General features: G+C 42.5%; 3 protein-coding genes across 6 annotated transcripts in view; 1 reads left to right on the top strand and 2 right to left on the bottom strand.

Annotated features, from left to right (window-relative positions):
* Window positions 1-3,711: 3,711 nt before the first annotated feature.
* On the top strand, window positions 3,712-15,088 carry LOC111954750 (glycoprotein endo-alpha-1,2-mannosidase-like protein). The gene is made up of 4 exons (XM_023974658.3): window positions 3,712-5,075; window positions 5,288-5,397; window positions 8,155-8,231; window positions 12,220-15,088. Exons 1-4 carry the CDS (start codon window positions 4,568-4,570, stop codon window positions 12,854-12,856), a joined length of 1,332 nt encoding a protein of 443 aa, XP_023830426.1. The 5' UTR covers window positions 3,712-4,567; the 3' UTR covers window positions 12,857-15,088.
* Window positions 15,089-16,292: 1,204 nt separating this feature from the next.
* LOC111955274 (metal regulatory transcription factor 1) lies at window positions 16,293-38,013 on the bottom strand. Of its 4 annotated transcripts, none has more exons than XM_023975450.2 (11): window positions 37,684-38,008; window positions 34,842-35,349; window positions 26,956-27,194; window positions 26,417-26,548; window positions 26,242-26,315; window positions 24,697-24,830; window positions 23,318-23,392; window positions 19,889-19,946; window positions 19,077-19,777; window positions 17,494-17,563; window positions 16,293-17,231 (listed from the first exon to the last, which is right to left on the bottom strand). In XM_023975450.2, exons 2-11 carry the CDS (start codon window positions 35,307-35,309, stop codon window positions 16,987-16,989), a joined length of 2,196 nt encoding a protein of 731 aa, XP_023831218.1. In that variant the 5' UTR covers window positions 35,310-35,349; window positions 37,684-38,008; the 3' UTR covers window positions 16,293-16,986. The 4 variants fall into 4 exon arrangements, with proteins under 4 accessions (XP_023831218.1, XP_023831217.1, XP_023831220.1 ...); XM_023975449.2 differs by having other exon boundaries at window positions 26,236-26,315; window positions 37,684-37,997; XM_023975452.2 differs by lacking the exon at window positions 23,318-23,392 and having other exon boundaries at window positions 26,236-26,315; window positions 37,684-38,006.
* A 7,686-nt stretch (window positions 38,014-45,699) lies between these two features.
* Window positions 45,700-51,925, bottom strand: part of LOC111955118 (splicing factor 3A subunit 3) — a 12,151-nt gene continuing 5,925 nt past the window's right edge. Inside the window, exons 9-15 of the mRNA XM_023975208.2 lie at window positions 51,804-51,925; window positions 48,349-48,456; window positions 48,185-48,254; window positions 47,823-47,987; window positions 47,572-47,682; window positions 47,276-47,366; window positions 45,700-46,531 (exon numbers count right to left, since the gene is read on the bottom strand). The exon at window positions 51,804-51,925 is cut by the window's right edge and continues 15 nt beyond it. Coding sequence (XP_023830976.1) covers window positions 46,398-46,531; window positions 47,276-47,366; window positions 47,572-47,682; window positions 47,823-47,987; window positions 48,185-48,254; window positions 48,349-48,456; window positions 51,804-51,925 — 801 coding nt within the window. The 3' untranslated portion in view covers window positions 45,700-46,397. The remainder of the gene's footprint in view (window positions 46,532-47,275; window positions 47,367-47,571; window positions 47,683-47,822; window positions 47,988-48,184; window positions 48,255-48,348; window positions 48,457-51,803) is intronic.

Genomic DNA, 51,925 nt, shown 5'->3' with positions numbered 1-51,925 from the left:
AAATGCATACACCCACACCACCAGATGTTATGTAATAGTGACTGAAAGGGCTGGGGGGTCTATGTGTTGACCATAATTCCTCTAACAGCAGGCAAGATATCTGTAAGATGATCTACAACCAGGCTACAAGAGTATATTGTGTTTATCTTTTGACGAGGGTTCATTCATTTATTGTGTGTATGTTGTGTGGGGCATGAGGTGTACTGATCCATGTTTTCATATCAAGAACTGTTTGAGTAGTTCACCTGAGAAACACACATGTTAGGGGCCTTGTGGTTGGTTGAAGGAGAAAACATCCCAGTGGCTCCATATGATTTCAGCTGTCAGCTCCCCTCTCACCTTCCTCCCCCAGGGGACAGAGCACTGATCAATAAGCTGATCCATCTATACCTGATCCATATATCATACTATGATGCTCTGTCAGATAGTATTCCCTCCCACAAAAAAAACGAACATTTTGTTAGAAAAGATTGTGTCTTTTACATCTACTTTTTTCAATTACTGTGGTAAATTTTTCAGATGCACGTGGTCATAACTGATAACACTTGTCTTATGTTCAGAACCTTTGAGCATTCATTGGAGTTAAACACTTCTTTCACCCCTGAGTTATTCATGCAATATGAACGTTTTTTTGTGAAATAGCATGAGAACATTTTCTTTAGTCACCAATGCATCAAATAATGACAGGCTCACTGTTTAGTTATTTTAACTCATGTAATCTAATATCAAAAAATGCATGATACAATTTTCAAAACTGATATTTTTTAAATGCTGAATAGAAGGTATTTAGCTATGTACCAGTATGTACCATTTTACAGCATTTAAAAAAAAAAATTGTATCCAATGTAAAGTTTGGAGCATGTTGAGAAAAATGTCAGTCTTACCATTTCAGTAATCTTCCTGTAAACAGCACATACATAGAATAAATCATAAGATATAGGGGTATTATGGCATGTACTGTAAAGCAGAAGCCTACAGTAAAAAGGTATTGGGATAGCCTGTTATGCCAGTTCTGCCCCTTGCAACATTGCACAAGATCAACTCTTCTATGTGACCTGTTACTTTAACTGCTACAGTATCACCTCTCTCTCTCTGCTTGACAAAATCATCAGCTTACAGTGTATCAATGAAACTCAGATAATGAGTGGAATATACTGTAATTTACAACCCAAGTATTTCAGCAGTGCATTGTACATTACTGCACCATAATTTCAAATAGAAGCACATAGGGAAATGTGTAAAGAGGTACTCTATTATATTGAAGCACACTGGCTGATGGAGTATGATAATGATGTAGTATTTACCACATCCATATATGATTTGGTTTTACCTTCCAACCTAAATTTATGTCAATTGATACATTTATGATGTAAAAATATAGCATTTTACAATGTTTGGAAGGTCTCCAAATGTATAGTAAACCAGGCACTATACAGTTTTGGTTCAGTAGTTCTCAGTTTTGAACAGTATGATTACCCCTATTTAACAATTAATATATTGTAGCTAGAGTGTTTGATTGGTTAATGTGTTGAAGTCAGTAACATGGAATAAGACTATTGGGACTGTTGAGAGATCTTAAGGTAAGACAGTCCATCTCCAAGCCATCTGCTGAGGGAACCAATACATCAAACTACTGTGACACTGTCTGTTGGTTTTGCTGATTATCTGCCAATAGGGGTTGAGCAACAACGGTCCTAAAAACAGTTCATTTTCACATAAGAATTTCAGATATTCTACAGTCGTGTGTTTGAGTGTGTATGTGTGAGTGTCAGAGCAGATAACATTTCTAGCTCACATTTGACGATAAACGTAAAAATAGCATTTTTGTTCTCTGTTTTATTGTCTCATATACCGGATAGGTGCAGTGAAACGTGTTGTTTTACGAGGTCAGTAGTACGGCGCCCCTTGTGATATTTAGGATTAAGTGCATTGCTCAAGGGCATATCGACAGACTTTACACCTTTCCGGCCTGGGTATTCGAACCAGCGACTTTTTGATAACTTATCGCTAGACAATTTCAGCACCTTGGACAGCTCTTATCGTTAAAGCGAACGCCCTAAAACGAACCGTTAATGATTTTTGGAAAGTTCTATCTAGCGCGTCCACGAAGACTAGGCCTAGTATTCAGAAGAAGCATTCATTTATCAAGACACAACGTTGTATTTTTTTCATATCAAGTCAATTCCAGAGCTATAACACGAGATTGATGGTTTACTTCAAGGTTTCTCGAGCTATATCGTTATCCGATAACGAAAAGTGTCCATGTTAAATTGTTCTCACAATTCAAACTCGTTTTAATGATACACGTAGTCCCCCCAGTGGTGACGGATGTATATGCATGCACACAGTGAGAGATGACATCTTTCTCCATCATCACTAAAGACCACTGAACTTGTCTGTCACTTTCATTAATACCGTATGCCTCGGATGCTCACCAGTCATATTTCTCACATCAAGATTACTGTTAAACAATGTCTCTCTCATCCCACTAGATGTCACTCTAGTTCTGTTACAATTTTGCGGGGGCCTATACTGGATCGAGGCTTGTTTGAATGAAATAGATGGAGTTTATATTTTCGTGCATGAAACCTAAAGACAAACTCATATACAAATCATAATGAAGACAATATCAACAGAATAACATAATGAAACAAATCTGGTTAGCTATATAAGCTAATGATCTTTGAATGATGGGTAAAATAAGAAGCCTTTAAAAAAGAAAACAAAAAGGAAAAATAAGAAGCCTTAGCCTATAAAAAGCAACACAAGCACAGTCAGGTTCCCTCCATAACAGAAAAGCCTGACTGATTATTATGGAGAGAGGCGAGCTGTGCCAGTGGGCTCGATCCGGGGAGAAGATCCTAGCCGTGGGTGTCCACTCCACTTCGGTTCCCAGTGCCCGCTGCCGGTGCTGCGACCCTAATCCCACCGTGTGAGTGGGTATCTGCCTCCCAGTAGCTAATCCTGCCAGGCCTTCTAGCTCGTCCAAAATGATGTGGTGGGTGGCATCATCTTTCATCTCAACCATCAACTTCAAAGCTTCCACATATTTAAATGTTTTTGACATCCTCAGCCCACGGATGCTTCGTGGAATTGGAAATATCCTGTGTGAAATGCAATAAAGATCAAGACGAAGTATTTCAAAGATTTACGATTCTGAGTTGTTTGCTTCTATCTTTATTGGTATGGAACAAAATAAATCATAAAAGTGCTCAAGGTGCCACACAAGAGCCCTTAGCCCTCTGTTATTTTATCTTTGTCATTGCTTTCACTCTCCACTACCATAAACTGACAAACTGTGTTCCACAGCCTGTAGCCATAGGCTATTTCATATATCCAAAATCATACAAATGTAATCTCTTTTGTTCAATAAATAATAGACGTCAATGTGTCCATATTGTAACATATAGCCAACATAGCCTATAGTGTGAACAGCCAAATGATCCGTGAGAGAACGGATTTTCAAATAGGAGGATAGCAAGAGAATGCAACGTAGCCTACTTCTACCCATAAATACTGAGTTAAAGTAACCATATACAGAGCAAACAAAGGCAAAAGCAATAATAGGCTACCCATTTGTTCCACGCGCGCTCTATTTTCCTCTCAGAACAGTGCGCGGGGTTAATCCATAGACAATAAAACCAGGGTTAATCCCACCCACTCTGCTCACCCCCGCAGCCTGGTGCTCAACCACCCCCTCCCCCTCTTCCTCCTGCTGAGTTTCGTGAGAAAACGATCAATTTAAAAACCGTCTGCCTAAAACCGAACGTCGACCAAGTCTACCGTTCTGGAGATGTGATGGATTATAACGGGTTGTTCCCGGAGAAGCAGGTTTAAATGCATAATCAAGGGAGACAAGAGACGGGATAAACAAGGGGTAACGTTAGCAGGCGGAGCGAGAGCAATTGCCGAAGACAAAGGTAACTGTGCTACGAACTATGTGATGAATTAACAGTCGAGAAGAACAGTTGGGAGTGTGCAGGAAGCAGAGTTTGAAAAAAGCTCCAGAGATTGTCTTTTGAAATATGAACAGAGCGACATGCTTTTTTTGTCTCCATCTCTTTCATTGGAATCCACAGATGAGCTCTCGGTGTTCGGGAAACATAACAACCCTAACATGACGATGCCCTGTAATGGTAACGACAGTCAGTCATTATGAGAAGCTAAACTGTAACCGTTAGAGGCATATATGCTCTTCATGGATATACAGGGAGAAAGGAGAGATTCGTTTAAAAACACATTATCAGAAAAAATGATGGTTTGAGAGGCTATAGTTTAGATGTTTGAAGGGACATGTATTCGATAATTTTTGTTCAAGTCGAAAATCGAACTCTAGCCACGAACGCTGGCACTCTGAAATCTATAACGAAACGCACAAGCCACTGCAGAGATTGAGTGGCTTTTCCCACATTCTTTCCCACATTTTTTTCTTGCTAAGTGTGTATACTTGAAGACTATAGGCTACATGTTGATGAAAGAGACTGACATAGATCTACTTATGATATAGATTCAACGAAAGCACATAGCGGTCTATAGGCTACTTTCAGCACCTCGGACAGCGACCAAAATGACACGGCTGCGCAAGAAAGCTCTCATTGCACTTTTCTTATTCACTCTCTTCATCTTCGGGACCATGATGGGCCTCAGAACACTGAAACCCAGCGATGGCTTCTCAGACCTTGCCCCGGGGATGGGAGAGTTTGTGAGGGAAAGAGGAGGCGACCATCGACGGCCAGTCTCAAACGACATGGTAGTTTCCCCTGGTCAGTCCCATCTAGCCAGCGACACCAAAGTCGTCTTCACAAAATCCGACCGTGACTACAGTATATTCTACGACGTACAAATATTCTATTACTTGTGGTATGGCACCCCACAGATGGACGGTAAATATATTCACTGGGACCATGTTCTAGTGCCGCACTGGGACCCTAAGATCGCCCCCAGCCACTCCAAAGGAAGACATACTCCTCCAGAGGACATAGCGTCGAGTTTCTTCCCGGAGCTAGGACCATACAGTTCTAGAGACCCCTCCGTGCTGGAGTCACATATGTCGCAAATTGAAGCGGCTGCAGCAGGTGAGGGATTTTGGCACCACTAACCCCCCAAACTTAAATATTACCATCAAAGGTGTCCTGAACAAGATACTGTACCTCTCAAATATTGAAGTATTAAAGTAGCTTCACTTAAACTCCTCCATTCATCTGCACCCATTTTATGAAGGGTTGTTATAGGCCTATCCTTATGTCAATATTTATACCAGAGACATCACTAACTGTTTCCGCCTCAGGTGTACTGGTTCTGTCCTGGTATCCGCCTGGCATTGCAGACAACCATGGCGAGCCATGTGAAGACCTGGTGCCTGCTGTCATGGACGCTGCCCACAGACACAGCATCAAGGTAACTGGTGAGAGAACCGGTATGTTTTTACAATTTCTGGTGCTTTACTGAATTCATAAATGTCTGGCTGCGGGGTTGGGGTCGAATCCATTCCAATTCAGTCAGTTGGAATTTCAGTTGACTTCCGGATTGGACTGAATTGAAATGGAATTCACCCCAACCCTGGCTGGCTGGCTGACTGGCAGTGATGATTGGTTGGTAGGTGCTTCCAGGTTTATGTTGTTCACTCAGATTGTGTAACAGTCTGTCACAAGAGACTATGTTAACTCCGACCTTTGTTGTAGTAGTCTAAGTGAGTATCAGTCATGGCCTTTGAGCCTAGATAAATACATATAAATATTCCTGTTACCAAAACTGAGTGAGCAGCCACAGTGTACGTCATAACTTCACTGTGTTCACTCGAAGACAGACGCAATGCATTTCATTTTTAGAGGGTGAAGTGTGTGATTTTGGAATGTATTTTCTATGTATAAAACCATCTGTTCTAGCCCACTTTCTTCCTCCATCTTGTATATTATTGATGTAGACAGAGAAAACACATTTCTTCAACAACCTCACAAGTCTTTGGGTGCTTCACAAGGTCCTCTGAAGGCAGACAAAACATTTCTTCAGGATTTTTAAACCGAGGGAAGACAGTTTCCATTTGACTTGGAAGAGTGACTCAGGGGACACGGTTCAAGCCCCTCTTATACTGCTTGACTTTCAGTCTATTGAAGCCATTATAGATGTTCTGTACATTCATGCACGCACCCACACAAGGACACACTCACACGAACAGCATTGGCATAACTGGGGCTGACCATGCAGCCTGAGGCCTGTGTGCATGGCACGAGAGGGTTTCGCACACACACACACACACACACACACACACCACACACACACACACACACACACACACACACACACACAGTTTATACAGCTGAGTAAGGAACTCGTTGAACAGCACATCAGCTCACCTTGCACTCTGCCTCTGATTTCAAAACCAGCCACGACACAAACTGACAGCCCAGGCTCGGTCGCTGCTGTGCCAAACACAGTGTTGCCATGGAAACTGTTTATGAAGACCTTGCAGCCTCTTAAAAAAAAGAGAGCCAGCGAGAGGGAGTGGGTGTTCTTTCCTTTCTATCTAGCCCGCCACGCTCCGTCATTCATGGCTCGACTGTTCTATCAACAGTTGACGGTGAGGTGAAGTAGACCTTTTGCTATACAGCAGCTGAGGTAAACATCCTAGTTGTCAGGCAGTTTAAGACTGGTCCCATATCTGTTTGTGCTGTCTCGACAATGACAGTAGGTGTTGGCTATACAGCACAAAGAGATCTGGGATCAGGCTAGTCTAATCCTGGGGTGAGAGAGGGCAGCTGCCACAGTCCTATTCATGTAATTTGGATGATACACAGTCATCTGTGTCACAGCAATCACAGCCATCTAAATGCTGAGAGACTCCCTGTTGATCCTTCAAGGTGTGGTGTGTGAAATCTGGATCAGATCCAGGTCTCCCTTAAAAAAAATGTTTTTAAACCTCAAGGGATTTCATCCTGGTTTGATGTTTATATGTATGCTGTAAGGCCCTGGTATGGTTCATTGAAGGGTTGGCAGGTATTATCTCTCAGTTGCAGCAAAGACACAGAGTCACAGAGAGAAAAAGGCCTTAGGTAATACTTTAAAGTAGAGAGTATTATTGCCTTAAAGTAGAGAGCAGTATCCTGATTATTATCTCCAGCAGATAAAGTTCACTGCCAGGACACTGGAAGGAATACAACTCCAAAATCCCTTTTATTTTCTTAAAAGAGGATGGAGGATCACTTGAGATCAAAGAGAGGGTGAGGTCCTGAGTTTGGATAATGGGTATGATCGCTGGGAGCTAGGAGTGTCTGCTTCAGTGGTCCGCTCTTCCTCATCCTCCTCCTCTTCCTCGCTGCAGTCTTTCAATTTTCAAGAAAATAAAACTCAGTCCACATCCTGCTCCTCTCTCTAAAGTTAGCTCCTGTCCTGTGCCATTCTATTGCCTTCTATCTTTACACTTGAGACACGCTCTCTCTCTCGCACGCGCACACGCACACATCATTCTGTTTGATTGCTGATGTTACCTGGACCAATCCCTATGGGGCCCCAGAGTCAGAGAAGGAGGATTTATTTAAAGATGATCCACCAGCTAAGCGATCTCTAATTGGCTGATCCCAGCCCTCTGATTGGCTGATCCCAGCCCGGAGGCCTCTGACACACACCGTTCGCTTGGTCCCCAAAATAACTGTCATTCTGGATGGACACTGGGATGCATGAAATTTGAGTACCCACATATTGATTCTCTGAGCCTCAGGAAAAGGTTATACTATTTAAGGATGGATAAGCTAGTTGGAGGATACATGACGAAGCACATTGGTTTTAACAATAATGAAGCATTTCTGAAATCCATTTCCATTGTCCTCTAAGAGTTGCTGAATATTTCCCTCTGTTCATGTACCTTAGGATTATTTTACTATGCCAGTGATTTGAACAGTCAAACTCACAGATGGTGCTCACCACTCACCACACCTTACCAATTGAATTCTGAAGGCATTGCCATACTGCTTTTTAATACCACAATGAAATGGCAATGTGCTGATATACTACTGAATATTACTTCTTCCTTTACAGAACCGTGTTTACATTCAAGTGGTATAATAATGCTTCAAAGACCTTGAAAATGTGTATTGCAGAGAGTATTGTCCTCTTTATTAAGGGTTTATAATGATCCATATGCCTACTCTGTTCACACAGGTGGCGTTCCACATCCAGCCGTACAAGGGTCGGACCGACCTCAGCATGCATGATAACATCAAATACATAATTGACAAGTAGGTTGATCAGTGGAAACTGTCCTATACATCCACATCTCCTCTTTCTCTCTCTCTCGCTCTCTAGATCATTGACAAGTAGATTGGCCTTCGACTGTTCTGTACATCTGCGTCCTCTAGCCAGCCACTCCACTTCTCATCTAATCTCCTTTCCTTTCTCCACTTCACTCTTTCTATCTCCACTCTCACTTCCCCCACTTCTCTCTCTCGCTCTACCCACATCTCTTCCTTTCGCTCTCTCTGCCTCTCAACATCGCACTCATACAGATTAAGATTTTCTTATCACTTACTTTAAGCCAAAGGTCAGAGCTCTGCTTTCCATGTTAATGTCCAGTGACTTTGGAGGTCTAGGGATCTGGAGAAATCTGAGTCCTCTTCAGGTCTGAAGGAGGTAGAGAGAATGAAACTGCAAGTAGCCTTTGTCCTGATTGGATTACTTTCACTTTCATTATTAGAGTATTCATCTGAGGGCTTTAGACAATTGATAGTGCCACTAAAAGATTTGTACCTGTGGAAAAATGTATGAAAAGAGCTTGGCTATGGAACAGACCAGCAGTAGCCTGCAGGTCCCACATCTCTTTGTGCCGTCTTGCCAACTCCAATGGTCATTGTCATGCCAAACATATTCATAACAACGACTATAGTAGAGGACAAACGTAAACGGCAGAAAACGAATGTGATTGTTTATCTAATGAGGCATGATAGTGATCCACCTAAACATTGTCCAAACATTGAGACACCCTCTGCGGTTGGGCGGTAGGGTTGGTGTATCGCTGTCAAGCTTACTGAACAGTGATGATCGTGATTGAGGACAAGCCTAGTACACCTTGTTTCCAGGGAGAGATGTTTCTGCCAACTTCTGCACAACCAACTGTGCTATCCATCTGCCTGAAAAGAAACCACAGAGAGAATGAGAAGGGAGGGGGGAGGGGATGCATTTCTATCATCTGATCTCTCCATCTACAATGTTCACACACTCCAAACTTGCTCTTGAAAATAAGAGCACCATTCCACATAATAGCATTTTCTGTAGACATCTGACACTTCACCCAATTGAGAACACTTCTGTTGGCAGAACCTGCTGTTTTGTAACAAGTGTATATATCCTACTGTTCAAAAGTTTGGGGTCACTTAGAAATGTCCTTGTTTTTGAAAGAAAAGCACATTTTTTGTCAATTATAATAACATCAAATTGATCAGAAATACAGTGTAGACATTGTTAATGTTGATTTTTAATGGAATATCTACAGTTGAAGTCGGAAGTTTACATACACCTTAGCCAAATACATTTAAACTCAGTTTTTCACAATTCCTGACATTTAATCCTAGTAGAAATTCCCTGTCTTAGGTCAGTTAGGATCACAACTTTATTTTAAGAATGTAAAATGTCAGAATAATAGTAGAGAGAATTATTTATTTCAGTTTTTATTTCTTTTTCATCACATTCCCAGTGGGTCAGAAGTTTACATACACTCAATTAGTATTTGGTACCATTGCCTTTAAATTGTTTAACTTGGGTCAAACGTTTCGGGTGATCTTCCACAAGCTTCCAACAATAAGTTTGGTGAATTTTGTCCCATTCCTCCTGACAGAGCTTGTGTAACTGAGTCAGGTTTGTAGACCTGCTTGCTCACGTGCGCCTTTTTAGTTCTGCCCACAAATGTTCTATGTGATTGAGGTCAGGGCTTTGTGATGGCCACTCCAATACCTTGACTTTGTTGTTCTTAAGCCATTTTGCCACAATTTTGGAAGTATGCTTGGGGTCATTGTCCATTTGGAAGACGCATTTGCAATCGAACCCACAAATGCTGATGCTCCAGATACTCAACTAGTCTTAAGAAGGCCAGTTGTATTGCTTCTTTAATCAGCCCAACAGTTTTCCGCTGTGCTAACATAATTGCAAACGGGGTTTCTAATTATCAATTAGCTTTTAAAATTATAAACTGGATTAGCTAACACAACGTGCCATTGGAACACAAGAGTGATGGTTGCTGATAATGGGCCTCTGTACGCCTATGTAGATATTCCATTAAAAATCAGCCGTTTCCAGCTACAGTAGTCATTTACAACATTAACAATGTCTACACTGTATTTCTGATCAATTTCATGTTATTTTAATGGACAGAAAATGTGCTTTTCTTTCAAAAACAAGGACATTTCTAAGTGACCCCAAACTTTTGAACTGTAGTGTGTGTGTAATATAAACATATATACTGTATATACACTGCTCAAAAAAATAAAGGGAACACTTAAACAACACAATGTAACTCCAAGTCAATCACACTTCTATGAAATCAAACTGTCCACTTAGGAAGCAACACTGATTGACAATAAATTTCACATGCTGTTGTGCAAATGGAATAGACAAAAGGTGGAAATTATAGGCAATTAGCAAGATACCCCAAAAAAGGAGTGATTCTGCAGGTGGTGACCACAGACAACTTCTCATTCCTATGCTTCCTGGCTGATGTTTTGGTCACTTTTGAATGCTGGCGGTGCTCTCACTCTAGTGGTAGCATGAGACGGAGTCTACAACCCACACAAGTGGCTCAGGTAGTGCAGTTCATCCAGGATGGCACATCAATGCGAGCTGTGGCAAAAAGGTTTGCTGTGTCTGTCAGCGTAGTGTCCAGAGCATGGAGGCGCTACCAGGAGACAGGCCAGTACATCAGGAGACGTGGAGGAGGCCGTAGGAGGGCAACAACCCAGCAGCAGGACCGCTACCTCCGCCTTTGTGCAAGGAGGTGCACTGCCAGAGCCCTGCAAAATGACCTCCAGCAGACCACAAATGTGCATGTGTCAGCATATGGTCTCACAAGAGGTCTGAGGATCTCATCTCGGTACCTAATGGCAGTCAGGCTACCTCTGGCGAGCACATGGAGGGCTGTGCGGCCCCACAAAGAAATGCCACCCCACACCATGACTGACCCACCGCCAAACCGGTCATGCTGGAGGATGTTGCAGGCAGCAGAACATTCTCCACGGCGTCTCCAGACTCTGTCACGTCTGTCACATGTGCTCATGTGCTCAGTGTGAACCTGCTTTCATCTGTGAAGAGCACAGGGCGCCAGTGGCGAATTTGCCAATCTTGGTGTTCTCTGGCAAATGCCAAACGTCCTGCACGGTGCTGGGCTGTGAGCACAACCCCCACCTGTGGACGTCGGGCCCTCATACCACCCTCATGGAGTCTGTTTCTGACCGTTTGAGCAGACACGTGCACATTTGTGGCCTGCTGGAGGTCATTTTGCAGGGCTCTGGCAGTGCACCTCCTTGCACAAAGGRGGAGGTAGCGGTCCTGCTGCTGGGTTGTTGCCCTCCTACGGCCTCCTCCACGTCTCCTGATGTACTGGCCTGTCTCCTGGTAGCGCCTCCATGCTCTGGACACTACGCTGACAGACACAGCAAACCTTTTTGCCACAGCTCGCATTGATGTGCCATCCTGGATGAACTGCACTACCTGAGCCACTTGTGTGGGTTGWAGACTCCGTCTCATGCTACCACTAGAGTGAGAGCACCGCCAGCATTCAAAAGTGACCAAAACATCAGCCAGGAAGCATAGGAATGAGAAGTTGTCTGTGGTCACCACCTGCAGAATCACTCCTTTATTGGGGGTGTCTTGCTAATTGCCTATAATTTCCACCTTTTGTCTATTCCATTTGCACAACAGCATGTGAAATTTATTGTCAATCAGTGTTGCTTCCTACGTGGACAGTTTGATTTCATAGAAGTGTGATTGACTTGGAGTTACATTGTGTTGTTTAAGTGTTCCCTTTATTTTTTTGAGCAGTGTATATATTTAAATTAAATCATCTCTGACTGTGGTGGGTGCTACACATTGGAGGATTGGCTATCTATGCTCATGATATGTTTATCTTCTTGCATGTTCACTTCTCTATAAAAAGAAGCGTGATTTGCATGTATACTGCAATTCAGATTCTAGCTGCATATGTCAACATGAACTAAACTAAACTAAATCTTTACCTCATAGGTACGGGAACCACGGCGCCTTCTACCGCTTCAGGTTGACCACGGGGCGGATCCTTCCTCTGTTCTATGTCTACGACTCCTACCTGACCCCGCCTGAAGCCTGGGCCGACCTGCTCCACCCCGCCGGCACCCACACCCTCCGCGGCACGCCCTACGACGGTGTCTTCCTCGCCCTGGTCGTAGAGGAACGCCACAAACACGAAATCCTGGCCGGTGGCTTCGACGGCATGTATACGTACTTTGCCTCCAACGGCTTCTCCTTTGGCTCCTCTCACCAGAACTGGAAGGCGGTCAAGGCCTTCTGTGACGGTAACAACCTGCTGTTTGTACCCAGTGCCGGGCCGGGATACGTCGACACCGCAGTGAGGCCATGGAACAACCACAACACGAGGAACAGGGTCAACGGACGCTATTACGAGACTAGCCTGCAGGCGGCGTTGTCCGTGCGGCCGGAGATCGTGACCATCACGTCATTCAACGAGTGGCACGAGGGGACACAGATTGAGAAGGCGGTGCCTAGGAAGACGGTGTCGCGGCTGTATCTCGACTACCAGCCCCGCCGGTCAGATCTGTACCTGGAACTCACCAGGAAGTGGGCCGAACACTTCAACAAGGAGAAAGACAAGTGGCTCATGTAGTGTACAGGACTCCTGACTGGACTGGGTTCGATGGGAATAATGCATTTTGGGTGTGACTGGAGCAAGTAAAAATTAGGAGCTTTTCACACTACTGAGCCAGACCGAACCAAACCAAGCTGCATTGAGCTGGCCTGGTTAGTGGTTACACGTCCTTTATAGTTGCTGGAACCATGTTGAAAATAAAAATGTGGAAAGAAAATAGCACAGCCATCACAGTTTGATTTGGGTCAGCATGATAGTTTGAAAAGGGTAGGAGTGGCCTCACTGCTGGGTATTCTGGGTCGATATGAATATACACTCCTCTATGGATTTATTTAGACAGTTGAAGCTAAAACTTGCAAATTTGGCCCTATTCTCCAGCATTTTGAATTTGAGATAAAATATTTAATATTAGGCGATAGTACAGAATGTCACCTTTTATTTGAGGGTATTTTCATACATATGTTTTACTGTTTAGAAATGAAATACCTTAATGTATCTAGTCCCCCCATTTGAATACCTTATTTTTTCATAAGTATTTGGACAAATTCACTAATAACGTATTAAAGTAGTCAGAAGTGTAGCATTTGGTCCCATATTCCTAGCACGCAATGACTACATCAAGCTTATGACTCTACAAACTTGTTGGATGCATTTGCAGTTTGCTTTGGTTGTTTATCGGATAATGTTTTTCCTAATAGGAACTAAATGGTCATTATAAACTGGGTGGTTCGAGCCCTGAATGCTGATTGGCTGACAGCCGTGGTATATCAGATTGTATACCACGTGTATGACAAAGCATTTATTTTTACTGCTCTAATTAAGTTGGTAACCAGTTTATAACAGCAATAAAGCACCTCGGGGGTTTGTGGTATATGGCCAATATACCACGGCTAAGGGCTGTATCCAGACACTGTGTTGCGTCGTGCATAAGAACAGCCCTTAGATGTGGTATATTGTCCATATACCACACCCCCCCGTGCCTTATTGCTTAAATAATGTACTGGAGTCACTTTTATTGCTTCACTGTTCAAATAAATACAAAGGGGAGTGTATGCCTTTGACTGGAACAAATGGGACTGCTCACACCATTGACTTAGGCCAGGTGGAATTGTTGCTATCAGAGGGCAAGATGGAGGTTCCATTATATTGCTTACACCTATACAATCCTATTACACCTATCCAATCCTCTCAGATCTGCTAAAATGTCTAGGGGGAGAGGGCTAGGGGTTGATTTGGGATTCAGGGGTACACTCATGATTTAACCTGTCTCTGTGTTCATCAACTCTTCTGTTCTTCTCTCAAATGAACATTCCAGAAGACTTTTCATCACGATACCTGGTTTCTTTTTGAATATCTGAATATTCAACAAAGTTTAATCGGTTGGTTACCTCGACTTATGTTAGTGGCAAGAAACGGTCTGTTTTGAGTGACTTAAGTCTATTCCTTTCAAATTAGTTCTGTTATGATGATCGCCACAGTAACGATAGAGCCATTGGGGTTGTGTAGTGTGGGTGAATTCTGTTGTGATGATAGAGCCATTGGGGTTGTGTAGTGTGGGTGAATTCTGTTGTGGTTGATTAGAAGCCATTGGGGTTGTGTAGTGTGGGTGAATTCTGTTGTGATGATAGAGCCATTGGGGTTGTGTAGTGTGAGTGAATTCTGTTGGTGATGATAGAGCCATTGGGGTTGTGTAGTGTGGGTGAATTCTGTTGTGATGATAGAGCCATTGGGGTTGTTGTAGTGTGGGTGAATTCTGTTGTGATGATAGAGCCATTGGGGTTGTGTAGTGTGGGTGAATTATGTTGTTGATGATAGAGCCATTGGGGTTGTGTAGTGTGGGTGAATTCTGTTGTGATGATAGAGCCATTGGGGTTGTGTAGTGTGGGTGAATTCTGTTGTGATGATAGAGCCATTGGGGTTGTGTAGTGTGGGTGAATTCTGTTGTGGTGATAGAGCCATTGGGTTGTGTAGTTGTGTCTGAGGTGAGCTTTGAGACTGACTTATTCTTTCCTGTATTACTTTTAAATGTGAAAATAAACGTATTGTCTGTTTCCTATCTGAGAATACTTTGCGTTTGAAATAGGGTGGGTTCGACTAAGCCAAATCAGCAAGGGTCAGATCCATTTGGGAAGGAGACGGTTCTGTATTACACTCTTCTATCATTGTCAAGCCAAACTGTAATAGCTACTTTATCACTCAACTCAATTAGAAACCATGGGGTCAGTGCTGAATCTGCTGACTACCAACACCTTGTGGACTACCAGTGGAGGCTGCTGAGGGAGACGGCTCATATTAAAGTCTGGAATGGATATTATTATGAACCGTCCTCCCCTCAGCAGCCTCCACTGTTCGCTACGCTGTCCTGCTCCACACACACACAGTACCCAAGCACATCACCCGTTAACACCAACTACCCAACCAGGCTTTGGCGTTGTGCGGTTATATAAATGTCAGGCTTCACAGCCCCGTGCGATGGCAGGCCCAACACTCCTCATCATTACTGATCTTTCTAGTGCAGGTGACAATGATGTGTTCCTACCATTATAGCTCAATGGGTCAGATGATGTGTTCATACCATTATAGATCAATTGGTCAGATGATGTGTTCCTACCATTATAGCTCAATTGGTCAGATGATGTGTTCCTACCATTATAGCTCAATGGGTCAGATGATGTGTTCATACCATTATAGCTCAATGGTTCGTACCTCAGAATGTCACCCGTCGAAGGGCAGTGAACTGTGAGAGAGAGAGAGACAGAGAATACAGAGATAGAAGGATGAAAATAGAATTTGACTGACAAGACAGTGGGAGAGCATTAATAAAGAAATCATTGACTTTCTTTGAGTCCAGTATCATCTGTGCCTGGACTCCAAACTGATATTCTTCATTCCACAATGATGAAAGGGACTATATCAGTTTGGATTCTAGGTTAGCGTCATCCATAGAGAGCTTGTTCATCCTTGATCAAACTGCATGCGTCCACCAGGCTAGCTAAGCAGAAGCATGAGAGGAAAAACCGCCAACCGAAAAATTATGTTTCCCTCTGTTAACTCAGTAACAGCTTTAGAATATTGAGGTCATTTGAAAACAGTGTTCAACCTAATGGCCAGTGACAGAAAGTCACAACAGAAAAAAAGAACAGCACAACAGAGAGAGAAAGGAAACGCATCTAAAGGCAGCAGGGTTGGCCAGGGCAACATCGTCAAGGGAATTCTGCCACTCAGAGTTCCAAACCAAAGCATTTAAAAACAGGAAGCCAATTAAGCTAGTTCAATAATGCAGAACAAGATTCAAAGAGGCAAAATCAAAGGGATTTTTTGTTCTGAAAAACATATATATAAACTCTTCAGAGCTCCACAGGGGAGCCTGATGCAGTCACCTCAGCTAACCTGTCCCTCTGATCAAAATGGCAGTAAGTAAATAAACAGTAAACAGATGACATTACATAGAAAATGAAATGTTAAAAACGGTTATATTTTGAACATTCAAGAAAAACTCAAAATGTGTTCTTTGCCAGGTTAGTTTGCTCATGTCTAAATACACTATATTGTTATAGCAGCACTTACATCTCCAGATAATTTGCAGGTTCATAAAGAAATGGAACAGATACATGCCGCACACCATCCCAGAACATTTAGCAGTTCACAAACATTTGACAAAAACTGCAATGCCAAGTACTGCATGGGGAGTGATATTCCCCGTGCAGCGCTTTTTCTTTCTGTGCCATCAAAAATAAATGTCACCCTTAATGTTTCCAGCGGGACTAGATGTAAAGTGGAATATTGCTACAGAGGATTTGTGCTTGAGTCAAATGTTTTCCACACTACACTCAGCGGCCAGCCACTGTTCTAGCGCTACCAGACATGTCATAAATCAAAATAAAAAAACTGTAGATAACCTGCATTGACCCGATCTACACTGACCCAATCTACACTGAAATGCAGCATTTGATTGCTTTCTACCCTCAGCAACTAGTATGGGGTTACTGTTGGTTAAGGTTATGGGGACAGGGTAGGGAGACCTGATCCTGAACTAGGTATTAACAACAGAAAGAGTTAAGTACACAGCACAGTGCATATAAGATGTCTCAGGTGGATAAGTAACAGGAACAGTTTCTTCACTATCAAAAGGTTGACTTGAATTTTCATCAAGGAGGTACAGGTGGAGGTGGAGGTTGAGGCTGCTGGGGCTGTGGCGGTGGGTCCTGGGTTGATAGGTCCTGGGGCTGCTTGACCTGGGCACCAGAGGGTTCACCAGTAGGTTGACAACCAGTCTGTTTCTCTGTGTCTGATGCTGTGCTGCCATCTCTGCAGGGGCACCGACACTGGCATGACTCTCCCTGTCTGATGATGATGACAGGCAGACGCAGGCCTAGCTGTTGCAGAGCTGTCCCTAGAACACAAGACAGAGGGCACGTCAAATAACGGTTTTAAAAAGTCATACATCCATACAAATTGTACAGTGCAACAACCTCACAGATACGGTCTTGTAGGTAGCATTACAATATCTACAGCTCTGCAACTGATAATGTTTAGCGATCAAATTCATTGAAATTATCAAAATGTAGAATACTAGTGTAAAAAGCACACCTAAATACATCAGAGGTTTATATCGGTAAATATAACAAAGTAAAAGATGAATCTCAGTAAATGACCTGTGTTCCCTCCCATAGGTATTGCTGTGGTGAAATAGAGCTTCTCTTGTGTCGAGCCACTGTGTTGTTGCTGAAATTCAACAGGACAAGAGAAGACAGCATGTTCAGCATATGATTAACAGAACGCCAATGCCTCGTGGCTAAAAAGAGGAAAGTTTCATTAAAACAACTGATGGTCAATGAACAGCTGGACTGGATGAGATCCAGCAGGCCAGTGATTGGACAGTCTCTCTCCATAGCCTAATGAAAAGGCCAGTGTTTGGTTGACCGTCTCCATATTCTAATTAGCTGGCTTTACTGCACTCCAGGTTTCAATAAATCATCTAGAATAATGACACCAATAAATACGGACAATACTGACAACAAAAAGATCAATTCATAAAAAATGTGCCTATAAAAACATGAAGGAACGTGATATTATTAGACCAACATCTGCTAGCAAACCTAAATGTATTAGCTGTTATAATATATATATATATATATATATATATATATATATATATATATATATATATATATATATATATANTATATATATATATATACATATACACAAAAGTATGAGGACACCCCTTCAAATTAGTGGATTCGGCTATTTCAGTCACACCCGTTGTGTGGTAGGCCACACAAGCTCACAGAACGGGACTGGCGAGTGCGGAAACGCGTAGCGAGAAAAATCATCTGTCCTCGGTTGCAACACTCACTACCGAGTTCCAAATTGCCTCTGGAAGCAACGTCAGCACAAGAACTGTTCATCGGGAGCTTCGTGAAATGGGTTTCCATGGCCGAGCTGCCGCACACAAGCCTAAGATCAACATGCGCAATGCCAAGCGTCATCTGGCTTGGTGTAAAGCTCGCCACCATTGGACTCTGGAGCAGTGGAAACGCAATGAATCAAGCTTCACCATCTGGCAGTACGACGGACTAATCTAGGTTTGGCGGATGCCAGGAGAACGCTACCTGCCGCAATGCATAGTGCCAAAATTTTGGTGGAGGAGGAATAATGGTCTGGGGCTGTTTTTCATGATTCGGGCCCCTTAGTTCCAGTGAAGGGAAATCTTAATGCTACAGCATACAATGACATTCTAGATGATTCTGTGCTTCCAACTTTGTGGCAACAATTTGGGGAAGGCCCTTTCCTGTTTCAGCATGACAATGCCCTCGTGCACAAAGCGAGGTCCATACAGAAATTGTTTGTCGAGATCGGTGTGGAATAACTTGACTGGTCTGCACAGAGCCCTGACCTCAACCCCATCGAACACCTTTGGGACGAATAGGAAAGCCGACTGCGAGCCAGGCCTAATCGCCCAACATCAGTGCCCGACCTCACTAATGCTCTTCTGGCTGAATGGACGCAAGACCACGCAGCAATGTTCCAACATGTAGTGGAAAGCCTTCCCAGAAGAGTGGAGGCTGTTATAGCAGGAAATGGTGGACCAACTCCATATTAATGCCCATGAATTTGGAATGAGATGTTCGACGAGCAGGTGACCACATAGCTTTGGTCATGTAGTGTAGCTTATAACGGGCCTAACTTGTAATAATTATAATAACGTATTAGTAACTTGTTAATGATGACTTACTAATAGCTGTGTCTGTGTGTCCCGCTGCCTCTGGTCATTGACACTGTTAAACAGCCACTGGAGGTTCTGTGTGGACAAGGTCAGGGGCTGGAGGGTACTCTGGGCAGGGACAGTAGGAGGAGCAAAGTGCCCCAGGGAAAGGGGTGTTAGTGGGGCCTGGATGGAGGAGCTGGGGGGTGGAGGGTATGGGCCTGGTTGCGAATAGATGGAAGGCGTCTCAGCTGGCTGTAGTAGTAGGCTCTGGGTGGAGCCTGGTTGTGAATGGAGGGTGGTGGTTGGCTCTAGTAGGAGGCGCTGGGTGGAGCCTGGTTGTGAATGGAGGGTGGTGGTTAGCTCTAGTCGTAGGCTCTGCTGTGGAAGGAGGCTCTGGTTGGTTGGCTGTGGTAGTAGGCTCTGATTGGAGCTAGGTTGGTAATAGACGGATGCAGCTGGCTGTTGTAATAGGCTCTGGTTGGACAGCTGTTCTGGATTCACATCATGTTTAGTTATTTCACTGATCATGGGAGAGACAGCGACAGGAACTGGACAGGGTTCACCAGGGGTGAGGACAGCGATGGGCTGGGGTACAGGACAGGGTTCACCAGGGAGAGAGTCAGAGGGGGCAGGACAGGTAGAGATAAAACAGGGAGATGCTTCTGGGAGCACCACGGTTGGAGATGGGTTCTCCAAACTACATGAGGGCACTGCCAACGACGACACACCTGGAGAAAATAGGGGAGAGGAAATAAGGGGTTTGAAGGGCTAAACAGGAGACAAGTCATTTAGATGACAAAGCACTGGTGGTGTTCACCACAACATAGTACAGTACTCACCCTGTGTCTGGGGCTTGTCTTGAAACAGCAACTCAAACATCAGATCCAGGGCATCAGACTGCCACAGGGACAAGACAGCAGCAGAGTAACGTTAGAAAAGCCAGCCTACAGTTGCCTTGACCAAAACAAATACAGTGCATTCGGAAAGTATTCAGACCTTGACTTTTTAAACATGTTGTTATGTTGCAGCCTTATTCTAAAATGTATTAAATGATTTTGTTCACTCATTAATCTACCCACAATACTGAATAATGACAAAGTGAAAACATGTTTTTCGATTTTTTTGCAAAGTCCTTAAAAATAGAAATCTGAAATACCATATTTACATACAATACCCATCAACAGTTTGGACACACCTACTCATTCAAGGGTTTTTCTTTATTTTTACTTTCTACATAATAATAGTAGAAGACATCAAAGCTATGAAATAACACATATGGAATCAAGTAGTAACCAAAAAAGTGTTAAACAAATCACATTATATTTTATTTTTGAGATTCTTCAAAGAAGCCACCCTTTGACTTGATCACAGCTTTGCACACTCTTAGCATTCTCTCAACCAGTTTCATGAGGAATGCTTTTCCAACAGTCTTGAAGGAGTTCCCACATATGCTGAGCACTTGTTGGCTGCTTTTCCTTCACTCTGCGGTACAACTCATCCCAAACCATCTCAATTGGGTTGAGGTTGGGTGATTGTGGAGGCCATGTTATCTGATGCAGCACTCCATCCTCTCCTTCTTGGTCAAATAGCCCTAACACAGCCTGGAGGTGTTTTGGGTCATTGTCCTGTTGAAAAACAAGTGATAGTCCCACTAAGCGCAAACTAGATGGGATGGCATATCGCTGCAGAATGCTGTGGTAGCCATGCTGGTTAAGTGTGACTTGAATTCTAAATAAATCACAGACAGTATCACCAGCAAAGCACCCGCACACCATCACACCACCTCCTCCATGCTTCACGGTGGGAACCACAAATGCGGAGATCATCCGTTCACCTACTCTGCGTCTCACAAAGACATGCAGTTGGAACCAAAAATCTCAGATTTGGACTCATTGCTCGTGTTTCTTGGCCCAAGCAAGTCTATTCTTCTTCTTATTGGTGTCCTTTAGTAGAAGTTTCTTTGCAGCAATTCGACCATGAAATCCTGATTCAGACAGTCTCCTCTGAACAGTTAATGTTGAGATGGTGTCTGGTATTTGAACTCTGAAGCATTTATTTGGGCTGTAATCTCAGGTGCAGTTAACTCTAATGAACTTATCCTCTGGGTCTTCCGTTCCTGTGGCGGTCCTCATGAGAGCAAGTTTCCTCATAGCTCTTGATGGTTTTTGCGACTGCACTTGAAGAAACTTTCAACGTTTTTGACATTTTTCAGATTGACTTACCTTCATGTCTTTGCTTATTTGAGCTGTTCTTGCCATAATATGGACTAGGCCTTTTACCAAATAGCGCTATCTTCTGTATACCACCTCTACCTTGTCACGACACAACTGATTGGCTCAAACACAATAAGAAGGAAAGAAATTCCACAAATTAACTTTTAACAAGGCCCACATGTTAATTGAAATGCATTCCAGGTGACTACCTCATGAATCTGGTTGAGATAATGCCAAGTGTGTGCAAAGCTGTCATCAAGGCAAAGGGTGGCTACTTTGTAGAATCTGAAATATAAAATAAATGTTGATTTGTTTAACACTTTTTTGGTTACTACATGTGTGTTATTTCAAAGTTTTGATGTCTTCACTATTATTCTACAATGTACAAAAAAGGTACAAATAAAAACACTGGAATGAATTGGTGTGTCCAAACTTTTGACTGGTASTGTAACTATTCAGAACCTTTGCTCCGTGACTCATAATTGAGCTCAGGTGCATGCAGTCTCCATTGATCATCCTTGAGATGTTTCTAAAACTTGATTGGAATCCACCTGTGGTAAATTCAATTTATTGGACATGATTTGGAAAGGCACACACCTGTCTATATAAGGTCCCACAGTTGACAGTGCATGTAAGAGCAAAAACCAAGCCATCAGGTGGAAGTAATTGTCCGTAGAGCTCCGAGACAGGATTGTGTCAAGGCACAGATCTAGGGAAGGGTACCAACACATGTCTGCAGCATTGAAGGTCCCCAAGAAAACAGTGGCCTCCATCATTATTAAATGGAAGAAGTTTGGAACTACCAAGACTCTTCCTAGAGCTGGTGCGCCCGGCCAAACTGAGCAATCGGGGAAGAAGGGCCTTGGTCAGGGAGGTGACCAAGAACCCGAATGGTCTCTCTGACAAAGCTCCTGAGTTCCTCTGTGGAGATGTGACAATCTTCCATAAGGACAACCATTTCTGCAGCACTCCACCAATCAGGCCTTTATGGTGGAGTGGGCAGACGGAAGTCACTCCTCAGTAAAAGGCACATGACAGCCCGATTGGAGTTTGCCAAAAGGCACCTAAAGACTCTCAGACCATGAGAAACAAGATTCTCTGGTCTGATGAAACCAAGATTGAACTCTTTCGCCTGAATGCCAAGTGTCACGTCTGGAGGAAACCTGTAACCATCCCTACGGTGAAGCATAGTGGTGGCAGCATCATGCTGTTGGGATGTTTTTCAGTGGCAGGGACTGGTCAGGATCGAGAGACAGATGAACAGAGCAAAGTACAGAGAGATCCTTGATGAAAACCTGCTCCAGAGCGCTCAGGACCTCAGACTAGGGCGAAGGTTCACCTTCCAACAGGACAACGACCCTAAGCACACAGCCAAGACAATGCAGGAGTGGCTTGGGGACAAGTCTCTCAATGTCCTTGAGTGGCCCAGCCAGAGCACTTGCACCCAATCTATCATCTTTGCAGAGACCTGAAAATAGCTGTGCAGCGACACTCCCCATCCAACCTGACAGAGCTTGAGAGGATCTGCAGAGAAGAATGAGAGAAACTCCTCAAATACAGGTGTGTCAAGCTTGTAGCGTCATACCCAAGAAGACACAAGGCTGTAATCGCTGCCAAAGGTGCTTCAACAAAGTACTGAGCAAAGGGTCTGAACACTTACGTAAATGTAATATTTCCATTTTTTATTTGTAATAAATTAGCTAACATTTCTAACAACCTGTTTTTGCTTTGTCATTATGGGGATTTTTTATTTATCTTTTCATCCATTTTAGAATAAGGCTGGGAAAAGTCAAGGGGTCTGAATACTTTCCGAAGGCACTGTACAGTACATGTCTTAGTTACCACATTATATTTACATTACCATACAGTATGAACAACATTGACATGTATAGTTAGACCAGAGACATGGCTGTGGTCTCTAATAGCGTCTATATAGCCAATAGCATAGTGCTAACTGTATGCATGTCTTTAAGACATATTGAATGGTGATATATTGATTCAGACTCAGTGTGTGATATTGAAAATGTGGAAAGAAAGAGGTACAAAATGACTTACATTATTTTCTCTGAGCTGAGAATCAGTGGAAATCAGGCTCATATCACTGAGACATGGGGAACGAGGATTCAAATCCTGTGTTTCAAAACAGGATTATTGATTGATTATAAGGAGGTGATTAGAGATAACTGCAAGTTGAGAACAGATTTAAACTGGAGAAAAATAGAGCAAATATATTGATTGTATTGATATTGGATCAGTAATAGACTTGACACATACAGTGCCTTGCAAAAGCATTTATCCCCCTTGGCGTTTTCCTATTTTGTTGCATTACAACCTGTAATTTAAATTGATTTTTATTTGGATTTCATGTAATGGATATACACAAAATAGTCCAAATTGGTGAAGTGAAAAAAAAAAAAAACTTGTTTAAAAAAAATTAAAATCCCCCCCTATCTGTCCATAGGACCACTTCAAGCCGTACACTCCACAGAGCTGTGCTTTACGGAAGAGTGGCCAGAAAAAAAAAAGCCATTGCTTGTTTGTGGTTCGCCAAAAGCATGTGGGAAACTCCCCAAACATATGGAAGAAGGTACTCTGGTCAGATGAGACTAAAATGTAGCTTTTTGGCCATCAAGGAAAACACTATGTCTGGCGCAAACCCAACACCTCTCATCACCCCGAGAACGCCATCCCCACAGTGAAGCATGGTGGTTGCAGCATCATGCTGTGGGGTTGTTTTTCCATCGGCAGGGACTGGGAAACTGGTCAGAATTTAAGGAATGATGGATGGCGCTAAATACAGGGAAATTCTTGAGGGAAACCTGTTTCAGTCTTCCAGAGATTTGAGACTGGGACAGAGGTTCACCTTCCAGCAGGACAATGACCCTAAGCATACAGCTAAAGCAACACTCGAGTGGTTTAAGGGGAAACATTTAAATGCCTTGGAATGTCCTAGTCAAAGCCCAGACCTCAATCCATTTGAGAACCCATCCAACTTGAAGGAGCTGAAGCAGTTTTGCCTTGAAGAATGGGCAAAAATCCCAGTGGCTAGATGTGCCAAGCTTACAGAGACATACTCCAAGAGACTTGCAGCTGTAATTGCTGCAAAAGGTGGCTCTACAAAGTGTTGACTTTTGAGGGGGTGAATAGCTATGCACGCTCCAGTTTTCAGTTTTTGTGTCTTATTTCTTGTTTGTTTCACAATAAAAAATATTTTGCATCTTCAAAGTGGTAGGCATGTTGTGTAAATCAAATCAAATGATACAAACCCCCCCAAAAATCCATTTGAATTCCAGGTTGTAAAGCAACAAAATAGGTAAAATGCCAAGGGGGGTGAATACTTTTGCAAACCACTGTATGAGACAGAAACAGATTAAATGTGTCATTGTCAAAGCATCATTAAGTGCCATTTTCAGTCACATGGTGGGAGGACTCACCTCTGAGAGAGAGTGGCTGTCAGTGATGTCAGCTGACGGTCCAGGGTCGTGACCTTTGATGTTGTCCCTAAGGCTGTTGGAGGAGCTTAGGGAGTTATCACCGTCTGTGTCCACCTGAAGGAGGGGTGGCTCGCCTAGGAGAAATAACACACACACACACACATTACTTTTATTGGTCTCTCTTATACAGCAGCCGACCTTGTTGCTTCCAGACACATAATTTGAGAAATAGTCCCAGCTTGGAGATAGAAAGGTAATTTGCATCCACAACTCTTAGCCTCACGGTTGAAGGTGAGAGGATATAGAAATACTGTCAGCAATATACAAGACCATGCATAATGACAAGGAACATTAGTAACATGACTATGGTGACGTAGACTTTTTAGTGCCTTGAGGCCTGTGTTTTTTGGGGAAAAGGGCAAGGAGGTTCAAGCCACTAACGTTGTCTGAGAAACAGGCACGCACAGACAAGCAGTTCTGCATCTTACAGATGGAAACTTCCAGTGGGAAGCCAACCAAACAGCTGACCATGTTTCCTCAGCCTCTGAAATCAATGTGAGTTTACAGATGTCTCCATGCATTCACAGATCACATGCAATGGTTAACTAAAGAGACCCCATCTGATACTCATAGCTCCTCGAAGGGAGGAATAGTTTGTTGGGTTCTCTGGTATCAGAGGAACAGGCTAGAAAGACAAATGACAGACAGTGTTATAGTCAGAATGTAGTGTGAGAGCAAACAAGTATGTATGTGTGTGTATATTTGATCTGTGTCTATGTGTGTGTATATTTGATGAGAGAAAGAGAGAAAGAGAGAAAGAGAAAGAGAGAGAGAGAGAGAGAGAGAGAGAGAGAGAGAGAGAGAGAGAGAGAGAGGAGAGAGAGAGGAGAGAGAGAGGAGAGAGAGAGCCAGGGCCCCAGAGGAAGCAGCAGTATTAATAGCTGTGTTCTTCACCACCAAGCTCCACCACAACAACAGCAGCAGCAATCAGACTTGGATTCAAATAGTATTTGGGGGGGGGTTTGGACTTTTGGGACTGTTTTGTGTGTGTGTGTGTGCGCGTGTCATTATGCAGTCAGTGTTGTCAATGGGTAGTGTCTCTACTCTACATTCCATGCCATAGCATGTATCTGCTACATTGAAGCCATCCTCTTATGTGTGTGTGATCTCAGCACTCTGCTGGATGTGGATAAATAGGCTCACCAGGATTCACTGACAGGGCGTTAGGAAAATAAATGGGCCAATAAGAATCTGGGGAGATGAGCGGTTGTAAGGCCTATCTACTGGGCTGAAATAAACTCTGATGTTTTCAACACACACACATACATACACATAGTAGGAGGAAGCCATACTCCATTAGGAATACTCAGTAAAGCGTAGCGGGGAGGAAAGAGAAGTGCTACAACGTATTGTTGTATCTGAATCTCTGGACAAACGGTTTTCAACTCTTCCTAGTCTTATTTCAAAATAAACAGGGTTTGAGCTAAAGGAGCATGTTATGTATCCCCACTCTCTCCGCACAATTCCTGTTATACACACCTGTACCTGTGTGTCCCAGGAAGTGTGTTTGGAGATGGTCACTAGAGGTGAAAGTCTTGTAACAGCCAGGATTATCACACCTGGGGAGAAAACAACACAAAATTAGGTTATTTGTGTCCATTTATGCATTCGTGCATGCGTTCATTTGTTCATTCAACCCACTGAAAACTTGTGAGCTCACCTGAAGGGCTTCTCCTTGGAGTGTGTCCGGATGTGTTTCCTCAGGTCACTCAGGGTGGTGAAGTACTTGGTGCATCCATCTGACTCACAGTTAAACGTGTTCCCTGTGTGCAGTCTCTGGTGGGCTTTTAGCCTGCACATCAACACAATCACAACAGATGGAATTGACACAGCTGATGTTTGCAGTTCAGCACACCAACAGATAGTCACAGAGCTGTGGCTTTACTTGGGGTCAGCATACCAAAGGCTACTAGGATATGTTCATTAACTTTGAGGTCGGGGGGTCAGGAGAGTGCCGAACTTATGACTGATGAAACATCACGTGACACTTCTCTTATTCCATGGCAGGAAGACTAACCCCTTTGATTTGATTTTGATTTGATTACAATCGTTTGACTACGATTGCTTTCAGTTGACAATTTTGGTGCCAGTGGGCCTGGAAATAATCTATTAAGAAAAAATGTGGGGAGGCAAGACAGGTAGGTTGGAGTACCGGCTCTGCCTATTCAATGGTTTGGAAAACACTGGTCTAACTCTTACCTGTACAGTGTGTTGTAGGCCTTCTCACAGCCCTGTTGATCACATTCGAAGGGTTTCTCCTTGGTGTGAACGCGGACGTGGATCTTCAGACTGTAGGAGGTGAGGAAGGCCTTGTCACAGCCCAACTGGTTGCAGACAAATGTGTATTCTCCTCTGTGTCTCTTCTGGTGGGTCCGCAGGTTCCCTGCTGTGCTGTAGGTACGAGTACAGTCCTTGTATAGACACTGGTAACGCTTCACCTGCAGAACAGACAGTTTATATAACAACTCTTTGCCTATGTCGAAAAGATGGAACACCGCCACATACATAAACATACGCTTAACATGTAGGAAGTGCACATGGCAATTACCGGTACGTAACACTTGACAAGCATTATATCAAGTCTGGAAATGAATTAGCTGTATTGGTTTATATGAGAAGATTGAAGTGCACATGTATGAATGAGACCTAATTAGCTTCACAGAAAGAGAACCAAGAGGCTGTAGAGCATAGAGAGCAGTGAAATATTCCTCTCATCTCGACATCTGCAGAGAACTTGAGATAATGACTCATTGGTTCTGGATGGGAGAGGCTGATGAGGGAAAACAGAAGCTTCAGAGCTAGTTCCCGGGATGGCCCAATTTCACCGCCCCAAACCAATCCCCTCTCCTGTCTCTTCCTCTCACTCACTGACTTCATCATAACAGTTGGCTTGTCGCCTTCACAGAACATGGTGCTGCTGCTAACCTAGCATGGTCTATTATCTCAGTGATGATGTGACTTAATGACATCTTACTCCCTTCCATGTTCTACACTCTTAGAAAAAAAAGGTGCTATTCAGAACTTAAAATGGTTCTTCGGCTGTGCCCATAAGAGAACCCTTTGAATAACCCTTTTTCGTTCCTGGCAGAACCCTTTTGGGTTCCATGAAGAATCCTCTGTGCAAAAGGGTTCTATCTACATGGAACCCAAAAGGATTTTACCTGGAACCAAAAAGGGTTCTCCTATGAGGACAGCTAAAGAACATTTTTGGAACCCTTTTTTCTTAGTGTATATGTGATATGCCAAAGAGGGTCTGTCAGTTATTCACAGATTGAGAATGCACATCATATGACATCACATGTGTGAGCCTGACCAACCCGATGTAATGTTTACCCTAAGGGTTGATGCCTACACTCTCAACATGGTGTAATTTAAAAGAATATAATAATACTACAAATGGCTCTGCCTAGCTATAGCCTTGCAACATCCTTCAGGACATAATGGCTGGGACATTAAGAACACCTGCTCTTTCCATGACAGACTGAACAGGTGAAAGCTATGCTCCCTTATTGATAACACTTGTTAAATCCACTTTAATCAGTGTAAATTAAGTGGAAGAGACAGGTTAAATAATTTTTAAGCCTTGAGACATTGATTGTGTATTTGTGGTATTCAGAGGGTGAGTAGGCAAGACAAAAAAATGTAAGTGCCTTTGAACATAGTACGGTAGTAGGTGCCAGGCACACCGGTTTGTGTCAAGAACTGCAATGCTGCTGGGGTTTTCACACTCAAGTTTCCTGTGTGTATCAAGAATGGTCCACCAACCAAAGAACATCAAAGGGGGGGGGGTTCAACTCAATATTAGGAAGGTGTTCCTAATGTTTGGTATACTCATTCTATGTGAATGAGCAACGGCGCCTCGCCTCCTCACAACCAGGATACCAGGAGTGTGTTTTCCGGACAACATGTCCAAATAAATACAGAACATGCTCAGATATCAAAACAGACTTATGTGCAATTTTTGTTTAATGCACCATAAAAGACAGAACAAAATTACAACAAATATTATGGTTAAACTCAAATACAGTAATTGATTTAAAAATATATATATAATTGAGAAATTATACAAATGGCACAATCCTTGTAAATAATATCATAAATAGGACTGGTGGAATTATGTCACACAAACAATTAACAAAAATATATGGACATTTTTGCTCTATCCAAAATTACAACCAACTGATTGCAGCATTACCGCAAAAATGGAGGAGGCAAGTAGAAAGGGGAGAAGGTAAGGAACTTGTCTGTCGGCCCTGCATTAAAGACCAAAATTGTTTAAAGACAATTGTGATAAATAAAAAAAGCATTCCAGTTTCATTTTTAAGGACCAAAAAAATGACAACTGTGCCATATAGATTGGAAAAGAGTTGGGAAAAGATTTGCGATGTACCGATTCCATGGCACATTGTTTATGAACTGATACACAAAACACCGGATTCAAAATGTCAATTTTTTCCAATTAATTATAATACAAAATTCTTGCAACCAATATAATGTTATATACAGTGCATTCGGAAAGTATTCAGATCCCTTGACTTTTTCCAAATTTTGTTACGTTACAGCCTTATTCTAAAATTGACAATTGTCTAAGCACAATACCCTATAATGACAAAGGAAAAACTGTTTTTTAGAACATTTTGCACATTTATAAAATAAAAAAAACACAGAAATATTACATTTACATAAGTATTCAGACCCTGTACTCAGTACTTTGTTGAAGCACCTTAGGCAGCGATTACAGCCTCGAGTCTTCTTGGGTATGACCCAAGAAGCTTGGCACACCTGTATTTGGGGAGTTTCTCCCATTCTCCTCTGCAGATCCTCTCAAGCTCTGTCAGGTTGGATGGGGGAGCGTCGCTGAACAGCTATTTTCAGGTCTCTCCAGAGATGTTCGATTGTGTTCAAGTCCGGGCTCTGGCTAGGCCACTCAAGGACATTGAGAGACTTGTCCCCAAGCCACTCCTGCGTTGTCTTGGCTATGTGCTTAGGGTCGTTGTCCTGTTGGAAGGTGAACATTCGCCCCAGTCTGAGGTCCTGAGCACTCTGGAGCAGGTATTTATCAAGGATCTCTGTACTTTGCTCCGTTCATCTTTCCCTCGATCCTGACTAGTATCCCTGCTGCTGAAAAACATCCCCACAGCATGACGCTGCCACCACCATGCTTCACCGTAGGAATGGTGCCAGGTTTCCTCCAAACGCGACACTGGGCATTGAAGCCAAAGAGTTCAATCTTAGTTTCATCAGACCAGATAATCTTGTTTCTCGTGGTCTGAGAGTCTTTAGGTGCCTTTTGGCAAACTCCAAGCGGGCTGTCATGTGCCTTTTACTGAGAAGTGGCTTCCATCTGGCCACTCTACCATAAAGGCCTGATTGGTGGAGTGCTGCAAAGATGGTTGTCCTTCTGGAAGGTTCTCCCATCTCCGCAGAGGAACTCTGTCAGAGTGACCATCGGGTTCTTGGTCATCCCTCTGACCAAGGCCCTTTTCCCCGATTGCTCAGTTTGGCTGGGCAGCCAGTTCTAGGAAGAGTCTTGGTGGTTCCAAACTTCTTCCATTTAAGAATGATGCCACTGTTCTTGGGGACCTTCAATGCTACAGCAATTTGTTGGTACCGTTCCCCAGATCTGTGCCTCGACACAATCCTGTCTCGGAGCTCTATGGACAATTCCTTCGACCTCATGGCTTGGTTTTTGCTCTGACATGCACTGTCAACTGTGGGACCTTATATGTCCAATGAATTTAATTGACCACAGGTGGACTCCAATCAAGTTGTAGAAACATCTCAAGGTTGATCAATGGAAACAGGATGCAACTGAGCTCAATTTCTAGTCTCGTAGCAAAGGGTCTGAATACTTATGTAAATAAAGTATTAAAAAATATATATATATAAATTTGCTAAACTTTCTAAAAACCTGTTTTTTCTTTGTCATTATGGGGTATTGTGTATAGATTGATGAGGGAAAAAAGTATTTAATACATTTTCGAAWAAAGCTGTGATGTAACAAAATGTAGAAAAAGTCAAGGGGTCTGAATACTTTCCCAACACACTGTATATGGGGGATACAACCATCCCAGCTCGGCAGATTTTGCTGCAAAAAAGACAATCATTATATCACTTGTTTTGGTACTGCCCATATGTAGCTTGTTTTTGGTCGCAGGCATAGTATGTAGTTTGGGGGTGGGGGTGCTGCTTATATTTTTTATTCTTTAATTGTATTTTCAAGGGGGGTGCTGAAAAAATATTTTTCCCAGCGCTACAGATGCTACATCGGTCCACTAATACAGCACTATTAAAGTGGAACTAACAGAATTTTAGCAACTTGAAATCTTATTCAAATCTGTTCATATACTCCCCAGGAAGAATATGACACATTTTAAACATGAATCAAGCACTTAGATATGGTCATTTTCACATTTTCATAAATTCTTAGAATGTTTGGGAATTACGTATACTAACGCATTTGTGAAAATTCTACAGCAATATAGAGCGGGAAAGTGGCCGTGCATTTGGACAATTAATAGACACTGTAGTAAATGAAACCTAATAAAAACATATGTCTCGTCCAAGACCGGAGTCTACACAGACCGGTGCGCCATAGCCAATCAGAGCTACAGTATGCCTTTATGTAAACAAGCCATTTGCCACACACTGGACTGTGTGTTTATAGGCAGTTGAAACAGCACAACTTTAAATCATTAGAACGCATTGGCCAAAAGCCACAAAATACACCTAAATGGATATCTGCAGATACAGTACCTGTCAAAAGTTTGGGCACACCAACTCATTCAAGGGTTTTTCTTTACTTTCACTATTTTCTACACTGTATAATACTAGTGAAAACATAAAAACTATGAAAAAACACATGGAATCATGTAGTAGCCCGAAAAAAGTGTTAAATCAAAATATATTTATATTTCAGATTCTTCTAAAATAGCCACCCTTTGCCTTGACAGCTTTGCACACTCTTGGCATTCTCTCAACCAGCATCATGGAATGCATTTCAATTAACAGGTGTGCCTTGTTAAAAGTTAATTTGTGGAATTTCTTTCCTTCTTAATGTGTTTGAGGCAATCAATTGTGTTGTGACAAGGTAGGGTTGGTATACAGAAGATAGCCCTATTTGGTAAAAGACCCAGTCCATATTATGGCAAGAACAGCTCAAATAAACAAAGAAAATTGACAGTCCATCATTATTTTAAAGACATGAAAGTCAGTCAATACGGAACATTTCAAGAACTTTGAACGTTTTCTTCAAGTGCAGTCGCGAAAAACATCGAGTGCTATGATGAAACTGGCTCTCATGAGGACCGCCAGAGGAAAATAAGATAAGTTCATTCGAGTTACCAGCCTCAAATTGCAGCCCAAATAAAGGCTTCAGAGTTCAAGTAACAGACACATCAACATCAACTGTTCAGAAGAGACAGTGTGAATTTTATTTATTTATTTCACCTATATTTAACCAGGTAGGCCAGTTGAGAACAAGTTCTCAATTATAACTGCGACCTGGCCAAGATAAAGCAAAGCAGTGCGACAAAAACAACAGAGTTACAAACAAACGTACAGTCAATAACACAATACAAAAAATCTATGTACAGTGTGTGCAAATGTAGAAGAGTAGGGAGGTATAAGGCAATAAATAGGCCATAGAGGCGAAATAATTACAATTTAGCATTAACACTGGAGTGATAGATGTGAATCAGTCCTTCATGGTCGAATTGTTGCAAAGAAACAACAACTAAAGGACACCAATAATAAGAAGAGACTTGCTTGGGCCAAGAAACACGAGCAATGGACATTAGACTGATGGAAATCTGTCCTTTGGTCTGATGAGTCCAAATTTGAGATTTTTGGTTCCAACCGCCAGGTTTTTGTGAGACGCAGAGTAGGTGAACGGAATCTCTGCATGTGTGGCTCCCACCATGAAGCATGGAGAAGGTGTGATGGTGCTTTGCTGGTGACACTGTCTGTAATTTATTTAGAATTCAAGGCACACTTAACCAGCATGGCCACCCCAGCATTCTGCAGCGATACGCTATCCCATCTGGTTCACGCTTAGTGGGACTATCATTTGTTTTTCAACAGGACAATGACCCATCACACCTCCAGGCTTTGTAAGGGCTATTTGAKCAAGGAGAGAGATGGAGTGCTGCATCAGATGACCTGGCCTCCTGTTATGGGAATTTGATGAATAATGACTAAATGATGTATACATTTAACGTAGAATTATAACTAACAGAATTATATCCTGTCTGATGAATCATGTTTGTCCATAAGAAAGAGGGACTGTTGGTAGGCAAGGAACTGTGGCAGACAACTGGTGACCACTGTGAAACTGATAACAGCGATGAAAGTCTCCCCACCCAGGGAGGGGAAGACCTTGGGCTTGTAGTAGATTGTATAACAGGTGGCGGACAATGTATGAGAAGAAGACTTGTGAACTATGTTGCCATTGTATCTGAGAGGAGGAGGGACGTTTATGACGAAATGTGAGGTATATAAACCAATGTACTGGAAATGATAGGGAGAACGTTCCCGTAAATAAACATTTGACTATTGTAGACTGGGCCTCTGTCTGTTATTATTTCTATCAGTATCCTACAAATCCTGATATAGCAGACTGAGTAATTGAATTGAATTGGTTAAAGAACATGAAAACTTAATTATCCTAACACCTCCACAATCACCCGACCTCAACCCAATTAAGATGGTTTGGGATGAGTTGGACTGCAGAGTGAAGGAAAAGAAGCCAACAAGTGCTTAGCATGTGGGAACTCCTTCAATACTGTTGGAAAAGCATTCCAGGTGAAGCTGGTTGAGAGAATGCCAAGAGCGTGCAAAGCTGTCATCAAGGCAAAGGGTGGCTACTTTGATAAATCTAAAATGTATTTAGATTTGTTTTACCCTTTTGTGGTTACTACATGATTCCATATGTGTTGTTTCATAGTTTTGATGTCTTCACTATTATTCTACAAGAAAAACCCTTGAATGAGAAGGTGTCCAAACTTTTGACTGGTACTGTATGCACCCAAGCTAACTGGCTAAAGTTGGCTAGCTTGTTAGATAGCCATTTCCAAAAATAAATGAGGGCACCTCACTGACCATTTTACTCGCCGTAGCAGAGCTGGTTAGGCGCATTCGTGACTAACTATTACTTTTTTTGCCTACAGTGTACTGACACCGTTCATATCTAGCGGGTGTTGCACCTTCGTAAATTCATCAGTTGTTCTACGTTCTGGCACACTCAGACGAGAGTGCTTTGAAATCGGAGTAGATAACCAGAGTGAATTTGGAAAAGCAAGAGATATGCTAACTGGATAACAGTCGTTCAAGTTCTTGCTTGCTAACCAAATGACACCTGCATCTCTAGCTGTGTATAGCCAGCGTAAAATGATATGAGTGGAAAAAGTCAGTCACTCACCCACTACTCCAATTACATTACATGACATCCTCCTAGCAGCTAGCTATCTAGCTAACGTTAGCCTCCATGTTTTTAGCTGACTACATAAATAGATACGCTAGCCTATTAGCCATGTTATGACTGACAATAAAATGCAAATGAATTACTTAAAAATCATACAATGTGATTTTCTGGATTTTTGTTTTAGATTCCGTCTCTCACAGTTGAAGTGTACCTATGATAAAAATTACAGACCTCTACATGCTTTGTAAGTAGGAAAACCTGCAAAATCGGCAGTGTATCAAATACTTGTTCTCCCCACTGTATATAGTATGTATAAGCTGGAAGTAGAAGTCTAAGCATTGTTGTCCATTAGTTTACTCTAATTAGGGGAGGGGTGGTAGGTTTAGGGGAAAATAACAAAGGAGGAAAATATATTTAAAATAATATACATATATTWAAAAATATATATAAATAAAAAATTATATATGGGGGATTGGAAATGATGCATTGATAGATTGTGGCTTCTATCTACAATATTAAAGCTGATCTACCCCATAATTATATATTTTTAAACTGTCTTATGTGACCAACTGGGGTTGAAACGGGTTAGCCCGCTGAGCCAAAGCCTTGGCATTAGCTCAAGGAGATAACACAAGTCTTCAGGTCTTTGGATATAAAGGCTTACCTCGCTGTGGTGGGTATCTGGGCACTCAGAGTGTAGTGTGATGGTGGCCCCCTGGATGTGCCGAGGCATGGGTGTGGAACCAGGGTTGATGGTGAACTGGATCTGGTCCTGCGAGATGGTGTGGTGGATGTACCCCTGTGACATGGCCTCCCAGTGGTCTTCCAGACCTCCACGGTCCTCCGTCTCAAATCCCTCGTCTAGATACATCATCAGGTCTTCTTCTTCCTCTTTATTGTCAGTTGTAGAACCCACAGGGTCTTGCTCAATCATCACGGTGGTTCTGTCGTACACTGTGTCCAGACTGTGCACACCAGAGTCCAGTGGAGAGGGCAGCAGTAACCTGTCCCATTGGTCCCAGTTGACAGTAACCATCTTCCTGGACACATTGTCCTCTTCAACCTCCCGACTTGTCTTGTCCACCTCTTCCTCAAAGAGCATGGTCTCATTGGATTGGACATTCATCCTCATGCATGGTAACAAAGGTGCACACACACTAACTGGTTTGCCACTGAAAGGAGAGAGGAAGAGAGGGGAGAAAATGAAAAAATCAGTTGAGGCTCCTCAGTTAATTTCATAAAAATACCAATTGTAAAACATTTAAAAAGTTATCATTTTCAGATAAAACTATACTAAATATATTCACATCACCAAATAACAGTTTAAAACACACCATTTTGCAAAAAAGGCCTACAGTAGCCTCAACAGCACTCTGTAGGGTCGCACCATGGTGTAGCTGGAGGACAGCAAGCTTCCGTCCTCCTCTGGATACACTAACTTCAATACAAAACCTAGGAGGCTCATGGTTCTCACCCCCTTCCATACACTTAGACAGTAATTATACAACTTGCAGAGGACGTTCTCCAACCTATCAGAGCTCTTGCAGCTCTGATGCAACTGACATGTTGTCCACTCAAAGGATCAGAGAATTATTCTAGTACTGAAAGCATAAACTACAGCTAGCACTGCAGTGCATAACATGTGGTGAGTAGTTGACTCAAAAAGAGAGAAAGACAATAGTTATACAGTTTTGAACAAATTAATTTATTCCAAAATGAAGAAGCAAGAGAGAAAGTTAATAATATTTTTTCACTTTCAGTTTTACTGCTAGCAAATGCAGCTAGCTAGTTTAACCTACTCAAACACCCTGCTCAAACAAAGGGATGCTATGTTTGCTATGCTGGCTATGACTAGCCAACACAACATTGGAACTCTTCCAAGTCAAGGTATTGTGGCAGATGGCAGGGAGAGGTGAGGGGAGTGGTGATTGAAGGAAGATATCTTGCAGCCCGCTGACTCCACCCCCGAGCCTTATATGGACTTCTTGCCCCAACGAGGCAAGCCGGTGGATCATTAAGCCATTGAGAGCTTGGGGATAAAAGAAGAAGCGGGCTGCACAAAGAGGGAGAGTGCTGAGAGGGAAACGTGTGTTATGGAGAGTGTGAGAAGCGGAAGAATTCTCCTGTACGATTACCTGTTGCGAACTGGTTGCTGGATCCCCCTTTCCCACCGTGTGCAAATATCCCTAATAAATTCCCCATTTGCATTCTTGTTGTGTTCCCTGTACGTGTTTGGTTATTGAACTTGGGGATGTGGAAACCTTACACACTTGAGCCTGCTACAGTATGCTTTTGGTTTTCTTAATCTATTGCCACCGGGGCCCGCCGGTGTAAGTGTTGTGTTGGCTCCCGAGTGATGCAGCGGTCTAAGGCACTGCATCTCAGTGCTAGAGGCGTCACTACAGACACCCTGGTTCGATTCCAGGCTGTATCACAACCGGCCACGATTGGGCGGCGCACAGTTGGCCCAGTGTCGCCGGGGTAGGCCGTCATTGTAAATAAGAATTTGTTCTTAACCGACTTGCCTAGTTAAATAAAGGTTCAAATATAAAAAAAAAATTAAAGTGATAAACTGCTTAATGACTAATGCATGATTATAGCAGGTTTACTAACGCATTAGTTCTATTAGCTATGTTGACTATGACATTACTTTAGCTAATATGGTGACTATGTAGGCTGTTGTGTTGTGCATTGAAGTCCAAAAGCGAAGGGGAAAGGTCAGAGGGGAGTGCAGAGATGCGAGAAGGAATACAATGTGGCTGCTATGAAAGTSAACCGTGAATACGCGTGATTCATTCAGACGATTTTGTTGAAAAATATTTCTTAAACGGAAGCAAATGGAACGGGGATAAACATACCCGAATTTGTCCAATAAAAAAAAAACTTGTTTGCAACTGTTGGACTAATGATTACACCCTAGATCGCTAGATGCAGGCGTTATTGAATGTGTCACTGTCTGTACATTCGTCACTGTCAGTCTCCTCATAATTCTCTCTCCACCTGTGTGCACCTACCTTGTAAACTTTCATTCATAGGCTAGGTTGTAGCAACCTCATGATGTGTATAGGGAAAATTAAAGAATCGTGTAGTAGCCTAAACCTATCGATGTTACACTGAACTGGGTGAATGGAATATGAATGACAGTCGTCCAATGTGCTGTAATAGAAATAAGGCCATGCTCATGAAAAGTAAAAATCGTCCTCCCTCATCTTAAACAGCACCGACCGCCACTGGTTTCAAGTAACAGTAACCCATCATGAGAAATACATACGCATATAATTTTTGCACATAAAAATGAGAAACATACTATTGGTTAAACGTACTTTTGGTTAAACAGTTTGAAACCACAGTAGCCTAATACAAAGTCAACGACATTCTTGGCATTCCTCGGTGAGCTCTAGCTATCATCAAAACTATTTGACTTGTTGCTAACGTTACTAGCACTCACTCAGCAGACGCAACACATAAATGTTGCCATGATTCAATAACAATTCCAAACTACTCACCGTTTTGAAAGTTCACCACGTAAATGCAGTCAAGAACAACTACAAGGTCATCAAAGTATTTATAAAATGTCTTCCGCTTTGTTTACCCGGACTCAATCACCAATTCCTCCGTTGTTACAATGTTGCAACATCGTAGTTACCCTAGCAGCCTACTTATCCAGCTTCCTCTTTCCGCCCAGAATTAACTCACTCAACCGTGAAATAAACTACAGGTAACTGCCAAAATAAAGGAAACACCAACATGGGCCACAACGAGCCAGAACAGCTTCAAGGCACCCTGGCATAGATTCTACAAGTGCTTGGAACTCTATTGGAGGGATGCGGCACCATTCTTCCACGAGCAAATCCATAACTTGGTGTTCTGTTGATGGAAACCCCTGTCTCAGGATCTGGTGACTGAGATGGCCATGGCAATTGGTTTACGTCGTTTTTATGCACATCAAACCATTCAGTGACCACTTGTGCCCCGTGGATGGGTGCATTGTCACCCTATAGCCGGCGGCATAGCCATGGTAGCCAAAATAATTGCCTGCCTAGCAATTTATACATGACCCTAAGCATGATGGGATGTGAATTGCTTAATTAACTCACGAACCACAACGGTGTGGAAGCACCTGGTTTCAATATACTTTGTATCCCTCATTTACTCAAGTGTTTCTATTATTCTGGCAGTTACCTGTACAGCCATAGCTCTGGGATAGAAGTGTGCTACAGCGCCATCTTGTGAATATTCATTATTTCTGACCACTACTCTAACAGGCTTTTAAAGGTTTAGCCAAAGCTACACTGCACACCATCTGAAATACCTATTTTTGTAAACCTGACAGTGATATAACCCTGATTAAATACGTAGAAATATAAGGATCAACATAGTTGAGGTATGAGTTTAATTGTCTGAGTATAAATAATTGTTTACAGTAGTTGGTCCATAGATGGTTAGCTGTAGGCCTACCTATCCCCTGGCAGTAATCCCCACAGAAGAACAGCCCACTCAAACCCATGACCCCCCCCTTCCCCCATAAAGCTGGGAAAAACATGTTTTATTTTCACAATACCTAATATTCCCAGGTCAAGAAAACATTAAAGAACTAATGACAATCAAGCAGTGGATCAGACAAACCTGAAATATGCATTTAGTTAAGTCGATCTATACTAAACCATCTGTATTGGAAAGTGACTAATGTCACAGGAAGGCTAGTAGATTAACGAGTAGACTGCCCAGTAGAGTTACACTCAGGGCCAGGAGGGAGAGACTCTCCAGGCCAAAGCAGGCAGAGTTGACAGGCATGTTGAGGGAACCGTCAAGTCTGAGACAGGAGATAGACCAGGCCTCACAGCACTCCTGGTGGCATTGGTACAAGTTAAAGGGAGAGCACTTAGTACTCTGTCTGCAGTCTCTGGAGCATCCAGCACGCCACACCACCATTGTGTGTAGATTGCTGAGGAAAATGTTCCATTTAATCAATTTTAGAACAAGGCTGTAATGTAACAAAATGTGGAAAAAGTCAAGGGATCTGAATACTTCCCGAAGGCACTGTATGTATTCCAGGTGACCTGGCTCGAGGATTTCTTGAGCTGTGGGATGGTGTATCAGTTGTGTTAACAAGCAGCAGCAGTAGAATCATCAATAACAGCAGTAGTTGAATCATCATTATCCCCATCATCAGCAATAACAGTGATCATCAGCAGCAGCAGAATCATCATCAACAATACTTCATCCATAAACAGTTTAGTTTCAGACTACTGACATGGTGATAACCAAGTATATTGACATTGCATGTTAAAGACAAATTCGTTTTGAAAGCCATAATAGGAATGGGTCTCTCCTCATCTCACAGAAGTCCATGCCCTCCTCAAACACATCCTCCACGGACTTCTTATGCATGTGGCATTTTATGCCAATGCAGCTAAAAGTTTTACAATACCTCACCTGCAAAGTAATTCAAAGGATCTCAGAGAGTGCTATGCAGCTTTAACACTCTGTAAAATACAGAGAACACAATTGTTCTTGTACCTTATTCCTAGTCAAAGCAGCATTTACAGTCATGCTTCTCGTGTTAGATATGGTGGATCGTGCAGCAGCTCTAGTAGACTGTATTATAAACAATAATAAGTGATGAAGAAAAAAGACAAGGATCAGCAATATGCAAACAGTCAACATTTGGCCCCACATTTTAAAATGTGTTTTTTTTACCAATGTGTGTAAATTGATTCACCTTCTTTATCTTTGCCTAAGAGCATGATGTTAGTTTGGTTCATATTGGAGGCAGTGGAACCTTGATCATCAATGTCTTTAACATCGTCTAGTCCTGAGTAAGAAACAGTGGCTTGAAAGTCATATCTGTCGGCCTGTGCCAGGGTGTTGACGACGTCAGAGTAACTCTTCCCCGTCTCTGTTGTGGGGAAAACATCTGCACCATAGCCCTGAATATACAGATAGTTTGGAAGATAGGGAGGTTGTCTTTGTGATGGGCTTTAGAGTCTGTCAGTCTTGACTTTGGGGAATTCTTCATTACTGACATCTTCATTACTGTTTCCATTGTTCTGAGATGTTGGTAGGACATCTGTAATGTCGTGGTAAATCAAGCTACTCTCACTCTGAGATGTAGTTTAGACATCTGTAATCAAATATATTTATAAAGCTTTTTTTACATGAGCCGATGTCACAAAGTGCAATACAGAAACCCAGCTTAAAACCCCAAACAGCAAGCAATGCAGATGTAGAAGCACAGTGGCTAGGATAAACTCCCTAGAAAGGCAGGAACCTAGGAAGAAACCTAGAGAGGAACCAGGCTCTGAGGGGTGGCCAGTAAGACAGGAGAAATACTCCAGACATAAGACTGACCCTAGCCCCCCCGACACAAACTATTGCAGCATACAGTGGCTTGCGAAAGTATTCACCCCTGGGCATTTTTCCTATTTTGTTGCCTTACAACCTGGAATTAAATTGATAATTTTGGGCGGGGGGGGGGGGGGGGTTGTATCATTTCATTTAAACATGCCTACCACTTTGAAGATGCAAAATATTTTGGGGTGAAACAAACAAGAAATAAGACCAAAAAAACCTGAAAACTATTCACCCCCCAAAGTAAAATACTTGTTAGAGCCACCTTTTGCAGCAACTACAGCTGCAAGTCTCTTGGAGTATGTCGCTATAAGCTTGGCACATCTAGTCATTGGGATTTTTACCGATTCTTCAATGCAAAACTGCTCCAGCTCCTTCAAGTTGGATGGGTTCCGCTGGTGGACAGCAATATTTAAGTCATACCACACATTCTCAATTGGATTGAGGTCTGGCTTTGACTAGGCCATTCCAAGATATTTAAAAATGTTTCCCCTTAAACCACGGTTGAATGTTGCTTTAGCAGTATGCTTAGGGTCATTGTCCTGCTGGAAGGTGAACCTCCGTCCCAGTCTCAAAACTCTGGAAGACTGAAACAGGTTTCCCTCAATTTAGCGCCATCCATCATTCCTTCAATTCTGAACAGTTTCCCAGTCCCTGCTGATGAAAAACATCCGCACAGCACGAAGCTGCCATCACCATGCTTCACTGTGGGGATGGCATTCTCGGGGTGATGAAATGTGTTGGGTTTGCGCCAGACATAGCGTTTTCCTTGATGGCCAAAAAGCTCAATTTTAGTCTCATCTGACAAGAGTACCCTCTTCCATATGTTTGGGGAGTCTCCAATGTGCCTTTTGGCAAACACCAAGCGTGTTTGCTTATTCTTTTCTTTAAGCAATGGCTTTTTTTCTGGCCACAATTCCGTAATGCCCAGCTCTGTGGAGTGTACGGCTTAAAGTGGTCCTATGGACAGATACGCCAATCTCCGCTTTGGAGCTTTGCAGCTCCTTCAGGGTTATCTTTGGTCTCTTTGTTGCCTCTGATTAATGCCCTCCTTGCCTGGTCTGAGTTTTGGTGGGTGGCCCTCTCTTGGCAGGTTGCTATGGTGCCATATTCTTTCCATTTTTTAATAATTGGATTGAATGGTGCTCCACGTTATGTTCAAAGTTTCTGATATTTTTTTAGAACCCAACCCTGATCTGTACTTCTCTTTTTTTTCTCCCTTTTTTCTCCCCAATTTCGTGGTATCCAATGGGTAGTAGTTAGTCTTGTCTCGTCACTGCAACTCCCGCACGGACTCGGGAAAGGCGAAGGTTGAGAGCCATGCGTCCTCCGAAACACAACCCAACCAAGCCGCACTGCTTCTTGACACAACGCACACATCCAACCCGGAAGCCAGGCGCACCAATGTGTCGGAGGAAACACCGTACACCTGGCGACCTGGTCAGCGTGCACTGCGCACGGCCCGCCACAGGAGTCGCTAGTGTGCGATGAGACAAGGATATAATTTGCAACTGCGACCTGGCCAAGATAAAGCAAAGCAGTTCGACACAAACAACAACAAAGAGTTACACATGGAATAAACAAACATACAGTCAATAATACAGTAGAAAAATGAGGTAGGATAAGGGAGGTAAGGCAATAAATAGGCCATGGTTGCGAAGTAATTACAATATAGCAATTAAACACTGGAATGGTAGATGTGCAGAAGATGAATGTGCAAGTAAAGATACTGGGGTGCATAGGAGCACGATAAATAKATAAATACAGTATGGGGATGAGGTAGTTGGATGGGCTATTTACAGATGGGCTATGTACAGGTGCAGTGATCTGTGAGCTTCTCTGACAGCTGGTGCTTAAAGCTAGTGAGGGAGATATGAGTCTCTGACCAGACCTGACCTGTTTGTAGAGCTCCTTGGTCTTCATGGTGCCGCTTGGTGGTGCACCTTGCTTAGTGGTTTTGCAGAATCTGGGGCCTTTCAGAACAGGTGTATATATACTGAGATCATGTGACAGATCATGTGACACTTAGATTGCACACAGGTGGACTTTATTTAACTAATTATGTGACTTCTGAAGGTAATTGGTTGCACCAGATCTTATTTAGGGGCTTCATAGCAAAGGGGTGAATAATTTTTTTTTWAATATTTTGAAACAAGTAATTTGGACTGTTTTGTGTATGTCCATTAGAGGTCGACCGATTATGATTTTTCAACGCCGATACCGATTATTGGGACCAAAAAAAGCCGCTACCGATTAATCGGCCAATTTAAAAAGAAATAATAATAAAGTTATTTGTAATAATGACAATTACAACAATACTGAATGAATCATCAATAAAATCAATTTAGCCTCAAATAAATAATGAAACATGTTAAATTTGGTTTAAATAATGCAAAAACAAAGTGTTGGAGAAGAAAGTAAAAGTGCAATATGTGCTTTAAGAAGTTTTAGGTTGTAGTTATTATAGGAATTATAGGACTATTTCTCTCTATACGATTTGTATTTCATATACCTTTGACTATTGGATGTTCTTATAGGCACTTTAYTATTGCCAGTGTAACAGTATAGCTTCCATCCCTCTCCTCGCCGCTACCTGGGCTCGAACCAGGAACACATCGACAACAGCCACCCTCGAAGCAGCGTTACCCATGCAGAGCAAGGGAAACAATCACTCCAAGTCTCAGAGCGAGTGACGTTTGAAACGCTATTAGCCCGCACCCCACTAACTAGCTCGCCATTTCACATCGGTTACACCAGCCTAATCTCGGGAGTTGATAGGCTTGAAGTCATAAACAGCGCACGAAGAGCTGCTGGCAAAACGCACAAAAGTGCTGTTTGAATGAATGCTTACGAGCCTGCTGGTGCCTACCATCGCTCAGTCAGACTGCTCTATCAAATCATAGACTTAATTATAACACACAGAAATACGAGCCTTGGGTCATTAATATGGTCGAATCCGGAAACCATCATCTCGAAAACAAAACGTTTATTCTTTCAGTGAAATACGGAATCGTTCTGTATTTTATCTAACGGGTTTCATCCATAAGTCTAAATATTCCTGTTACATTGCACAACCTTCAATGTTATGTCATAATTAGTAAAATTCTGGCAAATTAGTTCGCAATGAGCCAGGCGCCCCAAACTGTTGCATATACTCTGACTCTGCATGCAATGAACGCAAGAGAAGTGACACAATTTCACCTGGTTAATATTGCCTGCTAACCTGGATTTATTTTAGCTAAATATGCAGGTTTAAAAATATATACTGCTGTGTATTGATTTTAAGAAAGGCAATAATGTTTATGGTTAGGTATAAGTTGGAGCAACGACAGTCCTTTTTCGCGAATGCGCACCGCATCGATTATATGCAACGCAGGACACGCTAGATAAACTAGTAATATCATCAACCATGTGTAGTTAACTAGTGATTATGATTGATTGTTTTTTATAAGATAAGTTTAATGCTAGCTAGCAACTTACCTTGGCTTCTTACTGCATTCGCGTAACAGGCAGGCTCCTCGTGAGGCAGGTGGTTAGAGCTTTGGACTAGTTAACRGTAAGGTTGCAAGATTGAATCCCTGAGCTGACAAGGTAAAAATCTGTCGTTCTGCCCCTGAACAAGGCAGTTAACCCACCGTTCATAGGCCGTCATTGAAAATAAGAATGTGTTCTTAACTGACTTGCCTAGTTAAATAAAGGTGTAAAAAATTATAATAATCGGCAAAATTGGCGTCCAAAATTACCGATTTCCGATTGTTATGAAAACGTGAAATCGGACCTAATTAATCGTCCATTCCAATTAATCGGTCGGCCTCTAATGTCCATTACATGAAATCCAAATAAAAATCAATTTAAATTACAGGTTGTAATGCAACAAAATAGGAAAAATGCCAAGGGGGATGAATACTTTTGCAAGGCACTGTAAATACTGGAGGCTGAGACAGGAGGGGTCGGGACTCATCCTCACTATAGTTCACTATCTCCTTCTTGAGATGTATTTTTTTTTCTTTTATGTAACTAGGCAAGTCAGTTAAGAACAAATTCTTATTTACAATGACGGCCTACACGACGCTGGGCCAATTGAGGGACTCCCAATCACAGCTGGTTGTGATAGCCTGGATTTGAACCAGGGTGTCTGTATTGACACCTCTAGCACTGAGATGCAGTGCCTTTGACCGCTGCACCACTCGGGAGCKCCAAAGAAGGGGTGACTTTCATTCTATCTTTTTCCGTATTGTGTCTCTCAGTCTTGAGTTTTGGTGTATTATCCCCCAGTCTGATATGTAGGGAAGACTTATTTTTTACGGTCTGTATTGTAGAAGTCTCTTCCTGGTGAGACCATGGTGGTGTGAATGGTTTGGCTGTTCTCAGTCTTTGAGCCGGTTGTGTATATGGGATAGTTTGCTCATGGTGAGTTGGTTGGTTTGAGCTTTTGTCATGTTGGGGTCATTTGTGGAAGTTGGTCTCCATCTCCCACAGTTTTCCTAATAGTTAGATTCAAAAGCACTAAATGACAACGTGCAGAGAATTCGTCTGCAAAAGTGTAGCCTGAGTCCCAGTACAAACAGATCTGGCACTCAGGCTAGCAAAGGTGTGTTAATTAATGAAGGTTTCAGATTCTCAGTCAGGTGATGGTGTGGGCATTATTTTGGTGAGCTCAGTATTCCTCAATGAGAGATATGAACCCATCTCGTTAGTGTTGTTCCTAGGGTCCAGGAGCACTTGTAGAACACACTGTAGTTGTTTTATGATGCCCTCAGGACACAGCCGACATCAAGAGCCAGAACTGCCATCTCAACCCATCAGCCAAGGAAAGGCTTAGTTCCTAGTTCTCTTTAAACGAGAGGCAGCCTTTTAATGGGTGCAGCCTGGAGACTGATAATGTGGTCATGTAAATTAGTGCCCAACTAGATTGGTAAACAATGAAATACTGTCCATATCTCTGCTTAATACATGTTTCTGTACAGTATCACTATTTATGACTGTCGGATGGTGTATATTACAGTTAAACACCGACCAAATTCATCAGATTAACTGTTCTTTTAGTAATATTCAGCCATCTTTCTTCTCTCAACTGTACTCTTACATTGGCAAACTGATCCTGTAAGTCAATTTGCATGTCACTGCAAGGCATGTTACAAGAATATTGACTAATTAACAACTCACTCAAATATAGTAGAAGTCTTATTTGTTTAATGCCAAAAAGACTGCTGAGCAAGCCTTAAATATTTTAATAAATGTATGAGAAATTACATGTTCATTTTCCATACCAGGCAAACAGAGGAATCAATGAGCAAGTGTAAAGATATAGGTAGACTCCCCTCTCACAAGGCGAGGGTTCTTACAAACCATGGGTCCTGTCAAAGCACCATTGGATGTAGCAGAGGTACATTTATCCCAAAATGTTTAATCACAAGGGAATGGGCAGTCGTTCAGGTGACCCCCTAAGCCCTCAAACTCAACTCTGAACTTCGAAACCAGTTCCACTGCATTTTTTCCATTGTTCCCCTCTAATCAGGAACTGATTTAGACCTGGGACACCAGGTGGGTGCAATTAGTTATCAGGTAGAATAGAAAACCAGCAAGCTCTGGACCTCGTAAGGAGTTGAATACCCTTGCCCTAGGCAACTTGATAAGACATTACAATTGCTTTCTACTAGAACTAACAACTCAAACAAAAATGGTGACAAATGGTACTCAAATGTATTATTAAAATCAATGGCTGCTTCATTTCAAAAAGGTTGTCAAAGGGAGGAATTACTAAAAACAACATTACAACTTACAGTTAAAGGTACAACAGATTAGGTGGAAATGAAAAGGTCAAATAAAGACATTTTTCGGTGGTCATCACGTTGCGCGTCTCAACGCTCTACAGCAAACCCTGTCTCTTCAGATCCTCGTAGGTCTTCTTGTTGACCACGTTTCCACTGGAGTCCTCGTACTCCTCCTCTGTATCTGGTTGCCACCGCTCTGATGACTTCTGGGACTTCAGCTTTGACCACACTGGGTTAAAAATACATATTAGTATTATCATCCATCATGATCCAGCACATGGACTGAAAGACCAGTCTTGTTATTTTTTACCTTTCCCCCCAATTTCATGATATCCAATTGGTAGTCACAGTTTTATCCCATCTCTGCAATTCCCGTACAGACTCGGGAGAAGCAAAGGTCGAGAGCCACGCGTCCTCCGAAACACGACCCCGCCAAGCGGCACGCATCCTTGACACACTGCTCACTTAACCTGGAAGCCAGCTGCACCAATGTGTCAGAGGAAACACCTTACAGCTGACGACCGAAGTCCGCTTGCACGCGCCCGGATGGCCAGAAGAAGTCACAAGAGCGCAATTGGACAAGGAAATCCCGTCCGGCCAAACCCTTCTCCAAACCAAGACGACAATGAGACAATTGTGCACCGCCTCCCCGTCACGGCCGGCTGGCTGTGACAGCCTGGGAATCGAACCCGGGTCTTTAGTGATGCCTCAAGCACTGCGCTGCAGTGCCTCAGACCGCTGCGCCACTCGGGAGGCCGTGACCAGCCATTTTTCATTATTTAACCAGTAAAGACCCTTGCGGTTAGATACTTTTTTGCGAGGGCAATCTGGTTGCACAACTACACTGACCAATATTTATTGGTCTGGTAACACTTTTCTCTAACATGATTCTATTCAACCCAATTAACAATACTCATTCTTTTCACTTATCATCTGCCTCAGCCTCTATCAGGGCTGTAACAGAACTACTTACGAGAGACAGCGTCCTCYATCTGGGTGACGTTGGCAAAGTGAGCCGTGTTGGGGATTCCCAGGCAGCGCATGCCATGGGCGTGACGCCACTCCTGGGGGGTGGGCAAGACAACATATTAGCTAGCAACAATATTAGCGGAGAACAGAATTAGTACACTTTCTAAAATCGAATCCTCTTCAGTTTCACTCATTATGCACATATTAAAACATGAAAGGAGGGCATTGATATAACAATGTAATAACCCAGTATGACATTGTAATGACGTAAGCTAATAATTATGAGAAATTTGAACATACTGCAAAGTGCCTCTGGAAGGCCTTGGGTCCCCTGTATGTGTAGTTTCCACAGATCTCACAGTTATAGTTGATGTTCAGCCCATGGAGTTTATACAGCCAGTATGGAATGGGCTAGAACAGATAAACAAGATTAGCATGGTGGCATGCAACCGCTGTACAATAAAGTCTGAATAAATAATACCGCTTTTATTTGATTGCAGAACTTTTTCACAGCTAGTACACAGGTCTGATGTATGAAAGGAGGTCCTGACCTTTCCATCCCAGCCGAGAGGCAGGTTCTTGGGGTTGTAGATGATCTCGTTGTCCTCATCTTCACTCTCACTCTCACTGAGCTGCTCCTCTTCTTCATCCTCTCTCTCCTCTCCTGTCCGGGCCTGCTTCCTCTGCACGTTCTCATGGGTCAGCTGCCTCTGCTCCTACAGTGCCATAGACAATCAGATGGAACTGTGAACAGGTGTTTGTGTGGATTATCGGGAGTAACACACACCTATAGATTGGCCGGAACTAACCATTTTATATAGGCACATTTCAAAAGTCGTCCTCACAACTACTGACATTGATTAAATACGATTGTGAAAATATATAAGAGTCATCCTTGCCAGCTTTTACATACCCCCAGGATTTCCACATACTCATAAATCTGAGACTCCAGGAAGGCGATTTCTTTGTTACGCTCCGTGTCTCTGCAGAAATTAGAATGGTCAATAACAAGGCTACATCATCCCACCAGGTGCAGAAAAACACAATCATGCAAGTGTTTAACTGACGATCACATACTTCTTGGGTCCTTTGGACTTAGGGTTCTTGGCGAATAGGGAGGGATCCAGAGATTCCAGAGATTTGCCTTTGGTGCTAAACAGCCTCTGGGCTCTCTCCTCCAGGGTTCTGTGGGGTCACATACACATTTAGCCACCTTTCATCTGACACACCCAATCAGATATTTAATTCGTCATTACTAGGGCTGCGGCGGTCACAAAATTTCATCAGCCAGTGATTGTCAATCAAATAACTGTCTCACGGTAATTGACAAACACATTTAGCATCTCCTGGCTTCCACACACAGCCTACAAGCCACTGATGCGGACCTTTGGAACATCTACATTTTAAAAGTCTAATAAATCCATGTAATATAGCCTACACCTTCACAATAAATCCATTATTTATTTTAAATCAGTCTACAGAAACATGCAAAAGCAGTTTATTTCAGAAGAAAATAGCAGCATACTCTGAGTTGTCCTTATGTTAGGTCCTGATCTGGCTATGGCTGTGGGCTACACCAGTTCATTTAGCAGACAAGATTTGCTTAGAATTCCGTGGCATTATTGTATAGTATGAATAATACAATTGAACACAGCTCAATAAAATAGAAAGGATATTTTCTCCAGACTATTTCCGAGGGAGTATGCACATGTCTGTGTTGAGCGGTTAACAAAAATAGGTACTCCTATATGCTCAATTTAAAGTTATTAATATAACTTTAATTGTTCTACAAACACTGGGCTATATATTTTGATTTGTAATACATTGTAAGGCTGCATAATGAAAAAAAGTCACTTGAAAAGGCATGAGCTCTGCTTTGTTTTTTTGCGCAGGCTGTACACACGGTCAGTCTCATTCACAATTTGAGAAGCACTTGATAATGCTTCGAATTTCKCGGCAGCATCCCCTTTGCATGGCCATAATGCACTCTAAAATAATACATGCCTAGTGCTGCCTGCTCCGAAGCACCTCTCACTTACGTGATCTGGTCTTTCTCACAGGCTACAAGTGAAGACAGACATCGGGGACGCAATTCCGAGGTGCAAATTGAAGATATTAGAAGAAATGTCTACATTTACTTTTCCTGAGCCAACAAGATGAGTAGGCCTGACGGCAGCTTAGTGGTTAAAGCGTTGTGCCAGTAACAGAAAGGTTGCTGGATCTAATCCCCGAGCTGACATGGTAAAAATCTGAGCAAGAAGGTTAACCCACTGTTCTCCGGGCGTCGAAGACGTGGATGTCGATTAAGGCAGCCCCGCGCACCTCTCTGATTCAGAGGGTTAAATGCAGAAGACACATTTCAGTTGAAGGCATTCAGTTGTACAACTGACTAGGTATCACCCTTTCCCTAACAAACAGCAAAAGCACTAGCTTATGTCAATCTACTATCCCCTATAGTACAAAAGTTGACCTATTCTGTGCGAGAAATAAATATTCCAAACAGTCTGGGACAGTTGTGGGATGTGAAAGATCAAATTAATACAACCACTAGCATCAAAACTTTTTTACACAATGTGGCTGACGTAACAGATCAGAACGATTTAGCTTAAAATGTTAAACTATCAATTAGAGCGTTGGACTAGTAACCGAAAGGTTGCTAGATCGAATCCCCAAGCTGACAAGGTAAAAATCTGTCGTTCTGCCCCTGAACAAGACAGTTAACCCAGTGTTCCTAGGCCGTCAATGAAAATAAGAATTTGTTCTTAACTTCTTATGGCTGCAGGGGCAGTATTGAGTAGCTTGGATGAAAGGTGCACAGAGGTGCCCATAGTAAACTGCCTGCTCCTCAGTCATAGTTGCTAATATTCGCATATTATTCGTATTGGATAGAAAACACTCTGAAGTTTCTAAAACTGTTTGAATTATGTCTGTGAGTATAACAGAACTCATATGGCAGGCAAAAACCTGAGAAGTTCCACTTCCTGTTTGAAAATCTTCTGAGGTGGCAGATTTTCAACCAAGCTCTCAATGAAATTACAGCGAGATATGGATGAGTTTTCACTTCCTACGGCTTCCACTAGATGTCAACAGTCAATAGAACTTTGTCTGATGACTAATGTGAAGGGGGGCCGAAGGAGACAGGAATTAGTAATCACTGCCACGAGCTGAGCATGCTTTCACCATGCGCTTTCACATGAGGAGGACCTCCGTTCCACCGCTCTTCTGAAGTCAATCTAATTCTCCGGTTGGAACGTTATTCAAGATGTATGTTAACAACATTCTAAAGATTGATTCAGTACATCGTTTGACATGTTTCTACTGACTGTTACGMAACTTTTGGACATTTCGTCACGTTATAGTGGAGGCGCTTTGTGACTTTGGAATTGTTTACCAAAGACGCTAACCAAAGTAGCTAATTGGACATAAATAACGGKCATTATCGAACAAATCAAGCATTTATTGTGGACCTGGGATTCCTAGGACTGCATTCTGATGAAGTTCAAAGGTAAGGAAACATTTATCATGTATTTTCTGGTTTCTGTTGACCCCAACATGGCGGCTAATTTGGCTATTGTTCTGAGCTCCGTCTCAGATTATTGCATGATTTGCGTTTCCATAAAGTTTTTTTGAAATCTGACACAGCGGTTGCATTAAGGAGAGGTATATCTATAATTCCATGTGTAAAACTTGTATTATCACCTACATTTATGATGAGTATTTCTGTTGAAACGATGTGGCTATGCAAAAATCACTTGATGTTTTTGGAACTAGTGAATGTAACGCGCCAATGTAAACTCAGATTTTTTGTTATAAATATGAACTTTATCAAACAAAACATGCATGTATTGTGTAACATGAAGTCCTATGAGTGTCATCTGATGAAGATAACAAAGGTTAGTGAACAATTTTATCTCTATTTCTGCTTTTTCTGACTGCTATCTTTCGCTGGAAAAATGGCTGTGCTTATTGTGGTTTGGTGGTGACCTAACAATCGTTTGTAGTGCTTTCGCTGAAAAGCATATTTGAAATCGGACACTTTGGTGGGATTAACAACAAGATTGTAAGTCGCTCTGGATAAGAGCGTCTGCTAAATGACTTAAATGTAAATGACCTTTTAAAATGATATAAGACACATGTATGTTTGAGGAATTTTAATTATGAGATTTCTGTTGTTTGAATTTGGCGCCCTGCAATTTCACTGGCTGTTGTCATATCGATCTCGGTTACGGGATGCAGCCATAAGAAGTTAACTGACTTGTCTAATTAAATAAAGGTAAAATTAAAAATTAAAACATGGAATTTGACTGCCTTCATGACTCGTGACCAGCAGGGTGGCGGTAATACGGTCACCACAACAGCCCTAATCATTACACCGTCTATATATACTCCTAGTGTACAGATGGAATTTGATATTACATTTTTCCAGTTACTGTTATAACATTGCAATTACAATAATGTTATTACCATATTCCAGATTGATTGCATGTCCATAGATGACCTCCCAGCCACAGAAAAGTATGTTAATTGCTTACCCTCCACATTTCAGGCCCAGGGCCATAAGGGCAGACTTTAACCTGTCCAGACCCAGGGAAGCCAACTCCTCCCAAGAGGAGAAAGCAGAAAGGTCCAGGTGGGCTCCTGCATGGGTCAGAGC

The sequence above is a fragment of the Salvelinus sp. IW2-2015 genome, linkage group LG30, assembly GCF_002910315.2.
Source record: "Salvelinus sp. IW2-2015 linkage group LG30, ASM291031v2, whole genome shotgun sequence".
Taxonomy (NCBI): Eukaryota; Metazoa; Chordata; class Actinopteri; order Salmoniformes; family Salmonidae; genus Salvelinus; species Salvelinus sp. IW2-2015.
Note: the sequence above shows the minus strand (reverse complement) of the source record. Positions and strands in the feature narration are given on the sequence as shown.

What these genes read in the sequence shown, in the direction of transcription:
- LOC111955274 (XM_023975449.2), bottom strand. Translation starts at nt 35,309, where the DNA reads ATGAGGATGAATGTCCAATCCAATGAGACCATGCTCTTTGAGGAAGAG. An exon ending in CCTGGGACACACAGGTACAG is followed by an intron (nt 24,831 to 26,235) that starts GTGTGTATAACA and finishes TATTTCTCCTAG; the next exon opens with GCGAGCCACCCCTCCTTCAG. An exon ending in CTCAGCTCAGAGAAAATAAT is followed by an intron (nt 19,947 to 23,317) that starts GTAAGTCATTTT and finishes TCCCTGTGGCAG; the next exon opens with TCTGATGCCCTGGATCTGAT.
- LOC111954750 (XM_023974658.3), top strand. Translation starts at nt 4,568, where the DNA reads ATGACACGGCTGCGCAAGAAAGCTCTCATTGCACTTTTCTTATTCACT. An exon ending in AATTGAAGCGGCTGCAGCAG is followed by an intron (nt 5,076 to 5,287) that starts GTGAGGGATTTT and finishes TTTCCGCCTCAG; the next exon opens with GTGTACTGGTTCTGTCCTGG. An exon ending in CCCACAGACACAGCATCAAG is followed by an intron (nt 5,398 to 8,154) that starts GTAACTGGTGAG and finishes CTGTTCACACAG; the next exon opens with GTGGCGTTCCACATCCAGCC.